The following is a 72,089-nucleotide window of genomic DNA, read 5'->3' on the forward strand; positions in this document are numbered from 1 at the left end:
GGGATCTCATCAATGCCCCAATGGGCGATATACATGTGTTGAGTTGGCTAACATCTGTATCAACAAATATCTAAGATCATACATCAACAAGGGATTACAATACTCATAGGGTCAAGCACATCTATAACCTCATTACATAACATACTGCAATCTCTCACATTACATCATAGTACAATTGTCATGTCCACACTCTAACTATTACATAGACATACTTCAAAACTCTGGCTAACCTCCTGGTCTACCCTGTACCTGCACATCTGGGGTTAGGGGAGAGGGGTGAGCTACGAAGCCCAGTGAGCAGAATAGTGAAATCATATATTAAAATTTCATGCCATTATGTAATGCAACACATCACAACTAATCACATCTCGGATGGTATTGTCACCAATAGTCCTCTACATAGTCCAACTGTGCCGGGACGTAGAATGGGTACAACCGGTCTTTCTCTTATCATAACATATCATAACATACCAATGTGCCAGGGACGTAGAATGGGTACAACCTGGACTTTCTCTTACATCGTGCCAGGGACGTAGAATGGGTACAACCTGGACTTCCATACCATATCATGCCGTAACATCATCATGCCATATGAGGACTAAAGGATCATTCAATAACCAATCCACATCAACATCATAAATGCAATGCAACATATTCGTGAATACTAATGCAAACAACCTACTATATCTCATGGCATTCATGATGCATGGATCATGCTCAAAATTCATATTTCATTTATTTTAAAACTTAAGGTTTATTCCACTCACCTCTGGCTAGCTCTGACAGACTCTGTAGCAGCTGGCTCACTGCTGGGGTCCTCGGTTCCTCGGGTCCGAATCTACACAGGTGGACTCCAATGAGGGACCAAACATACATAAACATAACTCTAATATACTCCCCAAAAACCCCCTAAAACATCATAAAACAACTACATAAAAACATGCAAGAAATGGCTGGACAGGGCACTTTCGGCGGCAGGTTCGGCGGCCGAAAGTCCCTTCAGAGCCGAAAGTCAGGCAGGTTCGGCGGCACCTTCGGCGGCCGAAAGTCCCAGACAGAGACGAAAGTCTCTTTTCGGGGGCAACTTCGGCAGCCGAAAGGCCTGCCTCCTCAGCCATGTTCGGCGGCCGAAAGTTCCTTCGGCTGCCGAACCTGGTTTCTGCCAAAGGGCAGAAACTTGGCTCCGTTATGCATTTTTGCCTCCAAACTCACCAAACATGCATAAACCTATTCTACAACATTCCCAAGCATTCACAAGCAAACATACAAGCTCCTAGGGGCATCAAACCAACAAAAAAACCCACTACAACACACAAGCAACTCACATTGTTCAAAAACATAACATTTGCTTCAAAACTCATACAACCCTATACATGTCATTCTACCCCATAAAACAACTTAAAACTTACTTAAAACATACAATGAGCTTAAGATCGGCTCTTACCTCTTGAAGATCGAGAGAGAGACGACCTAAACTCGGAGATCCAAGCAAATGAGCTCCTGAGTTCCCAAAGCTCCAAAACTTGTCTTAAATGCTCAAAACTTGCAATGAGAGGTGAAAACTCAAGAAAGATGGAGGAGATTTGGAGAAAGAACACAAGATCTGGGGAGAGGGAGGTCGGAAGCTAGCTGTGGCCGAAAATGGGAGAAAGCTCGCCCATTTCGGCTAAGTGACCCTTTTATAGGTGGCTGGGCAGGCCACGTTCGGGGGCCGAAAGTGCCTCCGCATGCATGCCATGTTCGGCGGCCAAACTTGGGTTTCGGCGGCCGAACCTGGACTTCCCTCCCTCATGCTTTGGGGGCCCTAACGTGCCTCCAAAATGCATGCATGTTCGGCGGCCGAACTTGACTTTCGGCGGCCGAACCTGGGTTTTCCTCCAAGACTTTTCATGCAAAAACTCATTTAATTTTCATACTTAAAACCATGAAATACCTTAAAACATTTTATGAAAACATGTTTCTACCCTACTAGAGGCTTCCGACATCCGAGATTCCACCGGACGGTAGGAATTCCGATACCGGAGTCTAGCCGGGTATTACACCACCTGTTCATTTGGTTGACGCTTATGAATTTCGAAAGGAAGTGCGATCAATGGAATTGGTCAACTTTACATAGACCAAACCGAGAGAGCAAATTTTATATCTTGATAATCATCCCTTCGGGAGATCTGATCTTAATGGCCTTTTTTATGTAAAGTCTAACCTTGGTAGTTTTTTCTTTTGAAAGGTCTGACTTAGATGCTCTGTGTAACACCCCTTACCCTATCAAAGTGTAGACAGAGCAAGGAATGTCACAAACTATACCTTTTAGACATATCAAGACTAAACAATTACCTTTATCTGTAAATACCAATTTTAGTTATGTAAGTAACTTTCATCAAGATTAAAATAAGCGTGAGATTTTTAAACCAAAATTTTCGGCAGAGTTTTCTCTGTTTCATTAGCACTTTAACCTGTAATACATATGAACATCACACTTATAATAACACTAACAACTGTCACTTGATATCTTACTATTCTTTGATTTACATAACCTTCACAACTCACTCTATTTAATATGTACATGCCAAAATAAAACTGTACTATGACTCCGAGACTCAAAACAACCAGCTATGATGATGGCCTTGATATCTGATGTAGATCTCTGATAACTTCTGTTGCCCTATTTTATCTACAACCTGCGTGAGGTAAAAACCAACACGCTGAGCTAATGCTCAGTGGGTGATAGCAAACAAATAACAAAATAGAGCAAACAAGTTCACGTATACAGATAATCGGAATAAAAACATCTTCTTTTTCCGTTATTGCACATTTTCTATTTATAATAAATTACCACAGCTTAGTGCATGTAAGAGATGCAAACATATTAACACTCACTAATAAGTTCACAAAATCAAGTATCAATCTTAATTAAGATCTTAGCCCTTATAAACACATAGTAGGATCGTCTAGGTAGATAAGGAGTTATAACGGTAGGCATAGAGTGCCGAACGGTAGGCTCAGAGGCCAAAACTGTGATAGCAGGGCTCTATGACCGTGCTTATGAGGTACCTGATATGTAACCTCAAATAAAAATCATGTATCGGTAGCAGTACTGCGAACTCTGTATGTTTATATGGCATGCCATACCCTTAAGCTAACCTCGACTCCTATTACGTTTACCAGGGCCAAGTACCATTAATTCAATGTATCAATGTAAAATGCATGCCATTTGAAGCTATTTGAATTCATTTTCCAAAGTCCATATATCATATGCCAAGATTTACAATATGGAAAACTCATGGCAAATAGTGCAAAACTTTAGCAACATAGCATTCCAATTTAAGAAAACTACATTCTGCCATCTTTTGCATAAACTTTTCAAGTAGCTTAGACTCACAATTTGACTTCAATTTCTTCATAAGAAATGTAAATTTATGTCTTATCTTTCCAACAAGATATGGTTCATGCAAATCTGATCATCCTATCTTAAGTTATGAATTTTTCTTTACAAGCTGCTCCATAAGGTCTTAATCAGTCCAGAATTAGTACCTGTTTATAGTATCACAAAACTTATCAGATTCATGCATTTCCATACTAATTCAAGCTAAAGTGTCTTCTACAAAGTTTTAGGTATACTTCTTAAGATTCAATTGGAACTGGTCTTAACAAATTGCACTGAGTACAAAATTAGTTATGGTATCATCAATAGACTCTGTTCCGGATGCACTACCACTGTATCCAGTTTAGGTTCACTTGCAATTTTCATCATCTTACATACAGATTTCGAATTTGGTCAATTCATAAAAGTTTTAGATCTTTGTCTTATCTTTCATTTGGTATATATTAGGACTAATTTGAATAAATACACAATAAGTTATAAGGCTTCCAACACTGACTGTCCTGTTAGAACCTATTCTGGCAGATTTGCACTTTTAGCTCTCATGTTAAATTTCTTTACTCTAAGCCTTTCAAACATCATTTTAACATTCATATAACATATTTATACAGTCAAAGCAACATTTCCAGCAAGTAAAATCAACCCCTAATTTCACTTATTCATGGCAGAATCCAAGGAAAACAGAAAATCATACAAACACCAAACCTTTCTTGAATTCCTCCTTTCTTTTCCTCTTCTAATCTCTAGCTATCTCCTTTCCCTTTGATGTTCCTTCACCTAGGTCAATTTATGTCTTAGGAAAGGATTGAATAAACTATAAATTAAAGCTTTATAATTCAAATCCATGCATGAAGAAATGAGATGATGCTATTTCCTACTCATTTCTAAACTTACCTTTGATTTTCAAGCTTGGTGTATATGGAACCCTAAACTTTTCTTCTTCAATCCCTTCAATATATGGCTCTTCCTTTAGATCTTGATCTTAGGATGAATTTTGGTTAAAGAAAGAAGTTGATTTGGTGAGGTTTTGGCTTGGCTTTGGTGGGAGAAAGAAAAGAAATTCTTTGGTTTCAGAAAGAAAAGAAATTCTTTGGTTTCCTATGGTGTGAGCTACGGCAAAGTGAAATGGAGAAGATGACAATCCCTTTTTCAAATTGCTTGGTCATTTCTTCATCCAATAGCTAGGTGACACATGGAAAGTAAAATTTGACTTTTATATTTTAACTTTCCATATTTATACTTTAACCCACTAAACTTTTTACCATATTTCAATTTAGTTTTTAAACTTTCAATAATCATAGATTGACCTACTAAAATATGCTTTTAGCCTTTAGAAGTCCTTTCCACTTAAGCAAGCATGACGGATTTAAAACAAACACCTCAAGCAAGCACGTCAGAAAACCCTAAGCACCTCCCAAAAGTGACTCGTTCCCGACTCGCTAATCACACTGTCTACTTTATTTCTGAATATGTCCGTTTCTATATTTGAGTTTTCTATAATTCAGTTATTAGCAGATTAGAGTTATGCTAGTACCTCCCCTAAGTAGCTCGGGGTAAGCTAGCACCTCCCCTAATGCCACTTACTTTAGTAGTGAAATAGCCTAACCCATACCTAGTGATGTCACTGCTCTAGCTATGGGTTTGAGGATGTTACAACTCTTCCCCTCTTAAGAAATTTCGTCCTCGAAATTTTACCTGCTTTGAATAGCTGTGGATATTGTTGCTTCATCACCTCTTCACTCTCCCATGTAGCTTCTTCTGCCTTGTGATTTCTCCACAACACTTTCACTAAGGGAATCTTCTTATTCCTTAACTCTTTTATTTCTCTTGCTAAAATTTTCACTGGTTCTTCTTCATAAGTCAGGTCAGACTGTACATCAATGGTTTCAGCTGGAATGACATGTGATGGGTCAGATCTGTATCTTCTTAGCATGGATACATGGAAGACATTATGTATTCTGTCTAACTCTGGAGGTAAAGCTAGCCTGTAGGCTACTGGACCCACACACTCAATTACATCATATGGACCAATAAACCGAGGGCTTAGCTTACCTTTCTTGCCAAATCTTAGCACTTTCTTCCATGGAGAAACTTTCAAAAACACTTTATCCCCAATAGCAAATTCTATATCTTTTCTTTTCAAATCTGCATATGATTTTTGCCTATCTGTTGCAGCTTTCAATCTTTCTTTGATAATCTTCACTTTCTCCTCAGTCTGTCTTATCAACTCTGGACCTACAAGTTTAGCTTCACTAAGTTCTGTCCAGCACAATGGGGTTCTACATTTTCTGCCATATAATGCTTCATAAGGAGCCATTTTAATACTAGCCTGATAACTGTTGTTGTAAGCAAATTCTACTAGTGGAAGATATCTTTCCCAGCTTCCTTCAAATTCAATTACACAACTTCTGAGCATATCTTCCAAAACTTGAATTACTCTCTCTGACTGGCCATCTGTCTGAGGATGAAAAGCTGTACTAAAATTCAATCTTGTCCCTAGAGCTTCATGTAGTTTTTCCCAAAATCTGGATGTGAATCTTGGATCTCTGTCTGATATGATAGAGATAGGAACACCATGCAGTCTCACAATTTCATTAATGTACAAGTCTGCATACTTCTCCAATGTGTAATCCATTCTGATTGACAAGAAATGCGCTGATTTAGTTAACTTGTCAACTATTACCCAGATGGCATCTTTCTTCCTTGGTGTGAGTGGCAATCCTGTTACAAAATCCATGGTAATTCTATCCCATTTCCATTCTGGTATAGCAATAGGCTGCAATAATCCTGATGGGACTTGATGTTCTGCTTTTACCCGTTGACATGTCAAACATTTTGTTACAAATTCAGCTATATCTCTTTTCATACCTGGCCACCAATAGTGCATCTTCAGATCTTGATACATCTTAGTGCTACCTGGATGCATAACATATGGACTGTTGTGTGCCTCTGTAAGAATACTCTGTTTCAACTCTCCAATGTTAGGTACACATATTCTGTCACCATAGTACAAGTAGCCATCATCACTTATCACATGCTTCTGCTTCTTTCCCTCTTGTACTTGTCTAGTCCATAAAGCTATTTCTGTATCTTCTTTCTGTGCTTCTTTAATTTGCTGCAGTAAGTTGGGTCTAACCTTCAATTCTGCTATGATAGCTCCATCATCCGCTATAGTCACCCGCGCATTCATCGCTCTTAATGCAAATAACGATTTCCTGCTAAGTGCATCTGCTACCAAATTAGCTTTGCCTGGGTGATAATCTATAATGCAATCATAATCCTTCAGTAACTCCAGCCATCTTCTCTGTCTCAGGTTTAGCTCTTTCTGTGTGGGCAAGTATTTCAGACTTTTATGATCTGTATAGATGTAACATTTCTCACCATATAAATAATGTCTCCATATCTTTAGTGCAAACACTATGGCCGCCAACTCTAGATCATGAGTAGGATAGTTCTTCTCATGTGGCTTCAGTTGTCTAGAAGCATAGGCAATCACTTTACCTTCTTGCATCAAAACACATCCAAGTCCATTGTGAGAAGCATCACTGTATATCACAAATTCCTTGCCAGAAACAGGTTGTGTAAGTATAGGTGCTTCAGTGAGCATAGTCTTCAATCTGTCAAAGCTTGCCTGACATTTATCATCCCAAACATACTTAACATTCTTATGTAGTAATTTAGTCAATGGAGCTGCTATAAGTGAAAACCCGTTCACAAACCGTCTGTAGTACCCAGCTAGACCCAAGAAACTCCTGATCTCTGCAACATTCTTTGGTGGCTTCCATTCCAGTACAGCTTTAATCTTCTGTGGATCTACCCTGATTCCCTCTGCTGATACAACATGTCCCAAAAATGTTATTTCATTGAGCCAAAAATCACATTTACTGAACTTAGCATAAAGTTGCTTTTCCCTCAGAGTCTGTAATACTATCCTCAAATGTCTGTCATGGTCTTCTCTAGTTCTAGAGTATACCAGAATATCATCAATGAATACTACAACAAACTGGTCTAAAAATGGATGAAAGATACGGTTCATCAAATCCATGAATGATGCAGGTGCATTTGTTAACCCAAATGGCATAACCAGAAACTCATAATGTCCATATCGTGTTCTGAATGCAGTCTTAGGCACATCTGTCCCTTTAACTCTCAACTGATGGTAGCCCGATCTCAAATCTATCTTAGAGAAAATACTGGCCCCTTTCAACTGATCAAACAAATCATCTATTCTGGGCAGTGGATATTTATTCTTTATAGTTACCTTATTCAACTGTCTGTAATCAATGCACAACCGAAGAGATCCATCTTTCTTTTTCACAAACAACACTGGTGCACCCCATGGTGAAACACTAGGTCGAATAAAGCCCTTATCAAGTAACTCTTGCAACTGTATTTTTAACTCTTTCAATTCTGTAGGAGCCATTCTGTAAGGAGCAATTGAAATAGGTGCGGTGCCTGGCACAACTTCTATAGCAAAATCCACTTCCCTTTCTGGAGGTAACCCTGGCAACTCTTCAGGAAATACATCTGGAAAATGACATACTGTGGGTAGATTTGACACACTAGGACCTTCCTTTTTAGTTTCAATCACACTAGCTAGATAAGCTGTACAGCCTTTTCTAATCAACCTCCTAGCTGTAGTGGCAGATATGACATTAGAGAGGTAATCTGACCTCTCACCCACAACTATAACCTCAGAACCCTCTAATGTTTTGAGTGTAACCCGCTTTAACTTACAGTCAACTATGACATGATGTCTAGACAACCAATCCATACCCAGAATCACATCAAACTCTCTAAAAGGTAACTCTATCAAGTCACCTAAAAAGGTATGACCTTGCACACATATAGGACAATCTCTGTAAACTCTATTCACAATCACAAGATGTCCTAAGGGATTGGTCACTGCTATGTCATGTTCTAAAGGTTCTACTTGAATTCCCATCTCATTATTAATGGGTATGCTGCAGCTATGTCATGTTCTAAAGGTTCTACTTGAATTCCCATCTCATTATTAATGGGTATGCTGCTGTATGAATGTGTGGAACCAGGATCAATTAATGCATAAACATATCTGCCAAAGATAGAAAATTTACCAGCAATAACATCTGGTTTGTCCTGGTCTTCCTTTGCACGAATGGCATATGCCCTGGCAGGTGCTCTAGTGTCTGGTCTGTCTACTGTCTCTGATACTCGGTGACTCTGAGCACTACTAAATTCACCTCTACCTCTTCCTCTACCTCTAGACCCTGTCGGCATAGATCTCTCTGTCTGCATAGGCTGCACTGACTGGCCTCTAGGACAATCTCTCATAAAGTGGTCTGAGCTTCCACATAAGTAGCAAGCCCCAGTTAATCTCCTGCATACTCCGCCATGTCGCCTGCCACAATGCTCACATACAGGTGGCAACCCTCTACCTGGTCCTCCTGTACTGGATACTGAGGTTGTCTGCTGTCCAGACCTCACTACTGAACTTTGCCCAGGTCTTTGAATCTGCCTAGGTGGCCCTCTCTGCCCTGTCTGCTGAAATTCCCTCTGTCTCTTACTACTTGTCTGAGATGCAGAGGATTGTCCCTGATATTGGCTCTGACTCCTCTTCTGCTGCCCTTTCTGCCTTCTACTTTGCTCTTCTTCTTTAATTCGCTCCAGACTGTGAGCTGTCTCTACTAAAACTGAGAGTTCCCTAATATGCATAACTGTGAGGTACATCCTTATATCAGCATGCAATCCTTGCTCAAAGCGTTTACATCTCTCTTCCTCTGTAGGAACTATCTCTGTGGCATACTTACTAAGTCTAACAAATTCTCGCTCATACTCAGTTACTGTAAGCCTGCCTTGTCTGAGGTATAAAAATTCCCTTCTTCTCTCCTCTATATATAAGGCCCCAATATATTTCTTCTTAAACTCTGCTAAAAAGAATTCCCAAGTCTGCCGCTCTAGTCTAACCATCTGTGTCAAAGTTGTCCACCATCTATAAGCTTCATCTTTCAGCAATGATACTGCACACATCAAGCTCTCTGCTGGTGAACACTGTAGCTGCTGTAAGACCCTTTCTGTACTTTCTAACCAGAATTCTGCAGCTGAAGGATCATCTTCCTTTTTACCTCTAAACTCTGTGGCACCATATTTCCTGAGTTTTTCTATTGGAGGCCTAGGTTGTGCCTGGGCTACAACAGGTGGTGGTGGTGGTACCTCTGGTACATTTTGTGTAACCCTCCTAATCAACTCAGCTATTTGCTGAAACAATGCATCCTGCCCTGGTCCGCCAGCAGCAGCAGGTGGAGGAGCAGCAGCAGGTGCAGGAGCAGCAGCAGCAGCTGCCTCAGAGGGAGCATGACTCTCTACCTCTTCATCTGCTGCTCTCTGTGACTCAGATGACATCTTTTATATGACCTAAAGACACAAAGAAGAGATTTACATCAGAACCATACCATAGCTGTAACTCATTTTTGGCATGTACATATATGACACATATACACATACATACTATGACCTAGAATCGCCTAAACCTTTGCTCTGATACCACTAATTGTAACACCCCTTACCCTATCAAAGTGTAGACAGAGCAAGGAATGTCACAAACTATACCTTTTAGACATATCAAGACTAAACAATTACCTTTATCTGTAAATACCAATTTTAGTTATGTAAGTAACTTTCATCAAGATTAAAATAAGCGTGAGATTTTTAAACCAAAATTTTCGGCAGAGTTTTCTCTGTTTCATTAGCACTTTAACCTGTAATACATATGAACATCACACTTATAATAACACTAACAACTGTCACTTGATATCTTACTATTCTTTGATTTACATAACCTTCACAACTCACTCTATTTAATATGTACATGCCAAAATAAAACTGTACTATGACTCCGAGACTCAAAACAACCAGCTATGATGATGGCCTTGATATCTGATGTAGATCTCTGATAACTTCTGTTGCCCTATTTTATCTACAACCTGCGTGAGGTAAAAACCAACACGCTGAGCTAATGCTCAGTGGGTGATAGCAAACAAATAACAAAATAGAGCAAACAAGTTCACGTATACAGATAATCGGAATAAAAACATCTTCTTTTTCCGTTATTGCACATTTTCTATTTATAATAAATTACCACAGCTTAGTGCATGTAAGAGATGCAAACATATTAACACTCACTAATAAGTTCACAAAATCAAGTATCAATCTTAATTAAGATCTTAGCCCTTATAAACACATAGTAGGATCGTCTAGGTAGATAAGGAGTTATAACGGTAGGCATAGAGTGCCGAACGGTAGGCTCAGAGGCCAAAACTGTGATAGCAGGGCTCTATGACCGTGCTTATGAGGTACCTGATATGTAACCTCAAATAAAAATCATGTATCGGTAGCAGTACTGCGAACTCTGTATGTTTATATGGCATGCCATACCCTTAAGCTAACCTCGACTCCTATTACGTTTACCAGGGCCAAGTACCATTAATTCAATGTATCAATGTAAAATGCATGCCATTTGAAGCTATTTGAATTCATTTTCCAAAGTCCATATATCATATGCCAAGATTTACAATATGGAAAACTCATGGCAAATAGTGCAAAACTTTAGCAACATAGCATTCCAATTTAAGAAAACTACATTCTGCCATCTTTTGCATAAACTTTTCAAGTAGCTTAGACTCACAATTTGACTTCAATTTCTTCATAAGAAATGTAAATTTATGTCTTATCTTTCCAACAAGATATGGTTCATGCAAATCTGATCATCCTATCTTAAGTTATGAATTTTTCTTTACAAGCTGCTCCATAAGGTCTTAATCAGTCCAGAATTAGTACCTGTTTATAGTATCACAAAACTTATCAGATTCATGCATTTCCATACTAATTCAAGCTAAAGTGTCTTCTACAAAGTTTTAGGTATACTTCTTAAGATTCAATTGGAACTGGTCTTAACAAATTGCACTGAGTACAAAATTAGTTATGGTATCATCAATAGACTCTGTTCCGGATGCACTACCACTGTATCCAGTTTAGGTTCACTTGCAATTTTCATCATCTTACATACAGATTTCGAATTTGGTCAATTCATAAAAGTTTTAGATCTTTGTCTTATCTTTCATTTGGTATATCTTAGGACTAATTTCAATAAATACACAATAAGTTATAAGGCTTCCAACACTGACTGTCCTGTTAGAACCTATTCTGGCAGATTTGCACTTTTAGCTCTCATGTTAAATTTCTTTACTCTAAGCCTTTCAAACATCATTTTAACATTCATATAACATATTTATACAGTCAAAGCAACATTTCCAGCAAGTAAAATCAACCCCTAATTTCACTTATTCATGGCAGAATCCAAGGAAAACAGAAAATCATACAAACACCAAACCTTTCTTGAATTCCTCCTTTCTTTTCCTCTTCTAATCTCTAGCTATCTCCTTTCCCTTTGATGTTCCTTCACCTAGGTCAATTTATGTCTTAGGAAAGGATTGAATAAACTATAAATTAAAGCTTTATAATTCAAATCCATGCATGAAGAAATGAGATGATGCTATTTCCTACTCATTTCTAAACTTACCTTTGATTTTCAAGCTTGGTGTATATGGAACCCTAAACTTTTCTTCTTCAATCCCTTCAATATATGGCTCTTCCTTTAGATCTTGATCTTAGGATGAATTTTGGTTAAAGAAAGAAGTTGATTTGGTGAGGTTTTGGCTTGGCTTTGGTGGGAGAAAGAAAAGAAATTCTTTGGTTTCAGAAAGAAAAGAAATTCTTTGGTTTCCTATGGTGTGAGCTACGGCAAAGTGAAATGGAGAAGATGACAATCCCTTTTTCAAATTGCTTGGTCATTTCTTCATCCAATAGCTAGGTGACACATGGAAAGTAAAATTTGACTTTTATATTTTAACTTTCCATATTTATACTTTAACCCACTAAACTTTTTACCATATTTCAATTTAGTTTTTAAACTTTCAATAATCATAGATTGACCTACTAAAATATGCTTTTAGCCTTTAGAAGTCCTTTCCACTTAAGCAAGCATGACGGATTTAAAACAAACACCTCAAGCAAGCACGTCAGAAAACCCTAAGCACCTCCCAAAAGTGACTCGTTCCCGACTCGCTAATCACACTGTCTACTTTATTTCTGAATATGTCCGTTTCTATATTTGAGTTTTCTATAATTCAGTTATTAGCAGATTAGAGTTATGCTAGTACCTCCCCTAAGTAGCTCGGGGTAAGCTAGCACCTCCCCTAATGCCACTTACTTTAGTAGTGAAATAGCCTAACCCATACCTAGTGATGTCACTGCTCTAGCTATGGGTTTGAGGATGTTACACTCTGCCCTTCTAGCCTTATCTTTCCTACCTAACCTTAATGGTCTGCCTTTCTTCTGAGCATTTTACTCTGAGGCATCTTTCGAGCTTTAAGCCTTGGGTCTTTTAATAAGTGTTTCAGCTTATTGATTTTACAAACAGTTTGGCTCTTTGCTATGTTCTCTAGTCCTAAACATTTGTTCGAGCTTTTTGGTTTTGTATATCATTCTGGACTCTTTAGCCGTGACTATTTTTACGAGCATTTTAGCTTTTTTCAAGGTCTTTAGCCTTGATATTTGCCCAACTCCGGGCTTTTTAGCACTAATTCTTTCTTTTGAGCTCTTTGGCTCTTCGTAACTTCCGGACATTTTTGCCCTCAAGCGTTTTCTGGACTGTTTTCGCCCTTATTCGCTTTCCGGGCTATTTGCCATCAATTTTCTTCTGAGCATTTTTTCTTCTCTGGGCTATCTGCCCTTAAGTATTTTGGGGCTCAAAGCTCTGATTCTTTATTCAGAGTTCCTTGATCTTTGCATTCTTTATATGAACCCTTTTGCTCTTTCGGGCTCTTAACCCTGACTCTTTTCTTTGAGCCTTCCACCCTTTTGTGTCTTCTGGGTACTCAGCCCCTGAGTACGCTTTCGGGCTTTTTTGCCCTTAGTCCACTTGTAAGCATTTCTGCTTTTTTGCATATTTTGTGCTCCTATCCTTGATTTTTCTGTTCGAGCTCTTCTTGCTTTTGTCTCGTTCCAGGCTCTTCTAGCCTTAGACCATAGTCAAAGAACTTTTGCTCTATGTTCTCTTATGGGCTTTCAGCCTGAGTCTTCGTCCGAGCTGTAATACCCGGCTAGACTCCGGTATCGGAATTCCTACCGTCCGGTGGAATCTCTGGTGTCGGAGACTTCTAGAAGGGTAAAACCATGTTTTCATAAAAAGTTTTAATTTTCATGTATGTTGTTGATCATGTATGGGATTAAACAGGTTTACAGGTTGCATGTCAGGCTTGCTACGGGTCCCGGCGGCCTTAAGCCGACCTAGATCCTAGCGCCGGTAGCGGTCCGATTTTCGGGTCGTTACAGAATGGTATCAGAGCCCTAAGTTCATATGGTCGGACCTAGAGTGTCAGGCTCATAGTTGTTTTAGAAGGTCAAGCACAATAGGAAAATCATGTCCACTAGGATAGGATGTGGAGTCCTGTCTTACATGATGATGTGAAATGCCATGATTATATGCATGTGCATTAATGATATGCTATGATGTGTGATGCGGGTTCATGTGTGCCCACATGAACCATATGATGCTAATGTTTATGTGATGTGTACTGTTTTTTAGAAAACAGGATGAGAGGAACTCGTTGATCAGCAAGATTGACTGGAGTACCACCTGAGGATGAGGGCACGAGCGCCCGTCCTCTAGCATTGCCTAGGGCAATGTCAAGCAGGTCGAGCAGGGAAAGAGCAGTAAGAGACCCTAGAAGGTCTTTGGATCTGGGTAGAAGCAGATCAGTAAGAGGAACAGTTCAGGGAGGAGCGTCAGAGGACATGGGGGATGATATGGATGTAGAGCAGAGGAGGGATGGCAGTTTGGGAGTTAGCATGTCAGAAGAAGGAATGGGAGAATCCCAAGGAGGCACCCAGGCCTCGGGATTTGTTCAGCCACCTTACTACCCACCCTTCTCACAAAACCTTGGGTATTCGATGGGAGGCACATCGGATTACCATAGCTTTAGCCCTTATCCCACACAGATGCCATACCCACCTTATTATCCACCATACCCACAGTACCCAATGTATCCACCTCCACCTTACTATCCAAATCCAGCAAACCCTACCCCAGAGGATGCTGCACCTCCTCCTCCTCCTCCAGCAGAACCAGCAGCCCCAGTTACTCAACCTTCTAGACCTAGCTCAGCCAGTGGGAGCAAGGTCAAGATGACCGACTACATGAAGTTGGGTGCTCCTCAGTATGAAAAAAGGGGATGACCAGTTTGTGTATCTTGAAAGGGTCAAGGTGATCACAGATGAGATTGAGGCTGATGATAGTAGAGCCATTCAGATGGCTGGGTTCACACTTAAGTGCAAGAAGGCACGAGAGTGGTTCAAGAATTATGTGAACCCGAGGGTGGACAGCATGTCTTGGGAAGAGTTTGCAAACGAGTTTGCAGGATGGGATTTCCCTGACAGCTCAAGGGAATTGAAGATGATAGAGTTTGAACAGTTGAGGCAGACTGATGATATGAGTATTGATGAGTTCACAGACAGATTCTTGGAGCTGTTGCCATTTGCAGGGCAAAATCTTGACTCAGACCAGAAAAAGTCAAGGAGGTATATCATGAAACTCCACTCCAGATATTCCTCCTTGATCCAGTCAGCAGATAGGGAGAGCTTCCATGCCATTGTGGACATGGCCCGGAAAATGGAGGCCAGTGCCATCATTCAGGGGACAGTTAAGCAGTCAGTGGCACAACCTTCTGGTTCTAAGACCCCAGGCTCGTCTTCAATGAGTGCAGAGCTTCAGGTAGTAAAAAGTGGGACAGAGGTCCCAGGAAGTCTAAGAAGAACAAGTTCTGGAACAAGGTCAAGTCCAGTTTGGGACTAGGGAGTGGCTCGAGCTCTGGTGCTGATAATGCAGTTTGTACAAAGTGTAGTAGACCACACAGGGGAGTTTGCCGGGCTGGGACAGCAGCCTGCTTCAGATGCGGGCAAGAGGGACACATGGCTCGGGAGTGTCCTAGGGCAGCTTTTGGAGCACAGTCTCAGCAGACAGCTTCTGGCAGTGTGGCTCAGCCAGCGGCTCCAGCCGCGACTCAGGCCAGTGGCAGAGGTAGAGGGAGAGGGGCAGCCTCTTCTTCAGCGGGTTTCAGAGGTGAAGGTCCATCAGCTCCAGCACGGATCTTCACGATGACTCAGCAGGAGGCAGATGCATCTAACACCGTGGTGGCAGGTAACTTAGTCATTGGTTGTTCAGATGTGTATGCCTTGATGGACCCTAGTGCATCTCATTCTTTTATTGCTCCGAGAGCCGTCGAGAGGTTGGGTCTGATGATCTCTGGGTTAGAGTGTCCTCTCTGGGTCAGTGGACCCAAGTGTGATCCATCAGTGGCAGAGTCAGTTTGCAAGTGCAGTCCAGTTTTTGTTGAGGGGAGATGCCTTTCCGCCGACCTTGTGGTTCTAGACTTGACAGATTTTGACGTCATTCTAGGGATGGACTGGTTATCTACCCATGGTGCTACCTTGGACTGCAGGGACAAGGTAGTCAGGTTCAGAGGTCAGGATGGGTCAGAGATTGTCTTCAGGGGAGACAGGAGGGGTACACCTAGAGGTCTGATATCAGCTCTTCAGGCTCGTAGGTTGCTTGGGAAGGGATGTCAGGGGTATTTGGCTCATGTGAGAGAGCTTAGCAGTGAGGTTAGAGAACCCGCCTCGGTGCCAGTGGTTAGAGAGTTTCTAGACGTCTTCCCAGACGAGCTACCAGGTTTACCGCCTGCTAGGGAGATAGAGTTCGAGATAGAATTGATGCCTGGAACCCGACCGATCTCTATCCCTCCCTACAGGATGGCTCCAGCCGAGTTGAAAGAATTGAAAGAACAGTTGCAAGAGCTGGTAGAAAAGGGCTTCATCCGACCGAGCACCTCACCTTGGGGTGCACCAGTCTTGTTTGTGAGAAAGAAGGATGGATCCCTTAGACTTTGTATCGACTACAGGCAGTTGAACAAAGTCACTACCAAGAATAAGTACCCATTGCCAAGGATCGACGATCTATTCGACCAGCTGTCAGGAGCGGGTTGTTTCTCCAAAATAGATCTGAGATCAGGATACCATCAGCTGAGGATCAGAGAAGATGATGTGCCAAAGACAGCTTTCAGGACCAGATATGGGCATTTTGAGTTCCTTGTAATGCCGTTCGAGTTAACCAACGCCCCTGCAGCATTCATGGATCTCATGAACAGAGTGTTTAGCCAATACCTGGATCACTTTGTTATTGTCTTCATAGATGATATCTTAGTGTATTCCAGGAATGCAGAGGAGCATGCCCATCATCTGAGGTTGGTTCTGTAGACCTTGAGGGAACATGGCTTATATGCCAAGTTCTCCAAGTGTGAGTTCTGGCTGAGGAGCATTTCCTTCTTGGGGCATGTAGTGTCAGAAAATGGGATAGAGGTGGACCCCAAGAAAGTAGAAGCTGTGGCTAACTGGCCTAGACCCACTTCAGTGTCAGAGATCAGGAGTTTCTTGGGTCTGGCAGGTTACTACAGGAGGTTCGTTCAGGACTTCTCAAAAATTGCAGCCCCTCTGACCAGACTAACCAGGAAGAATCAGAAGTTTACGTGGACCGACCAATGCGAAGAGAGTTTTGAAGAGCTTAAGAAGAGGTTGACTTCGGCACCAGTGTTAGCTTTGCCAGCTAGCAGTGAGGACTTCACGGTCTTCTGTGATGCATCCCGAGTGGGTTTGGGTTGTGTGTTAATGCAGAATGAAAGGGTAATTGCTTATGCTTCTAGATAGCTGAAGAAGCATGAGTTGAATTACTCCACACATGACCTGGAGATGGCAGCAGTAATCTTTGCACTCAAGATGTGGAGGCACTACCTCTATGGGGTTAAATGTGAGATCTTTACAGATCATAAGAGCCTGCAGTACATTCTGAGTCAAAGAGATTTGAATTTGAGACAGAGGAGATGGGTGGAGCTGCTGAGTGACTATGATTGCAAGATTCAGTACCATCCGGGTAAGGCGAATGTTGTGGCAGACGCCTTAAGCCGGAAATCACTCGGCAGTTTATCCCACATATCGGCAGAGAGGAGACCAGTGGTGAAGGAGTTTTACAAGCTCATTGATGAAGGTCTACAGTTGGAGTTGTCTGGTACAGGTGCTTTAGTGGCCCAGATGAGAGTGACACCCGTGTTTCTGGAACAGGTGGCTCAGAAACAGCATGAGGACCCAGAGTTAGTGAAGATTGCCAGGACTGTTCAGTCAGGCAAAAATAGTGAGTTCAGATTCGACAACAAGGGGATCCTCCGCTATGGAAGTCGTTTGTGTGTACCAGATGACATAGGGCTAAAGGGAGACATTATGAGGGAGGCTCATAATGCAAGATACAACGTTCACCCCGGAGCCACCAAGATGTATCAAGATCTGAAGAAGGTTTATTGGTGGCCAGCTATAAAGAAAGAAGTGGCACAGTTTGTGTCAGCCTGCGAAATATGTCAGAGGGTGAAGCTGGAACATCAGAAGCCGGCTGGAATGCTTAACCCGCTACCTATTCCAGAATGGAAATGGGAGAATATAGCTATGGACTTCGTAGTGGGGTTACCGGCAGCGTCCAACAGATTGGACTCCATATGGGTGATTGTGGACAGACTCACCAAATCTGCTCACTTCATCCCTATCAGGAGTGGCTATTCTGTGGACAAGTTGGCGCATGTGTATGTTGAGGAGATCGTCAGGCTGCATGGGGTTCCTGTTTCTATAGTGTCCGATAGAGGACCTCAGTTCACCTCCAGGTTTTGGCGGAGTCTGCAGAACGTCATGGGTACCAGGTTGGATTTTAGTACTGCTTTCCATCCACAGACAGATGGACAATCAGAAAGGACCATCCGGACGATAGAGGATATGCTTAGAATGTATGTGCTGGATTTTGGCGGTTCTTGGAGGCAGCATCTACCTTTGGTGGAGTTTGCCTACAATAACAGCCATCATGCTAGCATCGGGATGGCTCCATATGAAGCTTTATATGGAAGGAAGTGCAGATCACCCGTTTGCTGGGAGGAAGTTGGAAAGAAGGCCTTGGCAGGGCCTGAGTTAGTAGAAATCACCAGCAGGGTGGTACCCATAATCAGAGAGAGAATCAAGACTGCTGCGAGCAGACAGAAGAGTTATGCAGACATCCGCAGAAGGCAGGTAGAGTTTCAGGAGGGGGATCTGGTATTGCTCAAGGTGTCTCCTATGAAGGGAGTGGTTCGCTTCGGGAAGAAAGGTAAACTAGCCCCACGATACATCGGACCCTTTGAAATCTTGCAAAAGATTGGGAATGTGTCGTACAAGCTAGATTTGCCTGCTTCAATGGAAAGAATCCATTCGGTTTTCCATGTTTCCATGTTAAGAAAGTTCGTGTCAGATCCGAGCAAGGTTCTTAGTGAGCCTGATGTGGAGATCCAAGAAGATCTCACCTATGTTGAACAGCCAGTACGGATTATAGACACCCAGATCAGGAAGCTGAGAAACAAGGAAATTCCGATGGTGAAAGTCCTATGGAACCACCACAATATGGACGAATGCACTTGGGAGACACGGGAGTCCATGCTCTAGCAGTACCCTTATCTTTTCTGAGGTTAGTCCCTTGTGAGTTTTATGCGTTTTGTATGTATGTTATGTGTATGCCATGCTATGTGCTAGTTGAGGAACATTTGGGGATGAATGTTCTTAAGGGGGGAGAATGTAATACCCGGCTAGACTCCGGTATCGGAATTCCTACTGTCCGGTGGAATCTCTGGTGTCGGAGACTTCTAGAAGGGTAAAACCATGTTTTCATAAAAAGTTTTAATTTTTATGTATGTTGTTGATCATGTATGGGATTAAACAGGTTTACAGGTTGCATGTCAGGCTTGCTATGGGTCCCGGCGGCCTTAAGCCGACTTGGATCCTAGCGCCGGTAGCGGTCCGATTTTCGGGTCGTTACACGAGCTATTTAGCTTTTTGTTCTTCTGGGCTCTTTTGCCGTAACTTGTTATTCGAGCGCTTTTGCTTTGTCATCTTCCAAACTCTCTGCCCTTAAACACTTTCTAGGCCATTTGCCTTCAAGCATCTTCTGAGCGTTTTAACTCTTTGCTGTGCTCTTTAGCGCTGACTATTCATCCGAGCACTTTTATGAGGCTGGAATTAGGCTTTAGCCTTATTTTCTTATGAACCGGGCTTTCTTTATTTCTTTTTAGGCTTTAGGGGTGCCAATCTCTTTTATGAGATCGGACCTAGGCTTTTAGCCTTGTTTTCCTATAAGCTAAGCTCTTTTGTGAGGTAGGCACCATGCTTTAGCTTTATTTTTATTTGGACCTTGTAGATGTCAAGATCTTTTCTTGAGGTCGGCATTGTGCCTCTGTTTCATTTCTTTTGGCCTATAGCCTTGCTAGGGTGGGCCTTCAGCATTATCTCTGTCTCCTCAACCAGTTTTGTGATGCCTGTGGTCTTATTTTCGAGATCGATCACCCACTTTATTGAGATCTTCATTTTTTCAACCAATTTTATAGTGCCAACGGTCTATTTTCGAGACTGGTCACCCACCTCATTGGGGTCTTCATCTCCTCAATCGGTTTTATAGTGTCGGCGGTCTTATTTTCGAGACCGATAACCTACCTCATTGAGGGCTTCATCTTTCCAACCAGTTTTGTAGTGCTGGTAGTCTTATTTCTGAGACAGATCACCTACCTCATTGAGGGCTTCATCTTCCCAATCGATTTTGTGGTGCCGACGGTCTATTTTCGAGACCGGTCACCCACCTCATTAGGGTCTTTATCTCTTCAACTGGTTGTGATGCTAGCGGTCTTATTTTTCAGACTGGTCACCTACCTCATTTAGGGCTTCGTCTTTCCAACCGATTTTGTAGTGTCGGCAGTCTATTTTCGAGATCGGTCACCCACCTCATTGGGGTCTTCATTTCCTCAACCAGTTTTGTGATGCCGGCAATGTTATTTTCGAGACCAGTCACCTACCTCATTGAGGATTTCGTCTTTTCAACCGATTTTATAGCTAGGGCTTCCAGATTCATTAGCCTTATTCTTACTTTTAAAATTTATCTGCAAAATAAATGTTTACATAGAGTATATATAACAATAATGTTCGTTGTTAATTTAAATAACAAGATATTTAGTTTCATATTACAATTGAATGCAAATATTAATTTTGTCTAACTATATCATCTCATATAATTCTAAAGAATTTAATAAATAATGTTTCTCATGCATAAATTATTTTACAATTTTCACTTCTCATAGCAGCATGCTTAAGCAAATAATCCCTTTCTTAAGGGATTCATACTAATATTAATCACCGATGAGAGCTTTTTAAGCTATATCTAAAATACTATTATGCTCAAATATATATTCAGAAGGATTAATATTTGAAACTAGTCATGATGACAAAAATACTTTGAACTAAAAAGATAATTGTGTAGTTTGGTTACCTCGCGTATGTCACCTCTCTTCCATACCTGGCAAATTGCCCTTGTGTCGTATTCCCTTCTCATATCGACGTCCGCCTCTTTCTGACTTTCACCGTGTGATTTTTAGATGCCGTTAGCGATTCTCAAGTTTTTTTCTCTCTCTCTCTCTTTCTCTCTTTCGGTTTCCTTGTTGTTTGGCTATTAGTTTTTCTAGATTTGTCATATGGATCTCAATGGGTTTTGTTTGGAAATTTCAGCGACAGTATAGTCTCCTTTGTTTCCCCACAGATGGCGCCACTTGATAATGGTGAGATCCAGCGAGGCGTCCAGATGAGGACACCTAGGCAGAGGGCTGGGTTGATCATCATTCTGTGATCGGTCAGTTAGATCCCTCTGTACTTGGCTTTAAGGAATGAGACCTATAAGATGAAGAAGACGGTCAGGGGACCATCGGAGAAGTTTCCGGTGGAGACCCTCCGAAGCTCAAGTCAAATTTGGAAACTTCATGGAGTTAAGGGAAATAAAACAGAGAAGAGAAGAGAAGAGAATGGTGGTTCTGGGTTCTCCCTGTGTGTCCACGAAAGAGAGATAGGTCCCTTTAAGAGAAGGAGAGATCCCCCGGAGAAGTTTCCAGTGGAGACCCTCCGACGCTCAAATCAAATCTCGAAACTTCATGGAGTTAAGGGAAGTAAAACAGAGAAGAGAAGAGAATAGAATGGCGGTTTTGGGTTCTCCCTGTGTGTCCGCGAGAGAGAGATAGGTTCCTTTTAAGAGAAAGAGAGGTCCCATTTTTTTTTAATGTTAGTCCGGTGTATAAATACTTTTGAATAAAGTTGATACCTCTGGTGCCATGTCCCCTTCTGATGGAGCTGAAATGCTTTTGTGCAGGTGTGTCAGGCAGTACATTAATGATGGCTATAAGACAATAAATGCGGAGCTGGCTTATTCGTATCCTCTACATGTGTGCTTATGATCCCTATACTGAACCAAGGAGGCGATCAGCTCATAGGAGGTCGGTATCCTTACCCTGGATTCATCAGGTCGTGCGGGGCTCACATAGAATGAGCTCCTTCTGATTACTGAGGTTGGCCACGTTAGTGTTCAAAGTCTTATTGTAGTATGGGCTTTTGAGAAGGTCGGTTTTTCTGTCCCCTCCAATCTTTAAGGAGGTCGGTATATCCATTCCGGGTTTAGATAAACTCAAGAGTGTTGTTGGTCTAATTTTTTGTACTCAATAGGTTGGGCTTCTTACTGCTCAATCTGATCAGATGAAAAGGCTTTTGATTCACGTGTACACATATCACGATCTTGAAAATCCTATTTTTTATATATTATCACTGTTGATTTGGTCACACAGTGTGTTGGGGAGCTTGAAACATGACATGGTGAAGACCGGAGTGGCTTGGGATACTTCTTTAATAATGATCTCCCAACTTCCTTTTGAAAGTAACTTTTCTTTCCACTCTTGTTAGCTTTCTTTGTATTCTGTCTTTAATGAATTCAAAAGTTTGCCTCTTCGATTGTGGAATAGCTTATGTTAATCTGAAAAGTCTGTCCTAATCTCCTATATTTGGCACTTGCAAGATGGATGAAACTGAGTCTCGGATATGCCATGGTGGATTCCGATTGAAGCAGAGCACTGATTTCTGAAGGTTAACACATTGTCCACTAATAGTCGAGTACTCTTTCAGAATTCTTTTTATCTTGTCCGCTTCTTGTGAAGATGCTTTCGTAAAAAGGATGGAGTGGCAAATGTGAGTCTCCCTCAAGCTTTTTAACTAAAAGGAGGTAAAAGAGAGTAAAATAAAATAATAATATTTTTGCTTGAAAAATATTATAAAAAATTAGTTTAACTGTTTTTTTTCATTAATTTTCATTTTGAGAATATGATAAATAAAAGAATTTAATTTTTGTAACTTAAAAAAATATTTTAAAAAAGAAAGTGATCATGTAATAATTTAATTCTTTTTTTTTCCTTGGGTGTAACTTACTGCAAACAAAGCCAAAAACTGTGATTTCAATTAGACTAATTAATTATATTGTAAAAATAATATTTTTTATGTGACTGCTGCGAGCTAAGTTTCTTGATGGTTTTTTTTTTAAAAAAATATAATTGTCTAATATTTTTATCATCTTCTCGGTCAATTGATCTGAGTAGAGATGTAAACGAACCAAGTTGAGTCGAGTTTTGAAAAACTTAAGTTTGATTCATTAAAATTTTTTCGAAATCGAGCTGAATTCGAGTTTTACTCATTTTAAACTTGAGCCGAGTATTAAGAAGATCAAGCTTGACTCGTTTAGCAAACGAGCTTAGACGAGTCGAGCTTAGACGAGTCGAGCTTTTATCGAGTTGAGTCAAGTTTTTATCCAATTTAGTCTCGAATAGTTCAATTTATTTACATGTCTAATGAGTTTTAGTTTAAAACTAATAAGTTTAAAACTAAAATAATTTTAGTTAAATAAGTATATCTATAAATTAGCTAGTAAACTTATAAATATAAGCTTTTAAATCTTAATGATCCAAATATATGCAAGTTTAAGAGCGTAATTAAATTATATATAGCTGAATTTTACAAAATAAATTTAGATTTGACTCATAAAAATATATACAGGGTTTGAGTTTATTTCTCTTAAAATAATAATTTCAGTTTACTTAACGAGACTGTTCATAACTTCGAGTTTGACTCGTTTAGAAATCGAGTCAAGATCGATCGAATTTTTATCAAATCAAATTTCGAGTACCTCACGAACGGTTTGATTTATTTATACCGGTAGAAGATTGTAAAAGCCTTTTTAGAACTTCATTCTATGATTTTATACATATTTTCAGATGCTAAGAAATTTTACTGCAGCATATAAATTTAATTATAGAATTGGGTATTGTAAATAAGCGACTCGAATGTCGTGTATTGAAAAATAAAGTAAATTATTGGATGTTCAGGATGCTGACTCATATTAAAATAGTGCATTAAATCAATAATGTAGTAATATATAATTAAAAATTTAAAATTTAATAAATTTAAAAATATATTTACTTTAGTGGTGGTGTGCACATTGAGCTACAGTTTGTGCAATTGCTTCTTTAGATTAAAAGAATTTTGTTTAGAGAAAGCTTGATTTACCCTTTTCTTTCCATTAATAGCCAATCACTTCATAAATAGTTAATTTATATTTTTTTTACCAAATTTATTAATTTGGTGACCTTAAAAGGTAATTAATAACTAATAAATATTTTATTATTAACTTTTCAATCACCTCTAATTTTATAGTTTTTTCTCATCAGTTAAGACTTTTATTTTTTATTTCGATCATATTACTCTTTTAATATTTATTAATTATAAATTATTTACGTTATTATAAATTTTATTTTATTAATAATTATATTTTTTTAATTTTATATATTATGTGATAGATTATTAATTTTGTATATTTTAATAATAAATAAATTATAAGTGTACTTTTATTCGTCATTTTATATATAAATTATATTGAATTTTAAATTATCCCACATTTATTTTAAATTTAATATGGTATTATAATTTTTTATTTGATACTGTTTTTTTCTAACTTTTGAGCATCGGAAATTCTCTTAGACCTTTTGATTTTCATTTTAGGACAGGAATATATGTTCCAGCACTATTCATAATTTCATTTACAAAGAGGCAAGTTTATATGTTTTTTTTTTCTTTTCCATTTCGGGACATGTTTGACATTTTTTTTTCCTGATGCTTTTAATGTCCGTATTTAAATCATTTTCAATGTTCATTCTCCCGACTTTTCAGCTTTGCAAAATTTAAGTCGATTACATACATTTTTTAAATTACAAAGGTTGCAAGTTATTTTCTTAAATTTTACAGCATAAAGAAATTTAAATTTACCCAAATTAAAAATATACCTATCGCCATACAAACTTGATATATATTCTACCCGGTTCTTCTCATATACTTAAAAGTATAAAGATTTCTTGCTCTAAATAACATTTTCCATTTTGCTGCTGAATTCCACATTAATAATTCAACATTAGTTGTGCTATTTATAAAGTCTTAGGTTGTCTCGAAGATGAGTTAAATTTGATCCATTTTCTAATGGATTTTTTATAAAATAAGATTTTAAAAAAAAATTTAAATTTTGGTCCGCAGAAAAAAACTTCCCGAATTAGGACGAATCAGTAATTTACCGCGTTTATAAAGCACGTTAAACTCTACCGCACTTTATAAATGCAGTAAATGGCCGTTGACTTTCTTTACCGCACTCTAAGGAAGTATAAAATTTTAAAATGCAGTAGAATTTTTTATCACTCTTATACCATAAATTTCGTATTATCACACTTTACCTATTAGTGCACTTGTGAAGTGCAGTAATACTAGGGTTGTTTTATTAAATATATATTATATTTATTTAATTTATTTAATTTTATATTAAATATATATAAAAATATAATTCTAAAAATTATATTAATATTAATTATTTTAATATAATTAAAACTTAACATTATTTTGATCATATATAAATTTATTTTAATAATTAAAATTATATATAAATATAACATCATAATTATATTTATTTTGAAAATAACATCATATATTTAATATTTATCCATAAAATTTATTATTTTTATTAGAATCATATTTATAAATAAAAAAAATATTTATGAATCATAAAAATTATAAAAAATTACATATAAATAATTAAAAATTATGGAATGGAATAAAAATAAAGCAATATAATTACAAATGATGAAGTAAAAAAATAATGCTAATGATGTCCCAAATGTCCTTCCGGACATCCCCTTCTTTCATTTGGATGTCGAGTTCTATATGGCCGGCAGTCACCGCTTATATTCTCACCTTCAGCAGCAGTAGGATTGATATTAAGATCAGGAGCAACCGACCTCTGATCTTGTGTTGCAATGTAATGCGATGATAAATAGATATTATCATATATAAAAGTGAAGTACTGCTGCCTCGATGTGTACTGTACCAAATTGCCAGAGAATGGTTGTTCTCTTAGGCTAAATGAAGGAATATCTACAGAATGTCTAGCTGAAAATGCATATAATCGAGCTGGCATATCGTATAAAAGCATCAAAAGTATTACTTATCGGGGTTTGCATCTGAAATGGATTATCTTGAATACCAACCTACTGGAAGGATCACTGCGTCGGGGTTATATGAGGTGGTGACATATAACTACCATGTATCCATGTAGTATAACGTGATCAACCTTCTTGTGAAACACTAGGTCCTGCTGAAGGCTGCCCAACCTCACCAAATGATCGATGAGTGTGGAATGAAACGGGTGCCGGAATGATGACATTTGCCGGGACAGTGGTATGTACATCAGCATCAGCTTTTTGGCGTGAGCTACGTCTATGCCTAGGCCTCTTCGGCGGGTCAACAGGCTCGTTAGGGTCATCTGGCATAGATTGCACCCGAGATGCCAGCTGTGGTGGAGATACCTCTATTATTCGTTTCTCTTCCTCCATGGCATAGAACATGACTGTTGTTTTTCTTTCAATAAGATCTGTGCCCATATTAGGAAACTGTCGATTTATCAAATGTATATTCTTGATACCATCCTCCTGTTGGCATTACAATAATTAAACATTGATATGTTTGAAAAAATAAACATATGAAAATGTAATGAATAATAAAATATAACCACAGTGCCAATAGCTGCACCACGATGCGATATCTATCGACGAGAAACTCATCTATACCATTCTAGGTACTTTGAATGATAATGTAGTGGCCCATCTAATAGTGCTGCTTCAACTCTCTGTAATCTATCTTTCCATATGGCAATCCAACGCGCATAAATTGTAATCCAATTACTGTCGGATGATAATAGATATGTATTGTGAAAATCAACTGGCTGGCATGGTAGATTTATTATTGGTTGTTACATGCCGAATTGGCACAACACTCTGTCAGGTTGATACTATTCTACCACGTGATAGCAGATCAAGGGAACCACTGCTCTCCAAATGTTACGTCCTTGCATGCAATATAATGGTAATGATGCAAGGAGTGCATCGGAATATGCCTCCCATACCATCTGAAATAAAAAATATATATTTATTACAAATTTTTAAGAAATATCATAGTAATCCAAGTACATTCCATAATTTATATAATATCTCTGGATTACCCATTCTGTCAAATTTATAGAGTATTTCTGTCAAGACATGTGTCATGACTTGAGTGATACATCATGCATTACTCCACCTGAAATTATTATAAAAAAATACAAGAATTTAATATAAATGCGTAACATGCAAATCATAATAATGTCATAATAAGCATAAAATACTGACTTTCTAGTGGAGCATAATTATGTGGGTCTCGTATATTTATAGATGGTGATATTGAAATAAATCAATCTCATGCCCATATCTGTAGGATGTGTAAGGCTCCACCTAATTGAAACACTGTCGGATCAGTGGCCCGACAAAGTTTCCGATATAACCAAGCAAGACAAGCTGAACCCCCAACTATACATGCTTGCTCTATGTAAATTAGTAATTAGAGGCAGAAACATTAGGTTCACCCTACTAGGATTCCTATCAATGAATAGGAAACCCCTAATGATCCGCAGAATATAAGCACGAGCATATCTCTGGACCACTTCTTCATCAGCATCATCTGGTAACTCATTAAAATTTTCGACTAACCAACTTAATGACAACGAGCTACCCTGCATTATATTAGCGAGAGGTACGAGTCCTAAAGTATCTTGACAGTACATCATCCAATTGATAACAAAATTACCTACAACAACATCTCCATCAATAGGTAAGCTCGAAATAACACCGATATCCTGAAGAATAATTGTACACTCCCCCACTGGAATCATAAATATGTGCACTTCTGGACGCCATCTCTCAACCAATAATATAATTAAATGATGATCAAGCGAAAAGAAGTCTAATCTAACGGCACCATAAAATCCAGAAATTCTGAGATATGTGTAACATCCTCGAACCCATAGCTAGAGTAGTGCCATCATTAGGTATGAGTTAGACTATTTCACTACTGGAGCAAGTGGCATTAGGGGAGGTGTTAGCTTACCCCGAGCTATTTAAGGGAGGTGCTAGCATAACTCTAAGCTGCTAATAACTGAATCATAGAAAACTCAAATAAAGAAACAAACATATTCAAAAATAAAGTAGATAGTGTGATTAGCGAGTCGGGAACGAGTCACTTTCGAGAGGTGCTTAGGGTTTCCCGACGTGCTTGCTTGAGGTGCTTGTTTAAATCCGTCATGCTTACTTAAGTAAAAAGGACTTCTAAAGGTTAAAAGCATAATTTAGTAGGTCAATCTATGATTATTGAAAGTTTAAAAACTAAATTGAAACATGGTAAAGAGTCTAGTAGGTTAAAGTATGAATATGGAAAGTTTAAAGACAAAATTCAGTTTAGTACTTCATATTTTCCACCTCTTCACCTAAACCCTCCATGTGTCACCTAATTATGCATGAAAGAGATGACAAAACAAAGTGAAAAAGTTGGTTGTTTCTCCACCCACCTTGTTGCCGTAGCTCACACCATTGAAAAACTAAGTTTTTGTTTTGTCTTCCTTCCACCAAATCCAAGCCAAAATATCATCAAATCAACTTATTTCTTTAATCAAAATTCACCCTAAGATCAAGAGCTAAAGGAAGAGCCATATATTGAAAGAATTGAAGAAGAAAAGTTTAGGGTTCCATATACACCAAGCTTAAAAATCAAAGGTGAGCTTAGAAATGTGTAGGAAATAGAATCTTCTCATTTCTTCATGCATTAATTTGAATTATAAAGCTTTAATTTATAATTTATTCAATCATTCCTTAAGACATAAATTGACCTAGGTGAGGAAATATCAAAGAAAAATGAGACAGTTAGAGAATAGAAGAGGAAACTCTGCCAAAATTTTGATTTAAAATCTCACATTTACTTTAATCACCTTATGAAATTTACTTGAACTACCTAATAATTTGGTAATTACAGATAAAGGAAATTGTTTAGTTTTGATATATCTAAAAAGGTATAGTTTGTAACAATCCTTGCTCCGTCTATACTCTGACAAGGTAAGGGGTGTTACAATATGCATCGATACAAGGGTGAAAATCCTGCTTCAAAACACTCACAGATCGCTACAATGTAGTGACTCATTTTCAATTTTCTCATTCGAAACATACTATGATCTATGAGACTGCTATTGTGTCAATAAAGACTGATCAAGAGGGCCTGGACTTGTGTAATCACGGTAATTTTGTCTGCTCGTCATATCTGTAAAATAAAATGCAAACAAATAAGTCAAAAATTGATAATAATTATCATTTAAAAAGTAAGTACGAGTAACATGCAATGTTAGCAGACACTTCCACATGCGATAGTTGCGTAATATATATCACGCAAGTAATTTGTATATTTATGGGTCATATTTAGAGAAGTAGTATGTATAAGAAAATTCACATGCAATGCTGATGTACATATCATATTTTTGTATTATGTTTCAGAACTAACAACTTGCAAGGTTATATTACATGTCATAAATTTATAGTATGTATCAGAAAAGTCACATGCAAGGTAATAGTACATGTCATAATTATTTCTTATTTATCAGAAAAGTTACATGCAATGTAATAGTACATGTTATAATTTTGTAGTATGTATCAGAGAAGTCACATGCAAGAGAATAGTACATGTCATAATTTTATAGTATGTATCAGATAGTCACATGCAAGGTAATAATACATGTCATAATTTTGTATTATATATGAGAACAGGTCACATGCATGGACATAGTATAATGTCATTATTGTAATAGTGCAATGCAGGTGACATGTAATGCTTGTGATCAATATTATATATAAATACGAAAATTCAACATTATTGTGTGATCATAGAAGAATCGAGTGTGGTTTAATGACGATTATAAGAATAAGAAGCATGGTGATCGTAGAGAATATTATGCTGATTTGAGAAGAGAGTGGAGTTTCAGGTTTGATGAATCAAACAAACTTGTTGCTGATTTGCAGTCATTGGGTGCTCCTATTATAAAACGTCATTCTCTTAACATGGAAAGAAATAATATTAGGGCATATTAAGAAAGTCTTCTTATAATTTGAAAAGAAAACAATAGATTGTTGTTTCGTCGTTGTAGGTTTTACATATATAAATTGGCAAAAGAACAAGCAGCTGCGGTGGATCGTGAGTTAATAGAAGCTGAGGTAAGAAATATAACGAATAATCGAAATTATGCATTTGATGAAGAGTAACTGTGATCCTATGTTATTTACTATCACAGTTTAATATTTGTGGTGACAAATAATTGTATTGTTATGTTATCTACAATTGGATGCGTTATAAATGTAATATGCGGAATGTATGTGTTTTGTATTGTTATGTTATCTACAGTGAAGGTATTATGAATGTATTATAATCAATAATTTTCCTACTTAAAAAAAAAAAGGTACGCATAAGGATCATAAGCATTAATGTACCGAATATTTTTTTCAACTCAAATATTGTAATATTCTTTTTAATTGTTACAATCATCATCCGAAGTGGCACATCAGATTAGTACTCTAACGCATTTTCTAAATTATAAAAAATTTAATATTGATTAATATCACTATCTGCCTTAAAATCTTCAGCTTTGGATATAAAATACCACCTATTTAATCGTATTTTAATACGATTATTTTCCTCTCATATACGATATAATGCATTTCTGAGCTAATTAATATTATCAATTGACATATTAATCACATTTTTCCTTGGTACTTTAATATTTAGTGAACTAGTCTCCTCACGTAAAGCTGTTGACTGAGCCACCCTATATGACTATTCAGATTTCATGATGTTGTAAACTTTATCAGAATTGTACTGATTAGAATCTAAAGGATATATGAAATCATCATCCAGTCTCCAACAACGTCTTGTCATTCTAAAAATATCACCTGGCGTATATATCAAAGTGGACATTGTCCCTACAATGACATAACTTTGGGTAATATAAGTTATAATAATAAGGTACAGTGAATACTATATATTATCTATTTTAATCACTATCAACATGAAGGTAAATAACGTTGCAAATATTTTACAAAATCATTGTCATCAAGACGAATACACATAATATGCATTTCAATTTGCAGTGCTTCATTAACTCGTCTAATATAGAGAAATTATCAAATTACAGTAACGTAAATCAGTTCGACAACGCCTGATGGTATATGTTTGTTTATTATGACCAAACTTTCCACATATAGTACAATAGTTTTTAGAAGTTAAAGAAACCTTTGATGCCCCCCAGTCCATCTCGTTTTGAATTCTGCGACCTTTTTTCTAATTCTTTGCATATCAGGAATTAGAGGTTTACCATCAAGTTCTGGCCAGTAATCATAATGACCTAATGGATTGAACATATTGCCATAACATTTAAGTGTGCATTCCAAGGTGTAGTATGTATCAACATATTGATCATAATCTATGGACTTTGACAGACAAGCTGCTATGATGTGTGAACATGGGATTCGCATCTCTTGAAACTTATTACAAGTGCATGTACCTTCTATCAGTTTAACAAGTTGCTTGTTCCCGGTGCCACTAGTATGAACTTTAAAAACTAAAGTTTCCTTACTAAATCGTGTCACCCGATGTCTTGCTGCTTTTATCTCGTTATTTCTAATTATTTCTGCATATGCATGTGTAAAAGTATGTCTATTTGCATTTGATCCAAATACGTCATGCGACGTATATCAAAGTAGTTAGCATATTAGTAGAATATTTTTTCGACCATAACTGTGACGGGCAATACGCAAATCCCTTCAATATCCCATTGACAAATTCAATAGTATTTATTGTCATGGATCCATACCTTTTTCCTCCATCATGAGACCGTGTCCATATTTTTAAAGATATTTTAAAGATCCACTCAAATGTTTTAGGACTGACTTCTCATATCTTGTTCATGGTATGATAAAATTTTCGCTTCTGATTCTGATTAGCTGAAAGGTAAAAGTATAGGTGCTGAATGTTTATATATTGAGCAATAATTAATGACACATAAACGAATAACTTGTTTATATTTAAATTGAATAACTGACTTACCTTGCACAAAGCCTCCTTCATATATGCATTCTTAAATTTTGTATTGTAATTGCTCAATTTATGCTGAATGCAATATCGATGGTTGGCTAATTGGGGCAGCCACTAATCCTTTTGCATTGCGTTTCTGATTCCAATGTGTCTGTCTGATATGACGCATAATTCTTCTCTATCAGTGACATAATCTAAGACAATCCATAAACTATTCCCACTTGTCACTATCCTCTTTATCAACTAAGCAAATACTAATAGAAAAAACATATTATTTCCATCAAGCCCGGTTGCACAAAGAATATAGCCACTATATTTTCCATATAAAAAAATCTCGTCAACAAAGATTATTGGCCTACAAAACTTGAATCCTTCATTCGATTGTTGAAGTGTTCAAAACATTCTATCAAACACTCTAACGTTCTCATCCAAACGACCTCTAATCCAGTGTGAATCATGTTCAATTGTGACAATTACATCGGGATTATAATTCACAATAACATGCATGAATTTATGCAACCCCCTATATGATTCTTCCCATATGATTCCTCCCATCCACCAAAAATCTTTTTAATTGTAAATTGTTTTCCATCCATATTTTCTTATAGGACGGTTCATATCCAACCTTATTTTTTATCTTAGCCCGAAAAGTAGCAATTTTCATATCTGGCTATTGTTCGATCATGGATAAGATAAATGCATAGATAAATCTAGAATTAAGGTGATCGTGATCTTTATTTACACCAGGATTTCTAATGTGTGAGAACCATGATATCTTGTTATCTTTCAAACATCAGCATTTTCTTTGCGGGATGCACGAAGGTGTCATTGACAACCAGATAATTTATCTTTACACTTGATCGGATAAGTACTACTCTTAGTTTCATCATAACAAAATTGATGATGTCACAACATATGATACTCTTTCGCAGCAGCGACAATAGCCTCTCGAGATCTGAATATCATTCCAACAGAGAATTCTTTCGACTTATCTTAGAATAAATTCGCTGAATTTTTTGCATAAAGATCAACTCTCATTACATCAGAGTCAATTTCAGAATACGGGTAGAAATATCAATGGTCTAATAGGATTTTCATATCGACTATTAAAACACATTGAAGAATTTATATCATGATCATCAGCATCATTAAATTGAACACCTGGAATGTCATTTTCCTCATCAATCCAAGGATCATCTCTATCTGTATCTAAATCATTAAGAAAATCAGTATCATCGTCATTTTCACCCTGACCAACATCCTGTGCATTTTGCTATACTTCATTACATGTTTCTATGCCTACAACCGGACAATTATCATCCCGAATATTTTCTTAACCTTCACTCTCCATAACGATTGCACAACTACTTGAAGGACCAACACCTCCATCTTTTGTTCTATGATGACGAGATAAAATATCTATGTATAATACAATTAAATCTATAGGTCTGATTGTCGACACGTAGTCAAACATTATGTCCACATTTTCGTCATCACTTAGTTGTACTAATCTATATTTAATAATACTATTACCCAACATCGGTTGTCTAAAAATAATCCTCATTATCATATCATCATGCGTTGACAATTTAATAGCACGAACTATTTTAATCACTAATTCTTTATAATTTAATTTCTTTATAATTTAATTTCTTTTCAATACGAAACATTTTAGACTGCCACCGATATAATCATTCTTAATATTAGTATTAACTATGTGTCCGTCTCAGAATATTGTACCATAACGCGAAGTAGTAATTTCTCTTCCTAATTCACATACTAAACAATAATAGTTTAGAAAATTACAAATCAACCAAAAATTTACAAGTTAAATACATATATATTATAACACCATATATATTTGTTATATAATTTTTTCCTCATTTTTTAATATTTAAATTTCTACTACCGCACTTTTGAAGTACAACAGAGTCGGCAGGAGGAAAAGATTCTATCGCACTTCAAAAGTGTGGAAGAAAAATTTAAATTTCTATCGCACTTTCTAATTGCGGTAGAAGCTAACGGGACAGAGACCCATCTTGTCTCTACCAGGTGCAGAAACGGGTCTCTGCTAGGTGCAGGAATCTCTGCACTTAGCAAAGATTCTACCATACTTCAAAAGTGCGGTAGAACATATATATATATATATATATATATATATATATATATATATATATATATAAATTCTACCGCACTTATAAAATGCGTTATAATTTTCTTTATTAAAAAAAATTCTTCCTTTACTGCACTTTAAGAGCACAGTAAAGAAAGTCGAAGCTCTCTATCGCACTTTACAAGCGCGGTAGAGAGCCAATTCGCCCTGGTCCGAGAATATATTTTTTTCGAACCAAGATTTGAAACAAAAAATATTTTCCGTAAAAAGCCCTTTTCTAACATGGTATTAAAGTCTTACCTCATGAAATTTCACACTTGTATTTCACACTTTAGAATATGAAAGATATGTTGAATCTCATGCTAATATGAGATAAAATAATATGCCTTTTATAAGAATTTCAGCTTTTTTCCACCTTGAGCTAACTTTTGAATTTGATTTAGATTTTGCCCATAAACCTCAGATCTGGTCCCTTATTTGAAGTTTTAGTTTGGTTGATTAAATAAAAGCTTCAAAATTTGCCAAGACATTAAAACTCTATAGGTCCTTGGAGGATGCCTGTGTTTCTTGTATGAGATTGAGAAGATAATATAGCAAGAAATGTCTAGCAAAAAAAAATATTCCAACCAAATAAATCAGTCTGAATTGCATGAGCAATGTGCGATTTTAGCCAAAACAGAAAGGTATAATCTACGGACACCCAATAGCTGAATAAAACTTCACCCATTTTAGTGATATTTCTCAGCTTTGTATCTAACTTGAGGATTGCGAATGTCATCCTGGCTTTGGATTAACCTGATCTCCAAACTGCTTGATTGGGGATCATATCCTGCTCTTTTGTAGTCATTCAATGTCCTCTGCAGAAGTGCCTGCAAATATTGGTAAACTAGCAGTTTAGCTTCATTTTGTTTTATGAGAACAAATTTTCCTTTCAAAAAAATTCATTGTGTTTTTGGAAAAATTATAGAATACAATGATAATACCAACTAGGATTTCCTAATTGATATGGCAATATATTTTGACATGTGTATCGAAAAATACAGAAAAGTGGATTAGTTTTTGTTTTATTTAGTTTTTCCTCTCTTGTTAATTTTTTTTATTCCACGTAGTATAATATCATTGGATAGTTGTATCCAGATGTACTGTAAAATCACTAGTGTTTTTGGTGAAAACATCATATTAATTTCTTATAGCCATTCTGTAATATGCAATAGATACTGAGAGGCTTTTAATCATTTTAACTATTCTTCTACAAACTTCAGAGAGACTGGAAAAAGAAATACCTGCAAACTTGATACTGCAAGTTCAGCCGCCTTGTCAAGGTTGTCGGGATATTTCTGGATGGTAGGTAAGAGTATTTGATGTTAAATAAATACTATGGGCAAGAATGTGTTGTAATAAACTTAATTTGAAATTGGATGTTGATATCTTACGTTGCTCCATCCAAGCAAAAGTGCAGTCATGAGATCGCCAGTTCCCTACAAGCATGTTGTGGAATGTCATCAAGAAGCATCTTACACAATGCATGGTACTACTATTAATTAAATCCAAGATATTAAGAAAGTTTTATAGAACATAAGGGGCGTTAATCTCAAATTCACAATTATAATGCAAAACCAAGCAGTTGAACATAAAGATTGTACATGGTATTCCAGAACATTATAGAGCAGTATAGACCAAGGATCCAGTTAATTCAAGTTGTTTTATGGACTCATCTTAGGTACAGCTAGCAGGTAATTTACACAGACGGTACACCAATTTAGGGAGTCAAAACTTCATTTTGTCATTTAACCTCCCCCCCCCCCCCAAAAAAAAAAAAAAAAAAAAAAAAAAACCCTTCATTTAAGTAACATAAACCCCTTTTAACTAAAAGGTAGCAAGTTTTCAAATAACCTTTATTAATGTGGCACCCATTAAATTAAAAAATATTAAAAATTTGACTGATGTGAAATTAATTAAAATTATTTTATTATTATAAAAATAAATAAAAAGGCTAAATAAAAAAATGAAATAATAAATAAAAAGTACCCCACCTAAGGTGCTTTGCCGCTAAGATTATTGTGCCTCAAATCCAAATTAACCATCACCAGAAAATTTCCATATGGTTCCGGAATCTCACCAGAAAATGCATCACAAGACAAATTAAGAGTTCTGTGTGAGGTTTTTGAGCTCAACGAGAAGTTCAAGAAGAGACCTCTAAGGAAATTTGAAGACAAATTCAATGAAAAATGCATAATGTAGTTAGTTTTTATGTCCAGAGTTTAATAGTTAATATTTCTTTTTAGTTATAATTAGCTTTTTGGAGTTGGAAAAGAGGTATGAGCAACTAAGCAAGTTTGGAAACCATGGCAATTTGTGAAGATGCTATTGCCCTGTTTAGAGAGTCTAAAATGGGCTGGCCCATTTGTAGACATGGGCATGCCCATACGACGAGTTGACTTCCAACATGATTTCTGATAGGCTGATTTCTTTCCTTGTTAAGAGAAGATAAATTTGATGATTGAGGGAATCCTATTAAGGCCTTGTTTGGTTAAGGGTAACTCAACTAGGGAATTTGAAGTTTTCAGTTGGTGTAAACATTATTTTTGTTTGGTTGGTATTTCTTCTTGACTTTCCGTGAAGTCAAGAGTTTTTCTTCGGACTTACCCCAACCTAATTAAGTTACTTTCTTTGAAAAGTAACTAAAGAAAAAGTGACTTCCTAGGAAGTAATACATTTGTATCAAATAAGGCGTAAGAGTAAAATACTGATTTTTCAGAAGACTAAAAGGAAATAAATCACTATTGAAGAGGATTCAACTAGATGATGGAAAAGAATCCTAGCAACCACATTTAAAAGACCAAGAAGAAGAATATTATGCATCTTAAGCTTGAAAACACCTCACAAGAATTTGAGGCTTTCTTATTTTCTTTAAGCTTTAATTATGTACTTTATTTCTTTATTATTCAATTCTTTCATATCTAGTATGGATTAGGAATTTTTGCTGGGGAATTATGAATCCTAAACCTATATTATGATTATTTTAAAGCTAATTTAATATTTTATTTCATTAGATTATGCAGTATTATTCATAATGCGTTGTGTTTATTGATTAATGAATGGTTCTAGTGATGTTAGAACTAAGAAGTTTTGATTGGTTGCATAATTGAACATTAAAAGGGTGTTGCATATCATGTTAGGACAAGGCTGTCCAAAGAGGGAACTTAGAAATAATGTGCAGTCTACTTAATCCTAAAAAGGATGAATTAAATATAAGGGATTATTGATCTTGATGCAATTAGATTATTGACACCCAAATGCAGAGCTTTAGTTTAGATGAAAAATCTAACTTGAAGAAGGATCAATCAGACTAAATCCTACCATCTCATGATTTTGCAAATGGTTTTGATTAATTTTCATACACAAGTGAAGGTGAATCTCTATTATAACACTTTAATTCATCAGGAGTTTCTTCAATCAATTTATTAATTTAATCATATATTATTTTTATTTTTATTTTCACTCAAATTTATCTAACGGTTTCTCAAATAACGTAAGGGTAGTATTACTTTAACAGTTTAACTATAAATAACAAATTTGATCCTTATGGGTCTATACTCTTTCTCACTACTTTATTACTTGCAATGACTAGCGCACTTGCAAGTGTAGGTTAGATTGCATCATCTATCACAAAGGCTTAAGTCTTGAGTACATGGTTTGAGTGGCAGCACTCGTGCCAACCCATAAGACTGGGAATTTTAGATTGGAACTTTGATATTATTGTCCATATTAACTGCCTAATCTACAAAATATAACTGCACATCTGATCTGACTACTCTACTTCATGCTTCTCTGAACTAAGTTACCTAAAAAGTTAAGTACGGTTGAAATATGAATTAAAACAATCCAATCAGACTTAGACCCTTTACAGTGGACAGTCTATTACCTCTTCATATTCCTATTCTTCACAGTTAAATTCTCAAAAGTGAACTACCTTTCATATTTAACTTGAACGAGGTGCTAAGGTTCCAGAATGAAATATTCTGCAGTTATTATGTTTCAAGGAATAGAAACAGAGTCCTCCATTTCATCATCTTCAAACTGCTACAAGTGTTCCAGTAGGCAAGATCAAAATAGTAAATTTCTTCGTATAAAGTTCTTTTGGATACTTGCACATTCCATCAACATAATATGGTATATAAATATACACCTCATGGAATGTTTAGCTGTCATGAAACTAGCAAAACAAGAAAGCACTAATGCATCTTGAACAACTCTCATTGTTAATCCTACATATCTATGTTGAAGAGCAATAAAAATTTCAAAGGTGCAATTCATGATGATTGATACTCCAAAACATAATGATAGTACAAAAATGAACAATAGGAAACAACTATAACCAAAGAGAGGGCAAAACAAAGCAAATAAAAATCAGAACCTCCATCCATGCCACTCATGACTACTTATAATTCTGTTTAACCACACCAAAGAGCAAAACAAATTCCATCAATTAATGGATTCAAAAAGAAAAGCTGCTTACCGTAAAATAAGCAGGGATTTTGGGTATCACAATCTTGAATTGCTCAGGAGGTTGGTCCTATCAGAGAAAGAGACATGAAGAATATAAATAAACAGAAAACTTATTTGCCTAGGAAACAACTACATTCTCACCATTGTAAAGGTAATGACCCTCGGAAAAAAAAATGAAAAAGAGAACATAATAAACCATCTTAGTGATACAAGAACTGCAGATGACACAAATTAATGCATTGGAGAGAAGCTATGCACTGAAATGACCATGAATCAAGGTAACCTTGAGCACCCATGGATTGGAGTCAAGTACAAAGTAGGAAACTGAATAAATGATCGAGCATTCAAGTCCAAATGAGCAGTGTGACTAAAGTTAAGAAAATCACTGAGCAGAAGAAATTTCACAACTGGATATGTTGCAAAGGTTCTTGACAGCTCTAGGCTATCATTAGTGATGCCTCAAAATTTTATTCAAAAAAGGAAGAGGGAAAGAAATTTCACAATCCTTTCAGATTCTCAAAATTAGCCTGTAATTAGATATGACCATATAATATCTACACATTCCAGTCTATCAGCTAATTAGCTAAAAGGAGCATGTATTTACCCAATCAAGCACTTTGGTGAACAAAAGTCAAATTAAGAAACAAGCTAATGTAACTCTGCATAAAATAACAAGAAGAAAATAGCATCCACAAACAGCATATGTTGACATCTGACATAGTGATGGTAGTATCAGCTTAGACTCTGAAGCAATGAAATTGAACCCCAAAAAGGAAACGCCATTAGCCTACCTTTTCCTTTTGATGACTGCCAATAAGGAGAAGGTTGCTATCTATATTGATGCTTGTAATTACAACCTGAAATTCATCAAAGGTTTTACATCTTGCTTTGAGATTAGAACAATAAAGTCCATAGGCAAGTTTCTCATAAAAATATGTAGGAAAAGTAGATATAATGCTTAAGGCAGAGTTTTGCTATAAAATATCTATTTTGTAAAGTGAAAAGCAACTTATAAATGAGAGGCTGTAAAATAAGTGATCTTGCGTGAAGCAAATATCAACTAATTAAGCATTGCACCATCCCATGTATGTGAAAAAAAGACATCAAAGGAGACAAATATAAGCTTCATATTACCCAGAGAATCAAATAATTAGGATATAGAAATCATAGGCAAGAAAACAGTTCCAAAAAAGCCTGCCACTTTGAAATGCGGTAGATGACAGAACTTTAAAATTCAAGATAAATACATATCACAAAAGCCTTTGAAGGTTCAGCGGCATGAAGAATGTTACAAGCTTCATGGCCATCTCTTTCAGTCACAATATTATAAGCTTCATATTACCCAGACAATCAAATCATAAGAATATAGAAATCACAGGCAAGAAAACAGTTCCAATATAAGAAGCCCGCCACTTTGAAATGTGGTAGATGCCAGAACTTTAAAATTCAAGATAAATATATATCATAAAAACCTTTGAAGGTCCAGTGGCATGAAGAATGTTACAAGCTTCACGGCCATCTCTTTCAGTCACAATCCTGTAATAATAATATTGTAAACAGGCGGATGCTTGATTAAAATGAAAAGCAAAAATTAGAACAAAAATACAACATCCTTTTTATGACAATTCATTGACCTGGAAAAGGTATATGATATAGTACCAAGATTAGTTTCTTGGTGGGTGCTGAAAAAGAATATAATTCAAATATTATAGTCCTTGAGGACATGCATGAGGGAGTAATCACAAGTGTAAAACAATGGAAGGAGATACAGGGAGTTCCTTATAACATTGGGTTTACATCAGGGATTGATTTTGAGTCCCTACTTGTTTACTTCAGTTATGAATCAGCTAACCAGTCATATTCAAGATGATGCCTTATTGTGCAAGTTATTTGCATATGACTTCTAAGATGATTTAAAGGGAAAAAAAAATATGTAAACCCTTCAAAGAAACTACCAATATTTGCCACATCAATAATTCATAGGTAATAATAAATGTCGTGGGCCACCAGGCTATTAGTTCCATTTACTGCCTCATAGTGCAACAGGTAATCAAGCACTGCTTCCCCCCTCTCACTCCCTTGCAAATAAAAAGGCAGGGCTAACCTTCCAAAATGACTTCTAAGTATAGATTATACCACTTCATTTCACATTCAATATTTATTGCTTATTCATCCATGGACTTTATATTCAATATTCTCAGCCCCGCAAATTTCTTCAATACAATATCCGAAAATGTCAAGAAAAACAATCAGATTTGTTCAACAATTGAATTAATAAAGCTATTAATAGGGAAAAAAAGATATACATTTATAAAATAAAAAAAATGAAGATCACATACTGAATAACATAAGTTCTAGCACTTCATTCTAGTGTCATAACAGCGAATACCTGAACTCAGTCAACTGTTCAGCTTCAAACTGGTTAGGGGTCAACATTGAAGCCACTGGAACAACCTAAAATATGAACTGTCTTGTCATGACATTAAGTTCAAATTAAATTTCTTTTTTACCTTTGAATCAAATGGTTTTTTAATGAATCAAATTGACATGCAGATAAAATGAAATGACTTGCATCAAAACAATAAGTCCAATCCAAATAACAAAACATCATTTTTTATGCTTATCAATGATGAGATTATGCCTTAAGAGTCAAATTATGTAAAAAACTTTAACATCAATTCTAAAGAAAATTATAAACTTTGATATCCTAAATCTAAAATGTACTAGAAATTTGAATTCCTGTTGGAGCGCAATCGATCAGAAACTACAATCTAAAAACAGATCAGTCACCTTCTTGCGATATACAGCTACTAGCTCTGGTGGAACATAAAGCTTTCCTTCATCACCCATTACTGGGTCACAAACTACAAAAAAGTAGCAAAATTTTCATTAATAGACAAGATAAAGAGGTGCTTCACAACAGCCTGTTTCTACTTGTACCATGAAGTCTGAGACACAGACCAACAATCCTTACACGAAGACAATTTCAAAAACAGTAAATTACAAAACAAAAATATCATTCTTATCGCCTTAATTTTATTATTAAGAGGTTTAACTCCACTGGAGAACCAATTTCTTGGAAACCTAGTAAAGGAAGGATGCATGTCCAGTGCAACTCTACCAAACAAAATTATGAGGTCTTGACTTTTATAAAGACCTGTCAAATTAAAAAAAAAAATCATATATATAAATATATATATAGAGAGAGAGAGAGAGTATCTTGAAGAAACCTCCAATATCAAGTCTAATTATCAACAGCATCGGCAAAAACATTAATCTTCCATACAATTTAAATTGTTCTGGTAACAAAACTTAGTCCTGTTTATTTAACCAGTTCTCTACTTCCTCTAGCATAATTGTATCTCTTATGCTAATACTTCGATATTTGGTTATATGCTCAAATCCTTGCATTGTACAAGGGAATGCGAGGATGTGTCAAAAAAATAAAATAAGCAAGATGTCCATCTATTTATGATAAACAAAAAAGTTTAAGACTTATTTAAGTTGCAAAAATTCAGGTAGCGAAAATATCCAAAATTTTCAATTTCCCCCTCCCAGAAAGTATGGAAACAAAGTAATCTTGGAAAGACTTTTTCTCAAGTCAATGATTTACATACCATATGTAAGTTTTGGATTTATGGAACGAAGCTTACTGACAACGTCCAACACAGCATTCAAAAATGAAACTGAACCGATATAACCTGGCAAAAAAAAACAGCCAGAACTAAGCCACATCAACATGGAATTAGAAAATTCCCAAGTAACACTAAATGAAAGTGTCAGCTGCCAAGGAAAGCTAAAATAACTTTAAATCAAAATTTCCATATCCAGATCCCCAATCCCACTGCCCCTTAACTGCTATTCATAAAACTGAATAAATCACAACTTGTTAACAGTTTTTAAAAGTCAACTTGATAATAACTATTAAAACGTAATTCAACCGAATTGTCAGCAGACAGTATTCTGAGAATGATTTTAGTAGTTGTAAGTTAATTCATTCACTGCTTCAGGAAAAATGTTCAACAACACCAAACTAAACTCAATAAACAGTCAACTTCCAACTCATCTAAAATCACAAAGTTACACTCACCTAAATGAAATAGAACCATTCCGTATATCCATTCATCAGTTTTAAAGCAATAAAACCTCATGTTTACTTCAACTACGATCAATTAAAACCAAAATTCCAACAACCTGACTGAACCTTCTGTTATGGTCCCGGGTTGTGGATCTGGTTATGGGTCTGTGGACTAAGGGTATGGCAGGAGTTTGAGTGCTTGGGTTAAGAGTCTTTTTACGACCTCTAGTCATTAACAATTCAGACTCTAAAATAAGGACCCTAAAACCTCTGAGACTTAAAGCGCTCAAGACTTAACTGATTTTGGAAGCTGTCACTCTTCATTGATGTTATTGCTTAAATACAGAAAGGAAGTATAACTACTTCCTACATCAAATGAGCACTACTTAAACATGGAGGAACACCCTCCTCAACTAACCACATGAAATAAAAAGTGGAGGAATACCCTCCTACAAACAGGGAATCATTAAAACAATTAACTAAAAGATAGCTAAAAGATAACTGAAATATTTGACTAATTCAGAGGCTCAATATGTGGCTGCTTTGACTTGGATCCATGACTGAATTGATTATAGACTTACAGTGATTTGGTAACATTACTTCCCGCCCCCAAAGGAAGCTTGTCCTCAAGCTAATCTGGATATTTGGCGGAGAATGCCTATACCTTCTCCCATGAAGCATCAACAGGAGAAGAATGATTCCAGTGGACGAGAACCTCCTGACTTCCTCCTTTAATACGGCGGTCTAGAATGGCCAAAGGATGAACAGGTTCTGGCAGCGGAAAAGATGGCAGCAATGGTGTAGGAGCATACTGACCTTCATGATAAGGTTTTAGACTCGAAACATGAAACACTGGATGGAGCTTTGAATCGGCAAGAAGATCCAACTTATAGGCCATGGAACCGACACGTTCCACTATCACAAAGGGGCCATAGAATCGTGCCGAAAGTTTCTGATTCCTCCTTTTAGCAACTGAAGTTTGACGATAAGGCTGTAAACGTAGTAGAAGCTTATCCCCCACCTTAAACTCCAAAGGGCGATGAGATTGATCATATGTATGCTTCATTTTTTGTTGGGCCTGCAGTAGGTTTTCACGAAGTGAGAGCAGCATCTCATCTCTTGTCCTTAAAACAGTATCGACAGCTTCAATGGTGGAACTACCAGGTAGATATGACAATAATCTGGGAGGAGGACGGCCATAAACCGTTTCCAAAGGAGTAATTTTAAGAGAGGACTGGTGGCTGGTGTTGTAACAAAACTCGGCCTAGGACAACCAGTCAATCCATTTGTTCGGAGTAGAACTTGTGAAACAGCGAAGATACATTTCAATGGTGCGGTTTACCACCTCTGTTTGGCCATCCGACTGTGGGTGATAAGAGGAACTGAAACACAGCTTGGTACCACTCAAACGGAAAAGTTCTTTCCAAAAGGAACTTGTGAATGTCACATCTCTGTCACTGACCACAGTTTCTAGCAAGCCATGTAATTTAAAAATGTTGTCAAAGAAAGAGCGAGCAACACTTACAGCTGTATATGGATGAGACAAAGCCAGAAAATGCCCATACTTCAAAAATTTGTTGACGACTACTAGCAGTACATTTTTCCCACGCGAAGTTGGAATTCCCTCGATGAAGTCAATAGAGATATCAGCCCAAACTTGTGTTAGAATGGGGAGAGGGTGAAGGAGTCCCACCGGTTGCAAAGTCTCTGTTTTATGCCTCTGACATGTATCACAAGAGCGCACAAAATCTCTCACACATTGCTTCATTCCAAACCAAAAAAAATCCCTTGTAATTCTGTACAGGGTTTTTTGGTATCCTTCATGGCCCTAGTTATGGAGAGCACTAACTACTAGTTGAATAGATGGGGAGTTATGAGGAAGATAAACTCTGTTGTTGTAAAAGAGCAAACCATTCTTAAAACTCCATTTGGAAGTGGCTGCTCCAATATGAATCGCAGCGATTCGTTTCCGCACTTCTTCTGAATCATGCTGCTCTTTCTGAATATCGTCAAACAGGCTTAGTTGGGGCATAGATACTGCCAAGATGACAGATTGATCAGCATCCCGTCGAGAGAGTGCGTTAGCAACTATATTGGATTTTCCAGCTTTGTATTCAACGGTAAAACAAAAGCCCATAAGTTTACTGACCCAGTGTTGCTGAGAAGAAGAGAGATGGCGCTGCTCTAACAGATATTTGAGTGTGTAGTAGTCCGTTCGAACAGTAAATTCTCGACCCCAGAGATAAGAATGCCAATGTTTGATTGCCTTCACCAACCCAATCATCTCTTTTTCATATGCCGGAAGGTTCTGATGGTGTACTGCCATTGAACGGCTAAAGTATATCACTGGTTTGTTGGTTTGTTTTGCTGTAACAGAACAACTCTGATTCCTATACCCGAGGCATCACATTCTATGACAAAGGTTAGTTCAAAATTAGGGAGAACCAAGATTGGAATTGATATCATTGCCTCTTTCAATTTGTCGAATGCCGCCTCAGCCTCCTCAGCCTCCTCAGTCCAACGAAAACTGTTTTTCCGCAACATAGCTGTGAGTGGAGCGGCGATGATTCCGTAGTTTTGGACAAATTTGCAGTAGTAACCCGTAAGCCCTAAGAATCCTCTCAAATCACGAATTGTGTTAGGCTTGGGCCAATCTAGGACTGATGATATTTTGGACTGATCCACCTGGACTCCATTATGAGAAATAATATGACCCAAATATGAAACTTGAGTCTGGCCAAAAACGCACTTAGAGCATTTGAGGAATAATTTGTTCTTCACCAACAATTGAAAAACCAGTCAAAAGTGGTGGAGGTGTTCTGCCCAAGACTGACTAAAAACCAAGATGTCGTCAAAGAAAACAAGAACAAATTTCCTCGAATATGATTGAAATACCTCATTCATTAAGGCCTGGAAGGTTGAAGGTGCGTTGGTCAAACCAAACGGCATTACCAGGAATTCAAAGTGGCTGTGATGCGTCTGAAAAGTTGTTTTCTCGACATCAGAAGGATGCATGCCACTTGAAAATAAACAGAAAGCATATCCAGCTTTGTGAAATATCTAACACCACCCAGTTCTTCTAATAACTCATCTATCACAGGAATTGGGAATTTGTCTTTAATGGTTTTCGCGTTTAATTCTCTGTAATCGACACATAAACGCCAAGAACCGTCTGCCTTTGATACTAGGATCACCGCAGAAGAGAATGGTGATCGGCTTGGGCGGATTATGCCTTGTTGCAACATGGTCGCACACTGCTTTTCGATTTCATCCTTATGCCCATGTGGATAGCGGTATGGTCGAACAACCACCTGTTTTGCTCCTGGTTCCAAAGGAATACGGTGGTCGCAGGCCCTGCTAGGAGATAATCCGGTTGGCGCACTGAATAAAGAGGCAAATTCTGCCAACAATTTCTGTAGTTGAATTTTGGAATCTGCGGAAAGCAGCAAACTGTGGAAATCAGATTTCTTTGTTTAGGAAATTGAAGTCATGCCCTGCAATTCGATCAAGGTTCCCTGTTGAAAGAAACACATTCTCATGACAGCAAAATCCCACAGAATGGGTCCCAAAATCCGAAGCCAGCTAACTCCCAAAACCACATCAAAACCGCTTAGTGGCAGAACAAATAAGTCCACGGAAAAAGAGTGGGAATCCAGTAGAATTGGGATTCCCTTGCATATACCTGGGTTGTCCAGCTGCTCACCATTGGCGACATTAACTTTCAAGCCATCCTGCCCGTTTACTTCAGCACCAAGTTCCTCTACTTTTGTTGCAAACACAAAACTGTGAGTGCTGTCAGAATCAATTAGAATTAAGACTTGTCCCCCCTTCCAATATCCTTGTAGTCGCATGGACTAAGGATTTCGAATTCCAGTGATGGCGTTAAATGAAATCTTCGATTGTTCTAGCTTCGGATCAGAATTTGTGTCCTCTATTTCTTCGGTTTCCACCAAGTCTATCTAGAAAAGCTTTTTACATTGGTGGCCGCAAACAAACTGTTCATCACAGTTAAAACACAGTCCCTTTTTCCGTCTTTCTTCCATCTCACGATTCAGTCGCTTCACCAATCAGTTGGCACGAGGTGCAGATGTGAAGGCAGCGCAACGAGCGTCTCTCACAGCCGAAGAACTTGGGAAAAGTTTTTGTTCATACAGTCGGGAGATGCTCATTGCATTCACCAAATCTTTTGGATGATGTAGCTCAACCTCAACAGCAATAGAGTCCTGCAAACCACTGAGGTACAACTGGACCTTTTGATCCTGCGTGAGGGTGCAAGCGCGTGATACCAAGGCTTCGAAACGGTTCTGATATTCTGCAACAAAACCAGTTTGCTTTAGCTTCGCCAATTCGCCTAATTTGTTGCTGCGGATTGGAGGCCCAAAACGAAGATTGCATTGATGTGTGAACCCATCCCAATTGGGATCTGGAATGTCATCCAGCAGCTGCATATACCACAGCTGAGCAATCCCCTCCAAATGGTACGAAGCTAAACTCACCTTCTCCTCATCGGGTGTTTGTTGGTGCCTAAAAAAATGCTGGCATCGGGCAAGCCACCCCAAAAGGTCTTCCAGCCCATCATAACGAGAAAAATCAAGCTTTGTGAATTTTGGTACTATCGAACTTTCGGAAACCGAAGCACCCGAAATTCCCTCATCTCTCCTTGATTTTGCTTGACTGCCAGTGCTGCTAGATTGCAACTGTTTCTTAGTCAATTCCAATTCCTGAGACATTGCATCCAATTTGGCGTGCAATTGCTCAACTTTTTTCATTTCGGTCTTTGTTTGCTTGCTGCTCGGCCAACAACAATTCAAAGAGCTTGGCGAGTTGATCTTGAACAGAGTTCCCCATAACTACTGCAGGCTCTGATACCAAACTGTTATGGTCCCGGGTTGTGGATTTGGTTATGGGTTTGTGGGCTAAGGGTATGGCAGGAGTTTGAGTGTTTGGGTTAAGAGTCTTTTTACGACCTCTGGTCATTAACAATTCAGGCTCTAAAAGAGGGAACCTAAAACCTCTGAGACTTAAAGCACTCAAAACTTAACTGATTTTGGAAGCTGTCACTCTTCATTGATGTTATTGCTTAAATACATAAAGGAAATATAACTGCTTCCTACATCAAAAGAGCACTACTTCAACATGGAAGAACACCCTCCTCAACTAATCATATGAAATAAAAAGTGGAGGAACACCCTCCTCAACTAATCATATGAAATAAAAAGTGGAGGAATACCCTCCTACAAATAGGGAATCATTAAAACAATTAACTAAAAGATAGCTGAAAGATAACTGAAATATTTGACTAATTCAGAGGCTCAATATGTGGCTGCTTTGACTTGGATCCATGACTGAATCGGGTATAGACTTGCAGTAGTTTGGTAACACCTTCCCTCAAACCCAGCACCATTATAAGTTATGTCGTTATTCTCCTACTTGAACAATACAACAAAAAAAAAATCACCAACACCACCAGTCAAAATCAAACCAGTAAATGCAAGAGCCAAACAACATTCTCTGCATTTGCATCTCCAACCAAGATTCTTGAGTTTTGTTTGTAGAAAAGCTAATAAACACTCTCATTTACAAATTATTTCTGTTGTTTAAGAAATAGAATTTATCATAAAAAAAAATGTTTTTTTAATGAAAAAATGTTTTTTAATAAAAAAATTACAAAAGTCATACGAAGTTTAAACTATATACCAAAATAATGTGATATGTTAGAAAACAACCATAAAATTAGCACTTTCATAACAAGTTTTCATTCCTTTCAGTTATGGAAACATGAATAAAGAAAACGCCAATTTGATTGGCAAATCAATAAACTTGTCAAACATACAGCTTTCTGAAGGAAGCATTCATATGTGAAGAGAAAACTTCGATGTAATTGGCATTCTTTTAATAATACACAAATGAAACAAGGATATGCCAACAGTTTGGCGTCTCCTCATGTAATGTCTCAGTGGCTTTTATTTTCTTGATTAGTTGCAGTAGTTCAATGGGTCAGACCATTTAATGTGCCTAATCTTAAACCCATCCAAAAACTATCATTAGTTTATGCATCATAATGCATTTTCATGTCAACAACATGGCTGATTAGTTTATGCATCAATCATCATAATGCATTTCCATCTCAACAGCATGAAATTTTTTCATTTTTTTATTGTTTATTTTTTCATTTTCTTTTAGCTTTTTATAATTCTATAACAAGAAATGATGCCTTTTGTTAGTCATATAATATCAGTGCCACACACGTTGTTTTAACAACTACACTATGTTTTTTTTCCTCTCATAATTCATGTAATTATGATAAAAAAAACTGTCATTTGCAATAGAAGGATAATTTTTTTTTAAAAAAAATGAATGATGTTTATATCAGAAAATAATTTGTGTATTGGGATAAAAAGACATCATAAAGCAATGATGAGAGTTGATAATTTTGGAGAGAACTGCCTGTGTATTTTTAGCGAAACAAGCACCTATACACAGTGCTATGTAAATGCTATACATACTTCTGTTTATACACAAGAGTCTAACCTAAAATAGCAAACAAGATAAAATAGTTAACTAATCTCCTCTTTGCCCATTTGAGGGCTAGCAATACAATCTATGCTTGGGAAAAAGAAAATTACAGAAAAGAAAACTCTACATAATTAACACATATAATTTCTAATAGTATGAAATTCCTGAAATTTGGGAATTCCAACAATTGAATTTTATATGCATACTTAACAGTAAAAAATTTTACAAGAGAATAGACATTAACAACATAATTTTGAAAAGAATTATCTATTCAATTTAGGAAACAATTTCTAAGATAATGCCATTTTTTTAAGAACGGTGTGGTGGGAGGAGGGTTGATAGTACTTATTCTTAACGCAAAGAATCATTATTGAATATTTAGATAGTGATTGATTATGAATTTTTCTCTTGTTAACCCTAAAATCATGTACCATTATTATTATATATACATGACCAACTGGGTGGGATGATGTGCAAGTATAAGAAACAATCTCATGCTATTCTTGTCAATCCCTTTGGCTTTGTGCAGGATTTCTCAAACAAGAAAACACCAACTTGGTTAGCATTTGCTTGTTTTCCTTTCCACCGCATTGAAAACACCAATTATGTTGGCGTTTTCTCTCACATACCACTTTCTGCAGAATGCTGCTTGCCTGACAAGTTCACTGAAAACACCAGCCACATTGGCGTTTTCATGGTTGATGTTTTTGACTTCCTAAATGAGACAATTCGTTAACATATCACATTATTTTGGAGAAAATAGTTTAAAATTTGCAATAGTTATGTAAATTCTTTTTTAAACATTTTGCTATAACAAAACCCAGGTAACCCGATTCTAATCAGTTTACTATGTATTTATGAAGTTTGATATTTCTATCATTGAACAAACTTCATATCAGAAAAGTACCACAACATTAGCATATAAATGAAAGGGATGTTATATCACAGGCATGAGAGATGAATCCATAAAGCAATAAATAAGAAAATAGTAATTCATGTCTGATAAAACATATTAGGCATTCACCTTTATTGCCTGAGAAAAATATATTTACAATGTGCATGTCTCATGCACAGATTAAAATCATTTATAAAAGAGTTATTCATACATCAAATTTGTAAGGTAATTTCAAAAGGTTAGAGAATCATCATTATAACACTAGTTGTTTCAACAAAAATTCAAATACTTGACAGACCAAGAAATTTCCTATCACTGAATGCTTCAAATATGGCACAGAAGAGAAATTCCTCAATAAACTTAAAACAAATAGAGCAATAGCTGTAGCTTACCTGTTAACAAATGAGTATAATACAGCAAGTCATTTGCTTCAAGTCCTTCTATTAAATCCCATAGTTGTTGTCCATTCAAAACATGGCCTTTAAAGGTCGGGTATCCTGCCCAAATGACAGATTAATAGAACATAAACCAACTTATGTTTTAGCCATGAAAGCATGCCTGAATTTATACAGATTGACAGATGACATCGCACCATATATCAGGCTTCAGATTCCTGAAACTGATTGAGTGAAGTATAAGCTGCTTGCCTGTATGATTTGAGAATTGGACTGAATTGATTGGATCAACATCAAAACCCAGTATTTGAAGGGGAAAGACGGATGATTTATTTCCAACATATCCCTGAAAGAGAAACAGATGATATGGACAATCTAATATCATATCAATAGAGCTGATTGAGATAGCATTGACCATACAAAATTAAATTCTTCTACTTTGAATGAAGAACCAATGACATGTAGAATTTGATAGAAGCAGTCCTTTACGTCTGCTTTGAAGGAGAAATTTCAAAATGCTTAGTAAAAGATAATGCAGTCCCATGATGTAAATGACCTTCAAGAGAACATATTTAAATTTTCAAGTTATAGTTAATAAGAGCTCATTTTGTTTTGCATTCCAGGAATGAACTTTTGACAAAATTCTATGAGGTTAGGCTTCTTAGTGCTCTAAAATTTTTTACTCTTTTAGAGTGCATATCCACATGAAAAACTACATTATATTTTTTTTTATTTAAGAACACATCAAATATCCACAAAAATAGGATGAGTTAAAGCAAGCAAAATATCAAGTGACATTCGAGAGAGACATTTCCTTGTTTAAATTTAATTTTCTCCATTTTATTATTATTTGGTCAGAATTTGCTGCACATGCACCAACATAATCAAGACAAACAACTACCACTGTCTTCTCTCATGCAGGAGCAATCAGAAAGGTTAAGCCACTACACAGTCAAAACCAGCAAACTGGAAGAAGTTTAAAAAAGAAGACAAAAAGGAAATATAGGAAAAGTATCAAGTCCGTATCAAAGTATTCCACAGATTATTAATGATAGTAGCATAATTCTACCTCTACTGCTTTGAGGACCACCCAGCTTTGTGGCGTTTATCATCCACAAAAAATTATTGCAAAAGGATAACATAATGAAATTGGTTAAACACGCTCGTCTATCAATTGTTAAGACAATTCTGAATTATAATTCTAAATTGAGACCTAAAATTTTATTTCCTTTTCATTTCTAAATTCCCTCATGTCAATTTGCTGCAAAATTATTGCAAAAAGATAACATAATGAAATTGGTTAAACACACTCGTCTATAGAAGCGCAGATTGTTAAGACAATTTTGAATTATAATTCTAAATTGAGACCTAAAATTTGTTTCCTTTTCATTTCTAAATTCCCTCGTGTCAATTTGTTGCAAAATAGTTACTTGCATCAAAACTTTTTATCATCACTCAAATATGAAAATTTTCATTCACTCGTTTTCTTAAACTGGCATTGATTTATACCAATTCACACCAAAATACAGCTATAGATACCACATAATTTATATGCAATTTATTACCATGCACAATCAACGCAAACAGCCATCACATTTAATTCCATGTGATTCAATAAAAACCTACTAAGCAAAGCCAATAATTTCACCAGAAAAGATATAAAAAAAAAAGTACATTCTCACTTCATTTTAATCCAGGACCAACAGGATTAGAAAAAAAATTGCAAAACACCAAAAATTAAAACTTAGAGAAGAAATACCTGAACTGTGTGAGACTGAATGCTGAGAACCCGACCAGTTTCCGAAGGAAGAACCAGCGACAAGATTGGAGGTGCCATTTCCGATTTTACCAAGCTTATTAACAATCAAATCCCAATACAAAGAATTCAATCAAAACATTAATAAAAGAAAATCATTCAAATCTAGTTAAACTCTGAAAACGAAAATCAAAAATCAAAATCAAAAGAAGAATGTCCAGCGAAAATTCAACGCACCTGGAAATGTGAGCTCGAAGCCCAAATCTCCCCAGCTGTGGACGACTAATGGACAGAGACCTTAGCATTAAATAAGAGTTACCAAATATGGAGTAAGCAAGTGGTTACTTATCAAAGGAGATCACAGTGACGTTTGCCTCAGAAATTACTAAAAAGGAAGCAAAGACTGGTGGATATTAGACGAGAAGGAGAGGACAGTTTGGAGAATTCAATGCATGAATTGAACTGCCATCTCAGAAGGTTGAAAAAAAATTATTATTTGATGTCTGTTAAATAAAAAAATTTATTATTTGATTTTTTAATTTAAAAAATAAGTTAAAATATAATTAAAATATTAAAAATTTTATTAATCAGTTTTCTATTAATTTTATTCAAAATAATTATCAGTAGATATTTTATAAAATTAAAATATCAATTAATAAATTTTTTTTATAAAATATATTAAATAATAAAAAATTTAAAAAACTCAACTGATAAAAAATTAATTAGTATATTTTTAAAATTTTAATATAATTTTTAAAATTAAAAAAAATAATAAACTTTTCCATACAACTAAATATTAACAATTGAACTGATTTTTGTGGTGGCGTTGATTGAAAGCCTGAATAATACATAGAGTTAGAGTGGTTTATGAAAAAGATCACATTGTTGGTCGTGTAATATGCCATAACTTTATTTATACTAATTATTATTCTTTGTGTTTTATAATTTTTATTACTTTAACTTTTTATATATATTCAAAATATAATTTTTTTATTAATTTTTTAAATATATTCATTTTAAATATATTAAATTTTATTAAATATTAAAAAAATTTTAAAAAAATTTTAAAAATAAAATAAATTAAAAATACAATAATTAATTTATTTATTATTATAATTTAAAAAAATAATAGAGAATAATTTTAAAACGATAAAAAAATTAAAATATAAGACGGACAAATTTTTTTGTGTTATATATAAATTTATAATTAAATTTAAGAATATTTACAATTTAATTCCTAGATATTGATATTATTAATAAGTCAATTCCTACACTTTTAGAAATCTATTAAAACGTTCTTATTTTTTTTCTTCGTCAATAAAAATTCCTTCCGTCTATTTTTACCGTTAAAAATATAACAAAAGACTAAATTATCCTTTTTTTTTTCTTTTCCTCCTTCTTTTTCATCGACTCTTCTATCTTTTCTTCTTCTTTTTCTTCTTCTTTAATTCTTTTTTATTTTTCTTTTTATTCTTTTTTTTTTAAATTCTTTTTTTACTTTTCTTCTTTAAGGAGGAGGAATGGGCGATTCTTCTTTTTTTAAGAAAATATAGGAACTGACTTATTAATAATAGTAATATTCAATAATTAAATAAGGAGAGGAGGAATGGACGATTTTTCTTCTTCTAGAAAAATATAAAAACTGACTTGTTAATAATAGGAATATTCAATAATTAAATAAGGGGTTTTATTTGAAAGTAAAATTGAAATTTAAAATTTTTCTTTCTATTTTTTATTTATTTTTAACAAAAAAGAATACGGAATGATCATTTCGTTGACAGAAAAAAAGATAAGAACGTTTTAATAAATTTTTAAAAATATACAAATTGACTTGTTAATAATAATAATACCAATGGACTAAATAATAAATCTGCCTTAAATTTATTATATATAATTTATATTTTAATATAATATTATGATATTAGTTGTCAATTAACTCATAATTATTTAATATTAAATTTTTCATGATAATTTTTAATTAATAATAAAATGTCCATTAAATATGTAAATCTCTAGAATCATAATATTTTTTAATATAAAATATTTATAATTTTTTAAAAAAATAATTTTTAGCAAGAAATTAAGTTTTCCTCACATTATTTAACAATCAAAATATTTTACATGATTTAAAAATACAATAATAAATGGAGGATGATTATAACAACATATATATAAGTTTTCGTATTAAAATTTATAATATAAAATATTGAGCATAAATATTTTTATAACATTTACGAAAATTATTAAACTTTTTATATGAACTAAAAAATGTAAATTAAAATTATTTTATTCAACTAATATTTTATTACTTATATTTGATGTGAATTAAAATTTTATTATTATAATCATTAATATTATTGTTATTGATAATCTGATATTCAGAAAATAGGGTTTACAAAGTATTCTGTAAGGTTAGTTTGAGAGGAGGGTGTTCTTCCCCTTTTATTTCTTTTCTCTGCCTGTCAGTGACATGTAACGGCCTTATTTTAATTGGACCACCTATTTCTGCTATACTGATACGAATGTACGAGAGTATCATATCTTTGTCTTATGCGTAATGGCCATTTAATTTTCCTCTGGCACGCATGCTGGGGGACCCACAGGCGGATGGACTGGCCACATTCCTCCTTCTGGACTAGGCTGGAAGAGGAGATTAAGGCTGAGTTTAGAGGAGGTCTGATCGTTGGGCCGGAAAAAGCAGGCCGGCCTGATTGAGAAATCTACATAGGGCCCAGTCTTAAAACTGAGCGGGCTGGACCTGACTCACGCAGGAGACTTAAAATCCTTCAAGTCATGGGTTGTCATCGTGGACTTCACTTTGGTCCGGGATAGTGAAATTCAGCGGTCATCAGTTATTAATATTTTTGATGGAAAATATGAAATTATTATTTTAAATCATTTCTAAGAATCATTCTTTTAGAACTTCACAATCTATGTTGTTTTCTTTCCCGTTTTAATTTAATTTTTTTATAAAATTTTACTTCAAATTTAGTAGAAATCAAGTCCAAATAAGCTAATAATCTTGAATATATAATAAATTTAAATCAATCAAATTACAAAAAATAATATAATTATAACATGACTTCTACATTTTATTATAAAAATAAATTAAATTTTATGAAGAAAATATATTTTTACTTTAAATTTTTTCAAAATGGCGTCTTAAATAAATTATGTTATAGAAAAATATATTTTGACAAAAAATAATAATTTATATGAAATTTTTTCAAGAGTAATATATAAAATAATAGATATTTTTTTAAAGTAATTATTTTAAATCGTGTAAGCATAAAAACTCTATAATTATAGATAATACAGAGAAAGTTAAAGAGTATCTTTGTGAATTCTACTATTTTCTCTTCTTTCTTTTTTTTACTTTTATATATCGTAGATTACAGATAAATAAAAAATAAAATTGTAAAATCATTGAATTTCAATTTTAATTTTTTCTAAAAACATTATTATAATAGAACAAATTTGAGAATTAAAAATATGTGTTTTGCATTCTCTAAATCAATTAGTATATATAAAGATTAAGTAGTTATATCTATAGTTATGTAATTTACAATTATATACCATAACAATTATCAAATTTTATGGAAAAAATAAATTTGTAGTTTTTTTAGTTATTTTTTAAATAAATTGGTCAATTTCTTTATAAAATACGTTTCTTATAAAATAAAATTTAATAAGATTAAGAACTTCAAATTTATATAAAAAATAATGACAAAAAAATCTTATTTTTTTATTTTTTAATTATATTCTATTCTTTTATTGTTTACAGCGAAATTAAAGACAATTGGTATGGTTCACGATGAAATTCAGATAAAATTAGTTACAACTTAAAGAGTTAGGATTTAATTAATAAATTTTTAAAATTTAGGTGCAATTGAAAATTTTTTAAAAAATTAAAATTTTTTTGTTATTTCTCCAAAACTAAAATTTATAATATTAAAAAAATAATTTATATTTTAATTATTTTTTTAATTTAATAAATTTATTTTAATATATCAATTTATTTTAATTTAATTCAAATTAACATATATTTTAATTTTTTTAAATTTATAAGTATTGTAGTTTAAAAAAATATATAATCAATATTATATATTAATTATATTTTATAATGTGCGATGTAATCGAAAAATAAAATTGTTTTATGATTTGCTTTGATTGGTTAAATCTATCAAAGAAAAGATGTGAGATGGTGGTGAGTGCCTATGGCGATGCTCAAGTCAGTGTAGTGTACTGAAAAAGAAAATAGAGTGAATATGATGAATTGTTTAAAATTTTAATGTAAAATACCAAATTGATTTAAAATTATATTTCACATAATTTATTTTTTAAAATATAAAATAATAAAATAGTTATAACTATTTTTTAATATATTTTTAAAAATAATATTTTTTTACTTTTAATCACATCATTAATTATATTTTTTTTAAATTATAATAATAATTAGTGTCGCTTATTTTAGAATTAAATTAAAATAAAATTAATATATTAAATTATTGGTAAAATTAAAATTTTATAATAATAATAATAATAGAAATTATTTTTTTAATATTATAAATTGTAATTTTAAGAGAAATAAAAAAAATTATAATATTATAAATTGTAATTTTGAAAGCGAATATGCGAAAGATCTCTTTGTATATCATTTTCTTTGGTAACGTCGAGACCTTATATTCCTCCAATCGCGCTTTACAGGCCTATTGAATTCTCTCCTTCAGTTCTGTACAGTTCTTGTACTCCTGCAACTACATTTTACAAGTTTGTTGGACGCTGTCCTCTGTAGTCCGAGCATTCTTCAGTAAATAAGCACACCTCTTCTCTAAAACAGAGATCTCTTGGCGGAGTTGTTGCTGCTGAAGTCAGGACTCCTCCATTGCCGAAGTCATGACCCTCAAGTCCTCGATGTGCTTGTTGAACTCCTGCTGGAGGATAGTAGCACGAGCCAAACTCTCGTCGCACTAGGCCTAGGCCTCATCGCGCTGACGGCGTGTCTCCTCCAAAGCGGATAGCTGTGCAAAGGCCTCATCCCGCTAAGACTCCGACGCAGAAGCCTGTTAGGAAGCCCTGGCGACCTCCTCCCTCATCTCCCCCAACTATTTGGGGAGATCTTCGATTTGCCCCTGAAATTCAATAATGTGCCTGCGAGCCTCACCAGTGGCAATTAGGTTATCATCCTAGTGCGCCTCAGCAATGAACTAGTCCATTGAGCTCTGCAAAGACTGGTCTCAGGCATCAATTTCCATGAACACACTAAAAGCCTGCCATAGAAAAAGAAAAAAATAAAAAAGTTAAGAAAGAAGCAAAAAGTAAAGAAAGCCAAAAGATCAGAAATACTCTTGAAGAGAACAGATAACTCACCATGAGAAGCATTTCTCTCAGACTTTCCCCAAGATTTTCCCGAGATTGCAAACTAAAGACCTGTTGTTTGGTAGAGTAAGCCAGATGGCTGATGAGGGCCATAAAATGGGGATCAGAAGTATTTAAAACCCCTTCAAACATCCTCTTGTGCAGCATTCTGGCGATAGAAGCCGTGGTAGACTCAACGGTCACATCGGCGACATTCAATAGCTCGTTGTCCGGGGTAGATGACAGGTGCTCTATCGCATTTTTCCCCTTGTCAATGAGAGGGGAAGGGGCTGCCCCATAGGTTCCAAGGCCTGGGCATGTTTAGCAGCCCTGCCCTCGATCACAGGTTCTGAAGTCTGGATACACTTGGTAGCCCTGCCCTTAATCACGATAGCTCCCACAGCTTGAATAGGTGGGACATCCAAGGGAGCAGTCTTGTTGCCCTCTTCCGAGCTACTCTCAATCGACTCACTAAGCGTGATGAGCTCCTTAGGAATTTCCTTGAAAGCAGGAGGAGCCTTGGAAAGAGCTGACGCTTTAGCAGGGACCGACGTCCTGGATGTCGTGGAACGGGAGCCCCCCGCCATAAGCACCAAAGCCAGGGAAGGCGCAGGGGCAGGGGCAGAGTGGCGAGCTAAAGATGCAGGGTCTGCAGCCTGGAAAACCTCTCGCGTCATGTCAGCTATGGACTTGTTGGCCTTAAAGGTGGCCAGAGTCGCCTTCATGCTCTTCCGGGATAAAGTGAAATTCTTGGGAAGCTTGATGGATCCCATAGGCACAATAGAAGCTGAAAAGAAAATAACAACTTAGTTAGAGTTCGAAACAACGAAAGAAAAACATAAAAAGAAAGAAAACTAAAAAAGAATACCAGCTTTCCGGCAGTCCGCAGGTCAGATATAAACATGCTCTTCTCGATGTCATATTTCTTCTTTACAAAGGTCAGTCGGAGAAAGCAACTTTGGTCCACTAGACTTAACTTAGAGAAATCGTTACAGCCTTAAGGGACCTCTCCCCAGGAGAGGTCAATGTCCTAGTTGACCCCTGAGCTCTCTTTTAGCTCGACAAAATTTTTTGCCCAACCTTTTATTGAATCCTTATACCCAACAAATATGGACAGCCCAGCCCGGAGACCAAAGTAATAGAACTCATGGATAGATCTAACGAGATGGAAGAAAGTGCAAAACAACTCAATAGAAGAGCAAACCCCAACACAGGCAAATGAACTTGAAACAACACATGAACAGAATAGAATTGAGAGACAACATCTGAGGAGTCACCCTAAAATGACAGAAAATCTCGTTAAAGAAAGGGGTAAAAGAGAAGGTCAGCCCAAAGTTGCGCTGTTTAACGAAAAAAACCAAGTTACGCCCTTGTTGGGCGTATATCAGACCCGTTGGCAGTGGGTAGCGTAGAACAATCTGCTCATTAGGCAAATGAGCCCTAATTCTAAAGATGGCGATGTCACAATAGTTACGAAAAAAGTAGTGAGAGGAGGAAGGAGTGATAGAGGACACCATACCTACTATATTGGGATTCCTAATAGAAGCCATGAGAGTAGTATGACATACCTCGGATTGCAAAGGCAGGAATAACAGAGAAGGGAAAGGGCAAGATAGCAGAAGCAGTGCAAGAGGCAGAGCAGCAAGTGAAAGCAAAAGCGTAAGTTTGAATTAGGTAAGGACGAAGAAGAGACGTTTTAATAGAACTCTTCTAAAACTGCACAGTAATAATTGAAATCTCAAGATTTACCCCTTCATTAATCATGGAATAATTAATGAGCGAGTTAGGGGGCACTTGATGATAGACAGGCCTTGAGCATCCCAGCATGGCTGAACCCATACTAGAGAGATCAGGTCTTAGTTAGAGCCTGATACATAGGCCTACTTTACATGTAAGCTCATACCTTACTTTGACGAGCCGGACTAGGCTTAAGCCTACATGTGGGAGGCCTGGCTGGATTAACCTGCTGGACTCGTGGGGCAACAAACCCTGTAATACCCAGGATCATATTCACAGGGAATCGAATGGAATTAAATAGCCGTCTGATGATGGAAAAAGATGCAGTACGTCCGTACATACGACTAAGCATGACTATGACGGGAGATATGAACGCAGAACGACAGTTACACATTACTAGAGAACAAAAAAAAAAAGAATAAAAGAAAGCAAAGGGAAAGGATTGACCAAGTTTATCAAAATACACTTTGAGCCTATCTTTTACTGGATCTCAGACATCAGAAATAAAAAGGAGGGAATAATTAGACTAAGACCAAACTTACCAAAGAGATACCAAATCCTAAAATTCATCTAACGTGAGGTAGCTTGTAGGAACCACTTTGATACTCAAATCAGTAATTGATTGAAGTGTGCGAATGAAACAAAAAGCTAATAGTAATTTGAGTGTATTAGAATTGTTTATGTTGAACTATATATTCAATTGCTTTTATACCATAAAGAAAGTGAGATTAGTTAACAGTTTTCTTTAGAATTTAAAGCTTAGAGATTAGTGGATACAGAATCCCATGTTTGTAAGGATTTTGACGATTAACAATTGTTAATGGTTCTGGAAAAATAACTAAACTCTGTATGATAATAAGCGAGTCTTCACATTAAGTGTCCAAGGGTGAGACTCCGCATGACGGAGTCCGAATATCCGGATATACAGTGCACAAGCTATGAATATATCATCATCGGGATTCAATGAAAAGCTGCCAGCACGTCAAAACCTGACGACGAATATTGAGTCGTATCAAATATTATAAGCATGTAGTTGCAAATTTTTTGTATTCTACAATTTCATAATGTTTTCAAAAAATTTACATTAATTAATTAAAATCTTTAAAAATTATGTTTCATGAAATTAAATTAATTAATACGTAATTATTAATAATTATAATTTAAATTAATTTTAATAATATATTGTTTAATGATAGAAATTGAATTCAAATGAAATATTATCTAACCAATTAAAATCAATTTTTTATTTTTATTTTTATTTTATTTTTGAACCAATGAAAATACATATTAATATGCTATTCTTAAAGTGAGGTAGTTTAGAAATCCTATTATTCCCTCTTTTTACTTATATATATAATATTTTAGTTTTTTCAACGCGTATTACATGTTATTTTTATTTGTTGTACTCGTAATTTTTTTTATATATAATATATTAATTTTAATAACTAATAAAATTTAATTATATTATTATTGTAATAAAATATTATCAATCATTTTTTTTAAAAATCACTTTGTATTATTAACTGAGAGAAAAAAAATATTAATAAATTACATAAAATTTATTAAATAATGACAAATTTTAACTTATAAATTTTATGAGTTAATAGAACAAGGATTGCAAAATTACAAATTTTTTAATTTAAAATTACTATCATTTGTTAATATTTAAATATTTATTTTATTATTTAATTCTTATAAATCGTACCAAAAAAATACCATGATAATATCAATTATTTTCTCTGTGATCCCTCTGTGGCTCAATGCTCTCGCTTTTTTCTCTCCCTTAAACCTAATTCCTTCTTTTTCTTTCCTCCATTAAAGACGATCTGCTTCAATTAACTATCGATGAAGAAGAAGATGTTGTTGTCCCTATTAAGAGCTCCAGAGATATTCCGATCATCACTTATGATTTCTGTATGGTGGGGATGTTTCTCACATACAATCCAATCAATTCTCAGAATATGCAGACCTCTTTGACAGATTTATGGCATCCTTTAGAGGGGATAATATGCTGCAGATTTTTCTTCCTCTCAACAGGATGTTTCTAACCACACTCCTGCGAATGTTAATTTGACAGGTAATAATGAAGCGGTTCATCCCGTCAAAGGTCAGGATAACCGAAAGCAATGATCGTCCTATATTGGAACTACCGAGAATTCGACAATCCTCAGACAGTTAATGCATTGAAAGATTTGGTTACTAGTTACAAACTGGACATTTTATTTTTGATAGAAACAAAAGTTTTAGCTCTCTGTCACTATTTGCTATTTGCGACGGAATTTTTATTTTTTAATAATTGCATTCTTATGAACTGTTTGTAAGTGATTCAATATCTTCAGTCTTTACATTTAGATATTTCTAAATTGGTTTTGATTTTAAATGATTGTAAATCTTTGTTAAACCCTAGAACTGATATTTCTGTTAGATGGGTCCGTCGTCAGGCTACTCTAACTGCTCATATTTTGGCTAGAAAATCTATTAGGTATGATCGTCTCTCTATTTGGGATGATATTTCTCTTTATTTGATGACATTTTATTAATACAATCGGTAATTTACTTTAAAAAATATCAATTATTTAATACTGTAATATCATTTATTAATTAAATTTCAATATATTCAAAATTATTTTGAATTAATAATGATTTTAATATTTGATAATACTTATCTAATTTTTTTTTTTTTACATTTATCAAATTCTATTGTGTTATCAAACCCTTTTCTTATCTAACTAAGTTAACTCTTAAAATTATGAAATAATTAAATCAAATAATACATTCATCATAATTTCATTTTAAAATTAAATAGGTTAAATATATAATTTCTTGTATAGTACATAATTTAATATTAAATTTTTATTAATTTCAAAATATCAAATTTAATAAAAATTTTCCAGCAATGTGATTCTTTTTATAATTATCTAATATTTATATATATTATTTTAATCTAAAATTTTAATTATATATATGTATATAAAATAGTAAAACCCAAATTTTGAGTTTTTAATTAATAAATAAATATAAAATTATTTAGTTATATTTTTTTTCATAAAAATATATAAATATCATGTTTAAAGAAATTACTTAACTAAATATAATTTTTTTGCCAAAATAATGAAATATTAATCGACAAAATTTTCAAGCATTAGACAATGCTAATTATTAAAATCTAATTTAAGTTTGTGACAAAATGATATTTAGTAAAAAAAGACTTTTTCATTAAATGCTATTGGTGTAAAAAAATTACATGTGATTTTATAAAATTTAATTAAAGATTTAAATTTAATTTTGTAATAAATAAATGCTTATACCTTCATGTTATTAACTAAATGATATTTTTTAATATTATAAATATTGATGACATATTATTAAATAAATAAATAAAAATAAATTTTAATTATTAAATTAAATTCTACTTAAAATAAAAATTATGTATATAACACATAATAAAAGAAGGAGCAACCGAGTGAACTGTACTGGTGACTCCTAGCCTTTAACTAATAATTTGGAGTAAAAGTAAGTTTATATTTTAAAAGATTTTTCTTTACCAATGAATATTCATTTTTATCAATTAAATATTTTTAAATTTTAAATAATAATTATCTCGTTTTATAAACTTTATAGTTGTTGTAAATTTTATGTGTGAAATTCTTTAATTATTATAAATTTAATATTTAAATTTAATTTTATGTCTGTTATAATATTATGTAGATTTAATTAGATTATTTTAAAATTTTTTGTAACCGTTTATAATGATTACCACTATAAATAATTTGTATTTTCATAAAAAAAAATATTTTCATTATTTTTTATTTTTTTTCTCTCTGTACTCTTTATTGGATAATCTGATTTATCATAATGTTTTTACATGAATTAAAATTTTTATTTTTATCATTCTACCTTATTTTTTTAACAATTGTAAAAATTTATATTACTTTTGAACTGGAAAAAATACAACAAATAAAAATAGAGAAATTGAAGGGAAGGAAAGTATAGCAAGCCGAAACATAGGACAAGGATTCAAATATCAAATATTAAAAAATTGAATCAAAGTATAAAATGTGAAAATATCAATTACTTTTTAAAATTATCATTAAGGTCAGTTTTTTATTCTTTATTTAGTCTTATAATACGATGAAACTCGTTAATTAATTTTTTAATTTAAAAAATATATTAAAATATTTTAATATTTTAAAAAATTTATTAATTAATTTTTTTATTATTTTATTCATTAAATATTTTCTTATTTAGTCACTATAATTTTAAAAAATTTATTAATTGATTTTTCATATTTCTAAAAAATCTACTAATTAGTTTTTACATATCATGAGTATTTTAGACTTTTATAATATTTAACAGTTAAATGAACTAATTAATAAAATTTTTAAAATATTAGAGATATTTTAATATATTTTTTCAAAACCTACTAATTAGTCTCTATATTTATTTTAGCAGTTAAATATTTTACTATTTAGCTCCTATAATAAAATATATTAATTAATTTTTTTATATTAAAAATATTTTAAATTTTTTATGATATTTAATAATTAAAATTAATTAATGAAATAATTAATAAATTTTTCAAAATATCAAATATTTTAATATATTTTATAAAACAAAGCGATTAGTTAATAATTTTTTTCCAAACTAAATAATAAATTTTCTTTTTTTAAATATTAATTTTTTTTACTTTTTTTTTTTAATTTCCATGTGTTAAACACAGAATGGTTCTTTCTATCTTTTAACGTTATTTGAACGTGTTTGAAACCTGAACATGCTTGAATCTTATCGCATTTCCGTTACGCATCATCGTTTGCCCCACAAGTCATGTGCGTGGGCTTTCCTTTTCAACAAATGATTTGTCAAGGGATTAGCATAGGCAATGCTTGAACATAATAATGATGAATATTTTGGGGCCTATGAGTAGAGGCAGGCAAAGCAGGCATTATGTATTATGCAGAAAAAAAAGGCTATCAGCCTTATCTAATCTATCCTATATACAAAAGTGGGAGGAGGAATATTCAACTTCCTAAACTACTCCTATTATATTTTATTAATTATAATTTTATATTTTATATTTTTTAATTTAATTATTTAATTATATTAGTATTCTATTTAAATTCAAATTAATAAAAAAAATTTTAATATTTAAATTATAATTAATTAAATTTTATCATAAAAAAATTCTCTAAATATTTAAATTATTTATATTGAAATTTTATCATAAATTAAAGTAATTTTTTTAAAAAAAAATACAATTTATTATTATTTAAAAATTTTTAATTTAATTATTTAATTACATTATTAGTCTATTTAAATTTAAATTTAAATTGATTGAAGAAATTCTTAATTAAAATTTATTTATAGAAGTTGTTTTTAATATTTAAATTCTATTTATTGAAATTTTATTGTAAGTTAAATTATATTTTTTTTTAAATAATGAATTAAAAAAATTTTATATAAAAATAAGTAATTTATATTGAGAATCAAAATTTTTTTATGATATATTATATTTATAAATAAAATAATAATTTTAATATTGATTTAATTGAATTATTATTATTAATAAATTCATTTATTTTTTATTATTTTTTATTTTACGTATAATTTATACAATATAAAAGTGAGAGAAGAGCAAATAATAAAATTGTTTAAAATACTTATAATTATATTTATTATAAATTACCTTTATTTTAATTGATTAAAAAATAATAAATAATTTATTATTATTTATTTTTTTAAATCTAATTGTAAAATATGATAACATTTATCGATTGTAATTTTTGTAATTTATGTAATTTTTGTAATCTCTAAAATAGATTAGATCAATTATATCTTAAGATCAAATTAACTCTATTATTATCTTTATAGATAAATTTTTATTTTTATATCACTCTCATATATTATTCTTTTTATTTTTTTTTTATAGAAATTTAGCAGAGATTGAAGTTATAATGCTATGACATTTGAGTATTTTTTATTCTGAGAAGTGAACTATAGCAGTAATTTATACTATGAAGATTTTACATCATCATTTTAAAGGAGAAAAAAGTTTCTCACCATTAAAAAGATTCAAACAAAAACAAATATAAGTATTTATCTCTATAAATCTAATATGAGTTGTTTAATAATACCAATAGAAGTTTTTTTATTTTTTTAGTAATATTTAAAATTAATTTTTTAATTTTATTAAAATTATTAAAAATAAATAATTTTATAACAAGTAAAGATCCGTGCAAAGTACATCAAAAGAATTAGTGTATTTAAAGTATAGAATATCTTACTAAATATATGCTTTTCAATCTTAAAAAATAGGTTTAAATATATGAACTCTTTATTCACTAAATAAATATTCAATTTGGTATGAGAATTTTAACTAAGTTTGGTTAGGAATGATTTTTCTCTATTAAAGTCGATAACGTGTGTATACAAAATTTATAAAATGGTGAATAAGTGGTTATTTATTTATATGAAAATGATATATTTATTTTTAGTACAAATTATGATATAGTGTATGAAATTAAATATTTTCTTGCTTATAAATTTGATATAAAAGATATGAGGAAATTTGATTTTGGATGTTAAATGTTGTAAATGTGAGAATTTGAAAACTTGAAATTAATTCTCAGTTCAGCTACATCTCAATTTATACAAAGCCAACTGCTACATGATTGATGGTATAGGCGGGAACTAACTAACTACTAATTAGCTAATAAATTTACTAATTATTGTAGAATGAAAAATAAATACAAGTATAACTTTTACACCTCTGTAAGCTGGAGAATGTACATCAATCATTCCTAGCTTGACTACTAAGTATTGAAAGGGTAAAACTGCAAGAGTCTTGGTGTAGATGTATGTAAGTTGGTCTTGAGAAGAGATAGATAGCAGATGAATAAGGCCAAAAGAAACCTTTTCTCTAACAATGTGACAATTCAATTCAATATGCTTAGTTTTTTCATGAAATGTGGGATTGGCTGCAATGTAAAGGGCATATTGGTTGTCTCAATATATGCTAGTAGGAAAAGGATGATGTATGTGGAAGTCTTGCAGCAGATACATGAGCCACTGAACTTTATAGGTGACTAATGCTAATTCCCCGTACTCTGCTTCTGAGGAGGATATGGACACTCTGTGCTGCTTTTTAGATTTCCAACTAATTAGAGAATGTCCGAGGTAGATTGAAAAACCAGTGATAGATCTCTTTGTATCTAAATAGCTAGCCCAATCTGAGTCACTAAAGGCTTTTAAGTGAATTGTGGAAGTAGATGGGAAGAACAATTCTTTGCCAGGGGCAACATATCTGAGTACTCTGTAAAGTGCTTGTAGATGTATAGAAGTTGGTTTAGCTAGGAATTGACTTAACTGCTGGATTGAAAAGCTAATGTCAGGCTTAGTGGTGGTTAAGTAAAGCAGCCTTCCTACCAATCTCCTGTAAGCAAAAGGATCAAATAAAGGATCTCCCATGCTGGTGCTTAACTTCAAGTGATTATCCATAGGAGTAGATACAGGTTTAGCAGCCAAGTAACCAGTATCATTCAAAATGTCTAGAGCATACTTTCTCTGGCACAAAGAAATACCATATTTGAATCTAGCTATTTTCAATCCCAAGAAGAATTTTAAGTCACCAAGGTCTTTTATTCTGAAAGAAGCATCAAGAAACTTCTTGATTATATTGATTTATATTAGGTCATCTCCTGCCAAGATCACATCATCCACATATACAAGAATTACAGTGAAAGAATTGGTTTATTTATTAATAAAAAGAGAGTAATCTACTTTAGATTGAATATAGTCACATTGAAGTAAGGCTTGAGATAATTTTGCATACCATTGCCTATTGGCTTGTTTTAAGCCATATAGTGATTTTTGCAATTTGCACACTTGATTAGGCTTATGGGAAGTGAAACCAGGGCGTAACATCATATAGACTTCTTTATTAAGGTCCCCATGAAGAAAAGCATTATTGACATCAAGTTGTTGGAGATGCTATTTATTAACTGAAGCAAGGGCAAGTAAGAGTCTTACGATAGTCATTTTTGCAACTGGTGAGAAAGTGTCTAGATAGTCAATTCCTTTAGTTTGAGTGTAGCCCTTAGCTACTAGCCTTACTTTATGTCTTTTTCGGTGATCCATCAAATTTATATTTGATCTTGTATACCCATTTGTATCCAATTGGGTTCTTTCTAGCAGATAAATCAATAAGGATCAAGGTGTCATTCTACCGCAAGGCTTGAATTTCACTTGGCATATCCTCTTTCCAGGAAGAGTTCTTAACAGCTTGATTGTACATTTTTGGTTCAATATTATAAGAAATAGCAAGAGTAAAATTAGAGTGTGATGGTGATAAATTATGATAAGAGATGACAAACTGCAAAGGATATTTTACTGTAGTGTAAGCTTGAGATAGATTGCAATGATATTTTGCAAGATATGATGGAGTTTTCTTAATTCTTGTGGACTATCTAGTAGAAACAGTTTGAGGATGTTCATAAATATTCTGAGAAGTGGGGATTTCTAAGTCATAATAATCAACAAAGTTTGAAAAAATTGGTCGGGGAAGATGAGGCAGTGATGGGGATTGAGCAAAAGGAAAAGTGTTCTCACAAACTGAACATGTCTAGGTACAAAAAAGGATCTGGACTTAATGTCTATTAGAAGTTAACATTTTTTGTGATTTGGATAGCCTAGAAAAACACACTTTCGAGCCTGGGGTCTAGCTTAGTTCTCTCAACCAATAAAGTAGAAGCAACACACAAAGAGCCAAACACTTTAAAGGAGTTGTAATATGGAATAAAACCATGTAGTACTTGGAATGGTGACCTGTTTTCAAGAAGAGGAGTAGGCAGTCTATTAATCAAGAATACTAAATGTAAGATTATGTAGTTTCAGAAAGATTTTGAAAGATGATATTAGAATATCAAAGCTCTAGCTACATTCAAAAGATGTTGATGCTTCCTTTGGACTAGTCCATTTTGTTGTGGACTTTCAACACAACTGGTTTAATCTACTATTCCCTTTGATACATAGAAGTCTTTCATGAGGAACTCAGAATAATTATCACTTCTGACTATTTTGATTTTAGTATGGAACTGAGTTTCTATCATAAAAATGAAGAACTGTAAATGTGACCTTGCTTCAGACTTGGCCTTCATAAGATATGTCTAGAGAAATCATCAAAAGGGTTAGTAAATATTTGTGGCCATAATGGAAGGGACAGAACATGCACCCATATATCAGCTTGAATCAATTGAAAAATGGCAGTAGTTACAATCTCACTACTTACAAAAGGCAGCTTTTTATATATGGTAAAATGGCAAATGTCATAAACATGATTACTAGAATTACAAATAACCAAAGGACAAAACTTATTTATTACTAGAAGTCCAGAATTGGATGGATGTCCAAGTCTATAGTGCCATATATCTATCATAGGAAAGGATGAATTGGTGGTACTGCAAGCAACAACATGTGAAGAGCCAGAAGCAGTAAAATGAGAGGGAGCAATCAGTACATATAATCCTTCCTTTATCTTAGCTGAACCAATCATCCTCCAAGTATTGATTTCCTGAATATAGCAATATTGAAAATGAAAATACAGAGAGCAATTTAAAGAAGTAATAAGCTTGGTGACAACGATTAAGTTGAAGGTAAAATGATGGAAAATTAAAAACTTCAGTCAAGAAAAAACTCCTTGGTAAAAGAAACTATTCCAAAGATATGAGCCATCACAGTATTGCCATTTGGTAACCTCATAGAAATTTGATTGATTTATATGTGGAGAAAAACTTCAAAGAAGAGCATATGTGGTCCGTTGCTCCTGTGTCCAATGTCCAACAATGATAACTGGACTAGGTATTCAGAATGAAGTGTTTACCTTTGATTGCATCTAAGGACTCCTTAGCAGTGTGACTAGGATCTATTCTGGTGAATTGATTAGCTAGGTGAGATGAACTTGCTGTCATAGGTGAACCTTGGATCAAATATAAGAGTTTCTAGAACTGCCCTTATGTAAATCCTATATTGAGATTGAGATTGGGATCTTGTGCAGCTCTTTTTGTTACAAAATTTATACAGCAGCAACATTTACAACATTTACATTTGATCCATTAGAATTTCTGAATTTAAAATTAGGAGGATAGCCATGCTTCTTGTAACAAGTCTCTATAGTATGCCTAAATTTGTCACAGTAAGTACAAAAATTGATTAAACCATTAGATTGTCCCTTACCAACAAGAATATATCCTCTACCAATCGAATTAGGAACATTGGGCTATTTAGTTTCAAATCTTGGACTTGTATTAAAGAAAGCCTTTGATTCAATGTTAACTCTAGAGATCATTTGTCTTTCTTGTTGGACTACTGATGAGAAAACTTTATTAATGAAAGGAAGAGGTTCCATTATCATGATCAGTGACTTTACATGTGCATATTGCTCATTAAGGTCCTTTAAGAATCTTATGCCATAGTCATTATTTATGTAGGTTTGAATAGCATCAATAGCTCCACATTCACAAGGTGTATTACATTTACAGGATGGAATTGGACAAAAATTAATCAACTCATCCCATAAAATCTTTAACTGAGTAAAATATTCAGTCATTGAAAGTTTGTCTTGCTTGAGACTAAAATTTTTTTCTTGTAGATCTAAAATGCGAATGATGTCACATTGAGAAAATTTGTCCTTTAAGTCATTCCAAACGTCGACAGCCTTATCAAGCCATAAAATGCTTTGGGCAATGCACGGTGATAGAGATTTCGTGAGCCAAGATAAAATAGTGTTATTGTAGCATTCCCATGTGGAAAACATTGGATCTGTTTTTGCTAATGTAGGGAGCGTTCTATCGATGAATCTTAATTTGTTCTTTGAAGCAATTGCCATTTTCATGGCTCTAGCCCAAGAATGATAGTTTGATTCAGTGAGAGCGGGAGAAGCCAGAACTAATTCTAGATTCTCATTATGATGCAAGAAATATGGATTGGAAGGATTCTGAAGATAATATGAGATGGTTTCCATTGAAGAGAAAGGAAAGAATCTTGAAAAGAAATAAAAAAAAATTCAAAAAAGAAAGAAAGAAAAAAAGAATTAGAGGAAACAAGAATTGTTGTTAGCAAACTGCTCTGATACCACGTTGCAAATGTGAGAATTGGAAAACTTGAAATTAATTCTCAATTTAGCTACATCTCAGTATTATACAAGGCCAGCTGTTATATGACTGGTGGCATAGGTGGGAACTAACTAACTAGCTAACAGATTTACTAGTTATTGTAGTATGGAAAATAAATGCAAGCATAACTTTTACATTAAAATCAAAAGGAAAAATGATAGTGTAATATTAGCATAAGAGTATTATGTTAAAGAAGTTTAGACATTTTAGTGTCAGACCAGAGAGTACCTCTTATAATGTTAATTCGCAACTAAAGAAAAATAGATGTGACTTTATTGCTCAATTTGAATATGCAGTAGATTATTATAAGTTTACTACATTTTTAATGAATTTTTTTAGACCTGATATAGCTTAAATTTATGTGGATTAAGCAAACATATACATAATCACAATCTCAATCACAATCATTGGATTGCATTAGTCAAACTAATAAACTATTTGAGAGGTACCGTAAGTTATGGTATTCTTTTCCACTATATTAGAAGAATATAATGATACTAACTAAATTTTAAATTCAGATGAAATAAAATATACCGGTGATTATGCATTCACTCTAGGTAATGGTGCAGTTACTTGGAAATTGACTACACAAATTATCATTGACTACCACAGAATCAGAGTTTATTACTCTAGAATTAACTACGAATGAGGCTGAGCGGCTAAAAAATTTCTTAGCAAATACTTCATTGGAAATAAAACCAATACAATCTTTATCATGTATTGTGATTGCCAAGTGGCTATAGTGATTTCAAAAAATAAAACTTTCAATAGTAAAAATAGAAGTATCCATTTAAAATATAATGTGGCTAAGCAGCTGGTGAAAAATGGTATATCCATTAATTATGTGAAGTTAGAAATTGATGACCGCTGGATTTCTCCACCCCGGACTGGGGCCAGGCCCATATCGTGAGCCCATCATTTGGGGGGTCCAAGGCCTCCTCCGTGAGACTGGTCCAACCCGTCCCCCTCCAGATCGGACTCCAATCAATTTCCTCAATCAGGCCGGCCTAACCTCTTAGGCCCGATGAACAGATCCTTCTTGGGCTCAGCCCATGACTTATCTTCCGGTCCAGTCCGGAATCAGGAGGGAGACCCACTTGTCCGTCATGTGGGTCCATACGCATGTGCGCCCAAGGAGAATCAGGGGCCGTTACGCATGGGGCAGAGATTTGATTCCCTCGTACGTCCGTATCAACGTAGCAGGGACAGGTAGTCCAATGACATGCGTTCTGTTACACGTCACTAACGGACAAAAGAGAATATATAAGAGGAGAAATACTCTCCTCTAGGTCTAAGTTTTTCCAGTTTTACAGAACCCATTGTAAAACCCTATTTTTCTAGATCTCAGATCATCAGAAATTAATTTTGTCAATCCTCTGATTAAACCTTTAAGAAAGAAGTTAATAAATGAAATATCGATAAGAATGGGACTTGTGTCAATCTAAAACTAACAGCGATAGGAATCCAAACTTTGTGATTGAAGATCCCATAAAAAAGGTTTATATAGGTAGTAATAAGTCACTTGTTAGTTCTGCTAGCACTGTTTATTATTATCCCGTCATATGGTACGAGAAGTGTTAGAGTGCATTAAATGGGAGGTGAGTTAAAATGTCTTAATGATGTTCATGACCTTTATGTGAAGTGTAAAAATTGCA

At 34.5% G+C, this 72,089-nt stretch overlaps 1 protein-coding gene across 3 annotated transcripts; it reads right to left on the reverse strand.

Annotated features, from left to right (window-relative positions):
- Positions 1 to 28,910: 28,910 nt before the first annotated feature.
- LOC110619635 (pyridoxal kinase) lies at positions 28,911 to 52,571 on the reverse strand. 3 transcript variants are annotated; one of them, XM_021763159.2, is made up of 14 exons: positions 52,412 to 52,571; positions 52,178 to 52,271; positions 50,671 to 50,764; positions 50,416 to 50,520; positions 42,152 to 42,235; positions 41,325 to 41,398; positions 40,924 to 40,988; positions 40,007 to 40,070; positions 39,326 to 39,391; positions 38,545 to 38,601; positions 35,459 to 35,503; positions 35,309 to 35,362; positions 34,749 to 34,894; positions 28,911 to 29,095 (listed from the first exon to the last, which is right to left on the reverse strand). In XM_021763159.2, exons 1-13 carry the CDS (start codon positions 52,477 to 52,479, stop codon positions 34,754 to 34,756), a joined length of 1,011 nt encoding a protein of 336 aa, XP_021618851.1. In that variant the 5' UTR covers positions 52,480 to 52,571; the 3' UTR covers positions 28,911 to 29,095; positions 34,749 to 34,753. The 3 variants fall into 3 exon arrangements, with proteins under 3 accessions (XP_021618851.1, XP_021618850.1, XP_021618852.1); XM_021763158.2 differs by lacking the exon at positions 28,911 to 29,095 and having other exon boundaries at positions 34,631 to 34,894; XM_021763160.2 differs by lacking the exons at positions 28,911 to 29,095; positions 42,152 to 42,235 and having other exon boundaries at positions 34,631 to 34,894.
- Positions 52,572 to 72,089: the final 19,518 nt, after the last annotated feature.

This window comes from Manihot esculenta, chromosome 7, assembly GCF_001659605.2.
Source record: "Manihot esculenta cultivar AM560-2 chromosome 7, M.esculenta_v8, whole genome shotgun sequence".
In the NCBI taxonomy this organism is placed as follows: Eukaryota; Viridiplantae; Streptophyta; class Magnoliopsida; order Malpighiales; family Euphorbiaceae; genus Manihot; species Manihot esculenta.

Bases quoted from the DNA above. Each gene is read 5' to 3' on its own strand.
- LOC110619635 (XM_021763159.2), bottom strand. From the start codon at position 52,479: ATGCTAAGGTCTCTGTCCATTAGTCGTCCACAGCTGGGGAGATTTGGG. The intron at 39,392-40,006 runs GTTTTTATGATA...GATGAATTTCAG, and splicing joins ATGCCACTGGACCTTCAAAG to GTTGTAATTACAAGCATCAA. The intron at 38,602-39,325 runs GTAGGCTAATGG...TTTCTCTGATAG, and splicing joins GCAGTCATCAAAAGGAAAAG to GACCAACCTCCTGAGCAATT.